Source organism: Gorilla gorilla, chromosome 3, assembly GCF_029281585.2.
Source record: "Gorilla gorilla gorilla isolate KB3781 chromosome 3, NHGRI_mGorGor1-v2.1_pri, whole genome shotgun sequence".
Lineage (NCBI taxonomy): Eukaryota > Metazoa > Chordata > Mammalia > Primates > Hominidae > Gorilla > Gorilla gorilla.
In genome coordinates this window covers 91,199,934-91,272,022 of record NC_073227.2, presented here as the reverse complement: position 1 = coordinate 91,272,022, position 72,089 = coordinate 91,199,934, and the positions used below count along the sequence as shown (strand labels likewise).

General features: G+C 40.7%; 1 protein-coding gene across 2 annotated transcripts; it reads right to left on the bottom strand.

Annotated features, from left to right (window-relative positions):
• Positions 1-33,227: 33,227 nt before the first annotated feature.
• DCK (deoxycytidine kinase) lies at positions 33,228-70,489 on the bottom strand. 2 transcript variants are annotated; one of them, XM_055384484.2, is made up of 8 exons: positions 70,057-70,473; positions 65,799-65,914; positions 41,771-41,964; positions 40,625-40,772; positions 38,400-38,515; positions 37,581-37,671; positions 35,435-35,538; positions 33,228-34,782 (listed from the first exon to the last, which is right to left on the bottom strand). In XM_055384484.2, the coding sequence occupies exons 1-8, from the start codon at positions 70,145-70,147 to the stop codon at positions 34,767-34,769; spliced, it is 876 nt and encodes a 291-aa protein (XP_055240459.1). In that variant the 5' UTR covers positions 70,148-70,473; the 3' UTR covers positions 33,228-34,766. The 2 variants fall into 2 exon arrangements, with proteins under 2 accessions (XP_055240459.1, XP_004038837.1); XM_004038789.5 differs by lacking the exon at positions 35,435-35,538 and having other exon boundaries at positions 70,057-70,489.
• Positions 70,490-72,089: the final 1,600 nt, after the last annotated feature.

Sequence of the window (72,089 nt, the reverse complement as noted above, 5' to 3'; positions counted from 1 at the left end):
TCTCATACCCAATTTCCATTTGTTCTAAAAAGAAAACTGACCACAACTTGCTGGAATCGAGAGTTGCGTTTGCCTTTTATTTTTCTTTCCTGGAGCTCCTTGAATAATAACTATTAACATTTTGTGTTTTATAGTTCACAAAGCCCTTTCACAGATTTTATATTATTGGCTCCTTACAACAGCTTGTAAAATAGTGCTTCATCTAACACACACAAGCATGAGCAAATAGAATTTCTGGAGAAAATGTTATAATAAATTTTCTTAGATTAGAGGTCTTTTATAAATGTAAAAACTGGGACTACAGGCGCCCGCCACCATGCCCAGCTAATTTTTTCTGTATTTTTAGTAGAGACGGGCTTTCAGCATTTTGGCCATGCTGGTCTTGAACGCCTGACCTCAAGCAATTCACCTGCCTCAGCCTCCCAAAGTGCTGGGATTACAGGTGTGAGCCACCATGCCCAGCCAATAGCTGAAACTTTACTTGTACTTTTCAAACATTATAGAATCAAGAAATGATGGGCATAATTGCATTAAAAAATAACAGACATAAGAAAATTTTCACAATATACTTTAAGGGAAAAAAGCAGGGCACAAAATTGAATCTACAGCATAATCTCAACTTGGTAAAAAAGAAAAATTAGATGCCAGTACATAAAGCTGGAATACAATAGTCAGCTAGGATAGTGTTATCTCTGCATGATGGGATCCACAGGGCTATTTTCTTATTTGAACATTTCTGCAATCTCCAAATTGTTTTAATAGGCATATTGTTTTGTTTTGTGTTTTTGAGAAAGTGTCTCACTCTGTCACCCAGGCTGGAGTGCAGTGACATGACATAATCATAGCTAACTGCAGCTTCAAACTGGCATATTGTATTTTTATGAAGAAAAAACATGTTTACATTTATTGTCATTGCCAACCGGAGAGCAAGTGGAAGTAAAAAAAAAAAATTACCTCAAATTATAAATCAATGGAAAACATTAATATACCCAATTTCTAATTTATAAAATGTTTAGCTTTATGTCCATTAAGTTAGGTACAGGTACCTCTCATATAACATTGAAAAAGGCTTTAATAAATATTACTGATAATCAAATCTTAGTATAAGAAATTATGTATCATTACATTTCCAATACCAAATGTAGGATTCCAGTTTCTGAATGTAGACAAAATATCTCTAAAGATGACAAATACACACAAATGTAGAAAACAGGTCTATGCATATGCGTATACGCACACACGAGGATATATGAAATTCAGTATTTCCAGTAAACTATACTTTCCATTAATCTATACTTTCCAGACTGTTTAATTTTCTATATTAAATACTGCTCTAGCCCCCAAGAAATTGGGAATGCCTCCCCTTGCCTTGATTAGTTTGTTTACAATAAAATAGAAATTGCAGGATACCAAGAGATGGAGATGAGTCAAAGGATTTCATTCACGTTCCTTTTAGTCCGTATTAAATAAAGTGTTACCCAGGTATTACCCAGGTGTTACCTGCACTGCTCCACCAAAGAGGGCATTCTTTCACTGTCCGAAGAGTCTGAAGTGCTAATGGGGTTTTGCCGGCAGCCTGCAACCATGCCCTTGGAGGAACATCTGAGTAACTGTTTGGGTAAAGGTGAGGTAAAGAGTATTCTGCTTCTCTGATCACTTCTCCAGAGCAGAAATATTGGACTCATGACACTAACCATATTCTTTTACCCAAATAAAAGAAGAGTAATAGGCTTCTAACTTTTACAAGAACAGAAAGAGCAAGGGCAATTTCTAAACAGACTTTCAAGATAATTTATAGGTATTAATAGCTATCTATTTAATTTATCGTAATACTAATACAAAGTTCTCTTCGTCACAACCCATCTTCTAGAAAGGGGTGCAAAGATCTTTACATACCTTGCTTAAAAGCAATAGATAATAACCATAGCCTATTAATCCCATCTATATCCCAAGAGAAAGGCCTCTTGGTGTTAAGAGTATCAAGCATCAATTCTCCTGAGAGTTTTCCGTAACAAATATTTATTATTTTTATCATCTGAAAACAATAAACACAGGTTTATATTTTAAAATTACCAGACCATTTACATTCACAAAGGAAAAATTATACTTTTATTAAACATTAATGGAGATACTAAAAATATTTATATTGAACACCATTCAAAAAATAAAAGTACAGAAAATAAAACTAAAGTAGAATGCTAAGAATCTGGATAGCAATCTAATTACCTCTATGTAGTTTCAAACTTACTCAAGGGAAAGAGTAATTCCTAGCAACTTAGCTATTTCTTCACCAGTCCCTGATATGCAGTAGGAGCTCAATGAATATTTGCTGAATAAATAAATGTAACAAGCAAACCTCGGGGGAGGAGCCAAGATGGCCGAATAGGAACAGCTCCGGTCTACAGCTCCCAGTCTGAGCGACGCAGAAGACGGGTGATTTCTGCATTTCCATCTGAGGTACCGGGTTCATCTCACTAGGGAGTGCCAGACAGTGGGCACAGGTCAGTGGGTGCGCACACCGTGCACGAGCTGAAGCAGGGCGAGGCATTGCCTCACTCGGGAAGCGCAAGGGGTCAGGGAGTTCCCCTTCCTAATCAAAGAAAGGGGTGACGGACAGCACCTGGAGAATCAGGTCACTCCCACCCGAATACTGCGCTTTTCCGATGGGCTTAAAAAATGGCGCACCACGAGATTATATCCCACACCTGGCTCAGAGGGTCCTGCCCCACGGAGTCTCGCTGATTGCTAGCACAGCAGTCTGAGATCAAACTGCAAGGAGGCAGCGAGGCTGGGGGAGGGGCGCCCGCCATTGCCCAGGCTTGCTTAGGTAAACAAAGCAGCTAGGAAGCTCGAACTGGGTGGGGCCCACCACAGCTCAAGGAGGCCTGCCTGCCTCTGTAGGCTCCACCTCTGGGGGCAGGGCACAGACAAACAAAAAGACAGCAGTAACCTCTGCAGACTTAAATGTCCCTGTCTGACAGCTTTGAAGAGAGCAGTGGTTCTCCCAGCACGCAACTGGAGAACTGAGAACGGGCAGACTGCCTCCTCAAGTGGGTCCCTGACCCCTGACCCCCGAGCAGCCTAACTGGGAGGCACCCCCCAGCAGGGGCACACTGACACCTCACACTGCAGGGTACTCCAACAGACCTGCAGCTGAGGGTCCTGTCTGTTAGAAGGAAAACTAACAAACAGAAAGGACATCCACACCAAAAACCCATCTGTATATCACCATCATCAAAGACCAAAAGTAGATAAAACCACAAAGATGGGGAAAAAACAGAACAGAAAAACTGGAAACTCTAAAAATCAGAGCGCCTCTCCTCCTCCGAAGGAATGCAGTTCCTCACCAGCAACAGAACAAAGCTGGACGGAGAATGAGTTTGACGAGCTGAGAGAAGAAGGCTTCAGACGATCAAATTACTCTGAGCTACGGGAGGACATTCATACCAAAGGCAAAGAAGTTGAAAACTTTGAAAAAAATTTAGAAGAATGTATAACTAGAATAACCAATACAGAGAAGTGCTTAAAGGAGCTGATGGAGCTAAAAACCAAGGCTCGAGAACTACGTGAAGAATGCAGAAGCCTCAGGAGCTGATGCAATCAACTGGAAGAAAGGGTATCAGTGATGGAAGATGAATGAAATGAAGCGACAAGGAAAGTTTAGAGAAAAAAGAATAAAAAGAAATGAGCAAAGCCTCCAAGAAATATGGGACTATGTGAAAAGACCAAATCTACGTCTGATTGGTGTACCTGAAAGTGATGGGGAGAATGGAACCAAGCTGGAAAACACTCTGCAGGATATTATCCAGGAGAATTTCCCCAATCTAGCAAGGCAGGCCAACGTTCAGATTCAGGAAATACAGAGAACGCCACAAAGATACTCCTCGAGAAGAGCAACTCCAAGACACATAATTGTCAGATTCACCAAAGTTGAAATGAAGGAAAAAATGTTAAGGGCAGCCAGAGAGAAAGGTCGGGTTACCCTCAAAGGGAAGCCCTTCAGACTAACAGCGGATCTCTCGGCGGAAACCCTACAAGACAGAAGAGAGTGGGGGCCGATATTCAACATTCTTAAAGAATTTTCAACCCAGAATTTCATATCCAGCCAAACTAAGCATCATAAGTGAAGGAGAAATAAAATACTTTACAGAGAAGCAAATGCTGAGAGATTTTGTCACCACCAGGCCTGCCCTAAAAGAGCTCCTGAACATGGAAAGGAACAACCGGTACCAGTCGCTGCAAAATCATGCCAAAATGTAACGACCATCGAGACTAGGAGGAAACTGCATCAACTAATGAGCAAAATAACCAGCTAACATCATAATGACAGGATCAAATTCACACATAACAATATTAACTTTAAATGTAAATGGACTAAATTCTCCAATTAAAAGACACAGACTGGCAAATTGGATAAAGAGTCACGACCCATCAGTATGCTGTATTCAGGAAACCCATCTCACATGCAGAGACACACATAGGCTCAAAATAAAAGGATGGAGGAAGATCTACCAAGCCAATGGAAAACAAAAAAAGGCAGGGGTTGCAATCCTAGTCTCTGATAAAACAGACTTTAAACCAACAAAGATCAAAAGAGACAAAGAAGGCCATTACATAATGGTAAAGGGATCAATTCAACAAGAAGAGCTAACTATCCTAAATATATATGCACCCAATACAGGAGCACCCAGATTCATAAAGCAAGTCCTTAGTGACCTACAAAGAGACTTAGACTCCCACACATTAATAATGGGAGACTTTAACACCCCACTGTCAACATTAGACAGATCAACGAGACAGAAAGTCAACAAGGATACCCAGGAATTGAACTCAGCTCTGCACCAAGCAGACCTAATAGACATCTACAGAACTCTCCACCCCAAATCAACAGAATATACATTTTTTTCAGCACCACACCACACCTATTCCAAAATTGACCACATACTTGGAAGTAAAGCTCTCCTCAGCAAATGTAAAAGAACAGAAATTATAACAAACTATCTCTCAGACCACAGTGCAATCAAACTAGAACTCAGGATTAAGAATCTCATTCAAAACCGCTCAACTACATGGAAACTGAACAACCTGCTCCAGAATGACTACTGGGTACATAACGAAATGAAGGCAGAAATAAAGATGTTCTTTGAAACCAACGAGAACAAAGACACAACATACCAGAATCTCTGGGACACATTCAAAGCAGTGTGTAGAGGGAAATTTATAGCACTAAATGCCCACAAGAGAAAGCAGGAAAGATCCAAAATTGACACCCTAACATCACAATTAAAAGAACTAGAAAAGCAAGAGCAAACACATTCAAAAGCCAGCAGAAGGCAAGAAATAACTAAAATCAGAGCAGAACTGAAGGAAATAGAGACACAAAAAACCCTTCAAAAAATTAATGAATCCAGGAGCTGGTTTTTTGAAAGGATCAACAGAATTGATAGACCGCTAGCAAGACTAATAAAGAAGAAAAGAGAGAAGAATCAAATAGACGCAATAAAAAATGATAAAGGGGATATCACCACCGATCCCACAGAAATACAAACTACCATCAGAGAATACTACAAACACCTCTACGCAAATAAACTAGAAAATATAGAAGAAATGGATACATTCCTTGACACATACACTCTCCCAAGACTAAACCAGGAAGAAGTTGAATCTCTGAATAGACCAATAACAGGAGCTGAAATTGTGGCAATAATCAATAGCTTACCAACAAAAAAGAGTCCAGGACCAGATGGATTCACAGCTGAATTCTACCAGAGGTACAAGGAGGAACTGGTACCATTCCTTCTGAAACTATTCCAATCAATAGAAAAAGAGGGAATCCTCCCTAACTCATTTTATGAGGCCAGCATCATTCTGATGCCAAAGCCGGGCAGAGATACAACCAAAAAAGAGAATTTTAGACCAATATCCTTGATGAACATTGATGCAAAAATCCTCAATAAAATACTGGCAAACCGAATCCAGCAGCACATCAAAAAGCTTATCCACCATGATCAAGTGGGCTTCATCCCTGGGATGCAAGGCTGGTTCAATATATGCAAATCAATAAATGTAATCCAGCATATAAACAGAGCCAAAGACAAAAACCACATGATTATCTCAATAGATGCAGAAAAGGCCTTTGACGAAATTCAACAACCCTTCATGCTAAAATCTCTCAATAAATTAGGTATTGATGGGACATATTTCAAAATAATAAGAGCTATCTATGAGAAACCCACAGCCAATATCATACTGAATGGACAAAAACTGGAAGCATTCCCTTTGAAAACTGGCACAAGACAGGGATGCCCTCTCTCACCACTCCTATTCAACATAGTGTTGGAAGTTCTGGCCAGGGTAATCAGGCAGGAGAAGGAAATAAAGGATATTCAATTAGGAAAAGAGGAAGTCAAATTGTCCCTGTTTGCAGATGACATGATTGTATATCTAGAAAACCCCATCGTCTCAGCCCAAAATCTCCTTAAGCTGATAAGCAACTTCAGCAAAGTCTCAGGATACAAAATCAATGTGCAAAAATCACAAGCATTCCTATACACCAACAACAGACAAACAGAGAGCCAAATCATGAGTGAACTCCCATTCACAGTTGCTTCAAAGAGAATAAAATACCTAGGAATCCAACTTACAAGGGATGAGAAGGACCTCTTCAAGGAGAACTACAAACCGCTGCTCAAGGAAATAAAAGAGGATACAAACAAATGGAAGAATTTTCCATGCTCATGGGTAGGAAGAATCAATAGTGTGAAAATGGCCATACTGCCCAAGGTAATTTACAGATTCAATGCCATCCCCATCAAGCTACCAATGACTTTCTTCACAGAATTGGAAAAAACTACTTTAAAGTTCATATGGAACCAAAAAAGAGCCCGCATCGCCAAGTCAATCCTAAACCAAAAGAACCAAGCTGGAGGCATCACACTACCTGACTTCAAACTATACTACAAGGCTACAGTAACCAAAACAGCATGGTATTGGTACCAAAACAGAGATATAGATCAATGGAACAGAACAGAGCCCTCAGAAATAATGCCGCATAGCTACAACAATCTGATCTTTGACAAACCTGAGAAAAACAAGCAATGGGGAAAGGATTACCTATTTAGTAAATGGTGCTGGAAAAACTGGCTAGCCATATGTAGAAAGCTGAAACTGGATCCCTTCCTTACACCTTATACAAAAATCAATTCAAGACGGATTAAAGACTTAAATGTTAGACCTAAAACCATAAACACCCTAGAAGAAAACCTAGGCATTACCATTCAGGACATAGGCATGGGCAAGGACTTCATGTCTAAAACACCAAAAGCAATGGCAACAAAAGCCAAAATTGACAAATGGGATCTCATTAAACTAAAGAGCCTCTGCACAGCAAAAGAAACTACCATCAGAGTGAACAGGCAACCTACAGAATGGGAGAAAATTTTTGCAACCTACTCATCTGACAAAGGGCTAATATCCAGAATCTACAATGAACTCAAACAAATTTACAAGAAAAAAACAAACAAACCCATCAAAAAGTGGGCAAAGGACATGAACAGACACTTCTCAAAAGAAGACATTGATGCAGCCAAAAGACACATGAAAAAATGCTCATCATCACTGGCCATCAGAGAAATGCAAATCAAAACCACAATGAGATACCATCTCACACCAGTTAGAATGGCAATCATTAAAAAGTCAGGAAACAACAGGTGCTGGAGAGGATGTGGAGAAATAGGAACACTTTTACACTGTTGGTGGGACTGTAAACTAGTTCAACCATTGTGGAAGTCAGTGTGGCAATTCCTCAGGGATCTAGAACTAGAAATACCATTTGACCCAGCCATCCCATTACTGGGTATATACCCAAAGGACTATAAATCATGGTGCTATGAAGACACATGCACACGTATGTTTATTGTGGCATTATTCACAATAGCAAAGACTTGGAACCAAGCCAAATGTCCAACAATGATAGACTGGATTAAGAAAATGTGGCACATATACACCATGGAATACTATGCAGCCATAAAAAAAGATGAGTTCATGTCCTTTGTAGGGACATGGATGAAATTGGAAATCATCATTCTCAGTAAACTATCACAAGAACAAAAAACCAAACACCGCATATTCTCACTCATAGGTGGGAATTGAACAATGAGATCACATGGACACAGGAAGGGGAACATCACACTCCGGGGACTGTTGTGGGGTGGGGGGAGGGGGGAGGGATAGCATTGGGAGATATACCTAATGCTAGATGACGAGTTTGTGGGTGCAGCACACCAGCATGGCACATGTATACATATGTAACTAACCTGCACAATGTGCACATGTGCCCTAAAACTTAAAGTATAATAATAAAAAAAATAAAAATAAATAAATTAATTAAAAATAAATAAATTTAACATTAAATGAATTGCCTAATGTTTAATGTTTATATCAAAGACATTCTCCCAAGAATCTCAACCACCATTCCAATCCCACTCCCCAGAGGTAACCACAATAAACAGTTTGGTTAATCTCTTTCTGCACACATGCCCTACATACTTTTTAAAAAGAAAGAAATGGGGTCATATTATAACTACTTCCACTTAAAAAATACAGTGGATATCTTATAATAGTTCTAGCTTATTCATTCTTTTTAGTAACTGCACAAACACCAATTATCTAGATATTTTCATCAACAAAGACATTGAGTAAAATAATGATACTAATAGTGATGGCTAACATTTATCAAGCACTGCTCCGCTCATCGAAACGGCACCATTTTATAGGTAGGTACTATTGTTTATGACTCTCTTATAGACAAAAAAAAATTGGAATACATTACTTGCCCAAGGTTATAATGACTTGCCCAAGGTTAGACAGTAAGGAGCAGGGCCAGGATTTATAGCCACCATTCTGGCTTAGGAACCTGTGTTCTTAATTATTACTGCCTCCAAGAAGTTAAAAATATTGAAGATAAATTCTAACAACAATGATGGTTGCTATATACCACATGTAAACATAATAGGACATAATTTTTTAAACTATACTGGAATCTTCTATGCTTAGTATTGCCTTCAAAGTAACCATACAAAGAAGTTATTTATACTGTGTAAGTACTTAGTTTAGGGTCTGCTGTTAGTCAAAAACATTCGATTTAGTAAAAAACCATGAATTTCCTTCAGACATACTTTATAAATGAACAAGAAAGTAGGTCTGACTGCCTTATTGCTATCTTTTTTTAATAACCTGCTTTTTTCAAGTTTGACTACCCATCTTATTCACTATACTTGTCACTAAATGATTTATGGCCATTTAAAAAACCATACCCAGTAACACACACACGAAAAACCTGAACCACATTTTTAGAATATATGACCCAGACTCCAAACTCAGATCCAAGAGTGTTTTGAATAATGGTAGTCTTTGGAATAAACATACAGTCTCTGAAAGTAACTATTCTAAAGAGGACAATATTCAATTGGCAGTTTAAGGTCGTTTTGTTTAAAGTTATTTGCCATACTCTACAAGCTTATTTCATTTATGCTGTGGTTTTTTAATGTTTTTGTTCCTTCCAAAACTCATGTTGAAACTTAATCCCCAATGCAACAGTGTTGGGAGGTGGGCCCACCAGGACGTGTTTAGGTAATAAGGGCGGAGCCTCATGGGTTAGAGCCTTACTAAAAAGGGCTGGAGGGAGTGGGTTTGCTCTCTTCCGCTCTTCTGCCAGGTGAGGAAGTGTTCCTCCCTTCTAGAGGACATGGAGTTCAAGGCACCATCTTGGAAGTCCTTGACACCAAACCTGCAAATGCCTTTATCTTGGCCTTCCCAGCTTCTAAAACAGGGAGGAAATAAATTTCTGTTCTTTATAAATTACCTGCTTCTGTGGTATTCTGGTTAAGCAGCACAAAATGGACTAAGTCAATATACCAATCTAGCAACGAGTTCATGTCAACCAACAGCAAAATAACACGCCATATTGACAATTCGGTTCCCAAGCCAATACTCGCTTTGATAGTTAGTATTGTATAACATATCAAAATAGTGTTGGTGAGCCAAGCAGAGTGTAAATTGTTTTATAACATTAGCCAATTTCCATATTTACTCTTTCAACACAAAGCGATTCCGCTGTCACTGACAGTAACGGCAGTGACAAAATTGCAACTTTAAGAGGTGCTTTACCTTTGGCTAAATCTTAATAAACAGAGAATAACAGTAAAAACAATAAAAAATAATGTGCGCACATGCACACTCACAAATATATTCAATATTAACAAAAAGACAGCATTACTACCAACATTTTGAAGTGACACAAAAGAACATTAAAAGGTTTCAGAATATAGGTCTGGCACAGTGGCTCACACATGTAATTCCAGCACTTTGGGAGGCCAAAGCCAGCAGATTATGTGAGCCCAGGAGTTCAAGTCCAGCCTGGGCAACATAGTGAAACCCTATCTCTACAGAAAAAAAAAAAAAAAAAATAGCTGGGTGTAGTGGCATGCACCTGTAGTCCCAGTTACTCAAGAGGCTGAGGCAGAAGGATTGACTGAGCCTGAGGATTGAGGCTGCAGTGAGCCATGATTGCACCACTGCACTCTAGGTTGGGCAACAGAACAAGATGGTGTCTGAAAAAAAAAATCTCAGAACGATAGGTTTCACCTACCTCTGTTACTGAATCACTTTCTATATCATCTGTCCAAGTTCGGGTAGTTCCATAGAATAGTAAAAATAGCTATAAGCTTCTCTGTGTACATTATTACTAAGTAAATCGTAAACAGTCTTGGAAGACAGCCATTAATATTTGGGCTGAGTGAAAATTAAATCATTAAATTTCCTGGAAACCTGTTAAGCATAATTACCTAACCTAGTACTATCCCTTAAATACCCAACAATTGATATTCTTCAATCTAATACCAAAAGAAGCAGCTGGGAGTTGTATAGCAGATTTTCTTATATTAAAGTAATTCTAAAAGTTCTGCAGTTTTCATTGCCTGTATTTAATCCAACAGCTCATTTTATTTGTCCCCCTAAATCTGTACACATAAAATCTCACTCAATGAAATATTTATTAATCAATAATACTGTTAGTCTGGTAGTGCAAGAAACCTCTCATCAGCTACTATTTTTTTCCATCCAACCACTCACCATCAAAATAATGATGCTTAGATTATAGCCAGAGCACAATAAAGAATCAAGTGTATAATGACCTCATGTGGCAAGTGGCTATAATTACTGATTTTTTCCCCACTAAATTAATATTTTATTTATTTTTTATTATTTTATATATTTAGGGGGCTACAAAGTGATGTTATATGTATCAAATGTGAAATGATCAAATTAATTAACATATTAATCTAATTAACATATCCATCACATTTTTTGTGATGAGAACATTTGAAATTTACTCAGTAATTTTGAAATATACATTATTATTAACTATAGTCACCATGCTATGCAATATATCTCAAAGAACTTATTCCTATTGTCTCACTGAAACTTTGTACTCTTTGACCAACATCTTCTCATCCCCCACCTCCTCAGCCTCTGGTAATCACCATTCTACCCTCTGCTTCTATGAGTTTGATTGTTTTAGATGCCACATATAAGTGAGATTATGTGGTCTTTGTCCTTCTGTGCCTAAGTTATTCCAGATCCAAACATATTGTCGCAAATGACAGAATTTCCTTCTTCTTATTTTTATTATTTTTTATTTTTATTTATTTTTTGAGATGGAGTCTTACACTGTTGCCCAGACTGGAGTGCAGTGGCGTGATCTCAGCTCACTGCAACCTCTGCCTCCTGGATTCAAGTGATTCTCCTGCCTCAGCCTCCTGAGTAGCTGGGATCACAGGCATGTGCCGCCATGCCCAGCTAATTGTTATCTTTTTAGTAGAGATGGGGTTTCTCCATGTTGGTCAGGCTGATCTCGAACTCCTGACCTCAGGTGATCCACCTGCCTCGGCCTCCCAAAGTGCTGGGATTACAGGCATGAGCCACCGAGCCCGGCCAGAATTTCCTTCTTTTTAAAGGCTACATAGTATTCAATTGTGTGTATATGCCACATTTTCTTTACTCAATATTACTTCTTGGCCTTTTGGCTAAGATCAAGTGTGAATACTGCTGCAATGAACATGGGAGTGCAGATATCTCTTCAATATACTGACTTCAAATCCTTTCGATATATACCCAGAAGTGGGATTGCTGGAACATGTAGTAATTCTTAATTTTTTTATAAAGAAAAAATTATATTTTATTATATATTTACATATTTTATTTTATTTAAGTTCTTTTTTTCTTCAACTTTTATTTTAAGTTCTGGGGTACATGTGCAGGATGTGCAGGTTCGTTACGTGGGTAAATGTGTGCCATAGTGGTTTGCTGCACAGATCATCCCATCACCTAGGTATTAAGCCCAGTATCCATTAGCTATTCTTCCTTATGCTCTCCCTTCCGCCACACTCTCTGACAGGCTCCAGTGTGTGTTGTTGTACCCCATGTGTCCATATATTCTCATCATTCAGCTCCCACCTATAAGTGAGAACATGCAGTGTTTGGTTTTCTGTTCCTGCATTAGTTTGCTAAGGATAATGGCTTCCAATTCCATCCATCCAATTCCATCCCTGTCCCTGCAAAGGGCATGATCCTTTTTATGGCTGCATAGTATTCCACGGTGTACATGTACCATATTTCTTTATCCAGTCTATCATTGATGGGCATTTAGGTTGATTCCATGTCTTTACTATTGTGAATAGTGCTGTGATGAACATATGTGTGCATGTATCTTTATATCAGAATGATTTATAGTCCCTTGGGTATGTACCCAGTAATGGGATTGCTGGGTCAAATGGTATTTCTGCTTCGAGGTCTATGAGGAATCACCACACTGTCTTCCACAATGGTTGAACTAATTTACATTCCCACCAACAGTGTAAAAGTGTTCATTTTTCTCTGCAACCTCGCCAGCATCTGTTATTTTTTTACTTTTTAATAATAGCCGTTCTGACTCACGTGAGATGGTATCTCATTGTTGTTTTGATTTGCATTTCTCTAATGATCAATGATGTTGAGCTTTTTTTCATGTTTGGATTGTTGGCTTCATGTATATCTTCTTTTGATACGTGTCTGTTCATGTCCTTTGCCCACTTTTTAATGAGATTTTTTCATATAAATTTCTTTATGTTCCTTGTAGACTGGATATTAGACCTTTGTCAGATGGATTGCAAAAATTTTCTCCCATTCTGTAGGTTAACTGTTCACTCTGATAATAGTTTCTTTTGCTGTGCAGAAGCTCTTTAGTTTAACTAGACCCCATTTGTCAATTTTTGCTTTTGTTGCAATTGCTTTTGGTATTTTCTGCATAAAATTTTTGCCCGTGCCTATGTCCTGAATGGTATTGCCTAGATTTTCTACTAGGGTTTTTGTAGTTTGAGGTTTTAATCCATCTTGAAGTTTTCTTTTATTGTTGCATCTCTCCCAGGTTTTGGTATCAGGATGACGCTGGCCTCATAGAATGAGTTAGGGAGGGCTTCCTCTTTTTCAATTTTTTGGAATAGTACCATTAGAAATGGTACCAGCTCTTCTCTGTGCCTCTGGTAGAATTCAGCTGTGAATCTGTCTGGTCCTGGTCTTCTTTTGGTGGGTAGGCTATTTATCATTACCTCAATTTCAGAACTTGTCATTGTTGTATTGAGGGATTCACTTCCTTCCTGGTTCAGTCTTGGGAGGGTGTATGTGTCCAGGGATTTATCCATTTCTTCTAGATTTTCTAGTTTATGTGCACAGAGATGTTTATAGTATTCTCTAATGGTTGGCTGTATTTCTGTGGAGTAAGTGGTGATATCCCCCTTATCATTTCTAATTGTGTTTATTTGATTCTTCTCTCTTTTCTTCTTTATTAGACTAGCTAGCAGTCTATTTTATTAATTTTTTCAAAAAAAAATACCTCCCGGATTTGTTGATTTTTTGGAAGGGTTTTTCATGTCTCTATCTCCTTCAGTTCAGCTCTGATCTTGGTTATTTCTTGTTTTCTGCTAGCTTTGGAGTTTGTTTGCTCTTGGTTCTCTAGTTCTTTTAGTTGAGATGTTATGATGGTAACAAGATCTTTCTAGCTTTTGCATGTGGGCATTTCATGCTATAAATTTCCCTCTTAACACTGCTTTAGTCGCACCCCAGAAATTCTGGTACATTGTCTCTTTGATCTCATTAGTTTCAAATAACTTCTTGATTTCTGCCTTAATTTCATTATTTACCCAAGAGTCATTCAGGAGCAGGTTGTTCAACTTCCATGTAGTTGTGTGGTTTTGAGTGAGTTTCTTGAGTTCTAATTTAATTGTGCTGTGGTCTGGGAGACTGTTATGATTTCAGTTCTTTTGCATTTGCTAAGGAGTGTTTTACTTCTGACTGTGTGATCAATTTTAGAGTAAGTGCCATGTGGTGATAAGGATGTATATTCTGTTGAATTTGGGTGGAGAGTTCTGTAGATATCTATCAGGTCCACTTGATCCAGGTCTGAGTTCAGGTTCTGAATATCTTTGTTAATTTTCTTTCTCAATGATCTTTCTAATACTGTCGGAGTGTTAAAGTGTTGTGTGAGACAATTGTGTGACAGTCTGTCTCTTTGTAGGTCTCTGAGAACTTGCTTTACGAATTTGGGTGCTCCTGTATTGGGTGCATATATATTTAGTATAGTTAACTCTTCTTGCTGAATTGAACCTTTTACCTTTATGTACTGCCTTTGTCTTTTTTGATCTTTGTTGGTTTAAAGTCTGTTTTGTCAGAAACTAGAATTGCAACCTCTGCTTTTTTCTGTTTTCTGTTTGCTTGGTAAATTTTCCTCTATCTCTTTATTTTGGGCATATATGTGTCTTTGCACAAGAGATGGATATCGAAGACAGCACACTGGTAGGTTTTGGTTCTTTACCCCGCTTGCCATTCTGTGTCTTTTAATTGGGGCATTTAGCCCATTTACATTTAAGGTTAGTGTTGTTATGTATGAATTTGATCCTGTTATCATGATGCTAGTTGGTTATTTTGCAGACTTGTGTATGTGGTTGCTTCATAGTGTCACTGGTCTGTGTACTTCAGTGTGTTTTTGTAGTGGCTGGTAATGGTTTTTCCTTTCCATATTTAGAGCTTCCTTCAGGAGTTCTTGCCAGGCAGGCCTGGTGGTGACAAATTCCCTCAGCATTTGCTTGTCTGAAAAGGGTCTTATTTCTCCTTCACTTATGAAGCTTAGTTTGGCCAGATATGAAATTATGGATTGGAAATGCTTTTCTTCAATAATGTTGAGTATTGGCACCCAATCTCTTCCAGCTTGTAGGGTTTCTGCTGAGAGGTATGCTGTTAGTCTGATGGATTTCCCTTTGTAGGTGACCTGGCCTTTCTCTATGACTGCCCTTAACATTTTTTCTTTCCTTTTGACACTGGAGAATCTGATGATTATGTGTCTTAGGGTTGATCTGCTCATGGAGTATCTCACTGGAGTTTTCTGCATTTCCTGAATTTGAATGTTGGCTTGTCTTGTTAGGTTGGGGAAGTTCTCCTATATGATATCCTGAAGTATGTTTTACAGCTTGGTTCCATTCTCCCCATCTCTTTCAAGTACCCCGGTTAGTTGTAGGTTTGGTATCTTTACATAATGCTATATTTCTTGGGGGTTTTGTTCATTCCTTTTCATTCTTTTTTCTCTATTCTTCTCTGTCTTATTTCAGAAAGAGTCTTCAAGCTCTAAGATTCTCTCCTTCACTTGGTCTATTCTGCTACTGATACTTGTGATTGCATTGTGAAGGTCTTGTGTTGTGTTTTTTGACTCCATTGGGTTGGCTATGTTCCTCTCTAAACTGGCTATTCTGGCTATCAACTCCTGTATTGTTTTATCATGATTCCTAGCTTCTTTGCTTTGGGTTACAGCATGCTCCTTTAGCCCAGTGAAATTCATTATTACCCACCTCTGAAGCCTACTTCTGTCAATTCAACCATCTCAGTCTCAGCCTAGTTCTGTGCCCTTGCTGGCGAGGTGTTGTGGTCATTTGGAGAAGAAAAGGCACTCTGGCCTTTTGAGTTTTCAGCATGTTTGCATTGATTCTTTCTCATCTTTGTGGGCTTATCTACCTTCAATCTTTGAGGTTTCTGACATGGTGAATGAGGTTTTTGTGGGGTCTTTGTCATTGTTGTTGTTTTGTGTCTGTTTGTTTGTTTTTAACAGTCAGCCCAATCTACCATAGGGCTGCTGTGGTTTGCTGGGGTTCCGCTCCAGACCCCAGTTGCCTCATTCTCCCGTACCTGGAGGTATCACCAGCAAAGGCCACGAAACAGCAAAGATGACAGCCAGATCCTTTCTCTGGAAGCTCTATCCCAGGGGGTACTGACCTGTTGCCAGCCTGCACGCACCTGTGGGAGATGTCTGGAAACCCCCATTGGGAGGTCTCACCCAGTCAGAAGGAATGGGATCAGGGACCTGCCCAAAGCAGCAGTCTGGCTGCCTTTTGGTAGGGCAGTTGTGCTGCATTAAGGGGCACACTTCCTCCTCCAAACTGCCTGCAATCTCCAAAGCTGACAGGCTGGAGTGGCTGAGTCCACCAAACCGCAGAGATGACATCCACCCCTCCTCACAGGAGCTCCATCCCAGGGAGAGATCAGAGCTCTGTCCATAGAACCCTAGCTGGAGTAGCTGAAGCTCCTGCAGGGAGATCCTGCTCAGTGAGGAGAAATGAATCCAGGTGCTGCTTAAAGCATTCTGGCCACAATCTGGCAAGGCAGCTGTGCTGCACTATGGGGGACCCTTCCTCCCAGACTGTCTGTATTCTCCACAGTCAGCAGGCTAGAGAAGCTAAGTTGATGGAACCGCAGAGATGGCAGCCACCCGTTCCCCTGGGAACTTGGACCCATCTCAGGTGGATTTCTACCCGCTGCCATTGGCTGGCTGGGATTCCAAGCCAGTGAGTCTTAATTTGTGAGGTGCTGTGGAAGTGGGGCCCATAGAACGACATTGCTTGGCTCCCTGGATTCAGTCTCCCCTTCCCAGGGATATGTACGGACGAATTTCCTGCCTTGCTGGAGATCCCGGGGCCGGAATATGTAAAACTCCTGGGTCTCTATATGTAAGCAGGTGCTCTGCCAAGACTTCACACAGCTCTGTGTATCAGACCCAAGGCCCTGGTGGCGTGGGCTCATGAGGGGATCTCCTTATCCACAGTGATATTATTTGCTTCTGTGTCCCTGCCCAAATCTCATCTTGAATTATAATCCCCCCATATCGAGGAAGGGAACTGTAATCCCCACATGCTGAAGGAAAGTGGTTGGATCATGAGGGTGGTAGAATCACAAGATCATGCTGTTCTTGTGACAGTGAGTGAATTCTCATGAACTCTAATGGTTTTGAAAGTGGTAGTTTTTACCTGTGCTCTCACTTCTCCCTCCTGTCACCTGTGGAAAAGGTGCCTGTTTCCCCTTCCACCATGGTGGTAAGCTGTCTGAGGGCTCCCTAGCCAGGAGGAACTGTGAGTCAATTAAATCTCTTTCCTTTATAAATTCCCCAGTCTCGGGGGTATTTCTTTCTTCTTTTTTTTTTCTTTTTGAGACAGAGTCTCACTCTGTTGCCAGGCTGGAGTAGTGGCCTCATCTTGGCTTACTGCAACCTCCCCTTCCCGGGTTCAAGCGATTCTCCTGCCTCAGCCTCCCAAGTAGCTGGGACTACAGGCGTGTGGCACCACACCCAGCTAATTTTTGTATTTTTAGTAGAGACGGGGTTTCACCATGTTAGCTAGGATGGTCTCGATCTCTTGACCTCGTGATCCGCCCACCTTGGCCTCCCAAAGTGCTGGGATTACAGGTGTGAGCCACCGACGGACTAATGCATGCAGGCTGCAAAGATTCGTGGGAGAAGTGTGGTTTCCTAAGAGTAGTCGCACAATAACTCACTGCTTCCCTTGGCTGGGGGTGGGGATTCCTTTGGCTCTGTGCCACTCCCAGGTGGGCCATCACCCTCCCCACCCCCCACCTTTCTTCCTTCTCTATATTGGGTTGTCTAGCAGTCCCAATGCAAGAACCTGAGTATTTCAGTTGAAGGTGCTGAATTCACTCACCCTTCTTCATTCCTCTCCATGAGTGCTGCAGACCACAGCTGCTTCTAATTGGCCATCTTAGATCAATCCCCATCATGTAGTAATTCTATTTTTAGTATTCTGAGGAAACCCCATAATGTTACATAATGGCTGTATTAATTTACATTCCCATCAACCGTTTACAAAGGTTCTCCTTTCTCCACATCTTCACCAGCACATGTAGTCTTTCATCTTTTTGATAACAGCCATTCTGACAGGTGTGAGATGATATGTCAGTGTGGTTATAATTTCCATTTCCCTAATGATAAGTGATGCTGAACAATTTTTCATATATATCTGTTGGCCATTTGTGTGCCTTCTTTGGAGAAATGTCTGCTCAGGTCCTTTGGCCATGTTTTAATCAGATTGTTTTCTTTTTATTGTTTGAGTTTCTCGTGTATTTTGGATATTAACCGCTCCCTCATTAGATGTATTAGTATAAACTGCAACTATTTTCTCCCAATATGTAGGTTGTCTCTTCATTCAGTTGTTTCCTTTGCTGTGCTGAAGCTTTTTAGTTTGATGTAATCACATGAGTCTATCTTTGCTCTTGCTGTCTGAGCTTTTGGGGTCAAATCCAAAAAATCAGTGCTCAGAACAATGTCATGGAGATTTCCCTATGTTTTCTTCTTGGAGTTTTATAGTTTCAGGCCTTAAGTTTAAGTCTTTAATCTATTTTGGGTTGATTTTTGTATATAGTATAAGATGAGTCCAATTTCATTCTCCTGCATGTGGAAACCCATTTTTCCCAACACCTTTGTTTAAAAGACTACTCTTTTCACATTGTGTTTCTTGGCACCTTTTATTTTTTTTGAGACTGAGTCTTGTTCTTTTGGCCAGGCTGGAGTGCAGTGGTGTGATCTTGGCTCACTGCAGCCTCCACCTCCTGGATTCAAGCAATTCTCCTGCCTCAGCCTCCCGAGTATCTGGGACTACAGGCATGTGCCACTACAATCAGCTAACTTTTGTATTTATAGTAAAGACAGGGTTTCACCATGTTGCCCAGGCTGATCTTGAGCTGCTGATCTCAAGTGATCTGCCCGCCTCAGGCTCCCAATGTGCTGGGATTCCAGGTGCGAGCCACTGCACCTGGCCTTCACATCATTTTTTAATAACAAATATGGTTATATATTAATCCAAATATACTTAAAAATCACCTTAAACATCAATGGTCTAAACACACCAATTAAAAGACAGGGGTTGTCAGAGTGGATAAAAAACAAGACCCAACTATATGTTGTGTCCAGTATTATCATTGGAGATTTTAATACCCCTCCATCAGTATTAGACGGACAGATCCAGCAAGCAAAAAATTCAGTAAGGACACAGTTGAATTCAACAACACCATCAATCAACTGGATATAATTAACACTTATAGATCACTTCATCCAACAGCAGCACAGTACACATTCTTCTCAAGCTCATATAAAACATTCCCCAGGATAGACTACATTCTGCACCATAAAGCACACCTTAACGCACTGAAAAGAATAGAAATCATACAATGTTTGCTCTCAGACTACAAGGAAATTAAACTAGAAGTCAACTACAGAAAGATGGCTGGAAAGTCCCAATTACTTGAAAATTAACACATTTCCAGATAACACAGGGGTTAAAAAACTCTCAAGAGGCTGGGCGCAGTGGCTCATGCCTGTAATCCTAGCACTTTGGGAGGCCAAGGTGGGTGGATTGCTTGAAGTCAGGAGTTCAAAACCAGCCTGACCAACATGATAAAACCCCGTCTCTACTAAAAATACAAAAAATTAGTGGGTATGGTGGTGCACACCTGTAATCCCAGCTACTTGGGAGGCCAAGTCAGGAGAATCAGTTGGGAGGCAGAGTTTGCAGTGAGCCAAGATCATGCCACTGCACTCCAGCCTGGGCGACAGAGTGAGACTGTCTCAAAACAAACAAACAAACCTCTCAAGAGACATTTTAAAATATTTTGAAGTAAATAAAAATAAATTTTAAAATAGGATGTAGTGAAAGCAGTACTCAGACTGCAATTTATAGCATTGAATGTGTATATTAGAAAATAAGATCTAAAATCAATAATCTTTGTTTTTACCACAGGAAATAAGAACAGAACAAATTAAATCCAAAATAAACATAAGAAAAGGAATAATCAAAATTAGAGCACAAATCAGAAATAGAAAATAGGAAATCAATAAAGAAAAATCAGTCACACAAGAAGGTAGGTCTTTGAAAAGATCAATAACAATTGCTAAGCCTTAGCCAGACTAAGAAAAACAGAAGACACAAATTACTAACATCAAAAATGAAAAGGGGCCAGGCATGGTGGCTCACATCTGTAATCCCAGCACTTCGGGAGGCCAAGGCAGGTGGATCACTTGAGGTCAGGAGTTCAAAACTAGCCTGGCCAACATGGCAAAACCCTACCTCTACTAAAAATACAAAAATTAGCCAGGCATGGTGGCAGGCACCTGTAATCGTAGCTCCTCAGGAGGCTGAGACAGGAGAATCGTTTGAACCCAGGAGGCAGAGGTTGCAGTGAGCCGAGATCACACCACTGTGCTCCAGCCTGGGTGACAGAGCAAGACTCCATCTCAAAAAAAAAAGCAAGAAGGGACACAACTACAGCTCCCATAGACATTAAAAAGTTAATAAAGGAATATTATAAACAACTCTAGGCCCACAAATTTAATAAACAAAGTGAAAGAATCAACTCCTTAAAAAGCACAATCTGCCAAAACTCACAGAATAGGCAATCTGAATGTCTGTATCTTTTAAAGAAATTGGATCAATAATTAATAACCTTCCAAAACAGAAGTCAATAGGCCCATATTGTTGTGTTGGTTAATTCTGCTAAATATTTAAGGAAGAAACTACACCAATTCCTACAAGCAGAATATTTCCTGACCCATTCTATGCAGCCAGCATTATCCTAATACCAAAACCAAAGACATTACAAGAAAACTACAGACCAACAGCTTTTATGAACATAAATGCAAAAATCCTCAGTAATATATTAGCAAATTGAATCCAAACAATATATGGAAAGAATTATACAGTATTATCAAGTGGAATTTATCCTAGGTATGTGCATTAGTTTGTTCTCTTGCTGCTATAAAGAACTGCCACAGGCTGGGCATGGTGGCACACACCTGTAATCTCAGCACTTTGGGACGCCAAGGCGGGTGGATCACCTGAGGTCAGGAGTTTGAGACCAGCCTGACTAACATCGTGAAAACCCAGCTGTAATAAATACAAAAAATTAGCCAGCTGTGGTGGTGCATGCCTGTAATCCTAGCTACTTGGGAGGCTGAGGCAGGAGAATTGCTTGAACACGGGAGGCAGAGGTTGCAGTGAGCTGAGATCGAATCATTGCACTCCAGCCCGGGCAACAAGAGCAAAACTCCGTCTTAAAAAAAAAAAAAAAAGAACTGCCAGAAAATGGGTAATTTATAACAGAAAGAGGTTTAATTGACTTATAGTTCAGCATGACTAGTGAGGCCTCAGGAAACTTATAATCACTGCAGAAGGGGAAGCAAACATGTTCTTCTTCACATGGTGGCAGGGAGAAGAAAAATGAGTGCCCAGTGAAGGGGAAGCCCCTTATAAAACCATCAGATCTCACGAGAACTAACTCATTATCACGAGGACAGGATGGGGAAAACTGCCCCCATGATTCAATTGTCTCCACCCGGCCCCTCCCACAACATGTGGGGATTATAGAAACTATAATTCAAGATGAGATTTGGGTGGAAACACAGCCAAATCATATCAGTATGCAAGCCTGGCTTAACATTCAAAAAGCGATTAATGTAATCCATCACAATAGCAGGCTAAAGAAAAAAATCAAAATCACATTGATACTGAAAAAGCATTAACAAAATCAAAAAATCATTCATGATAAAAACTCAGCAAACTAGGAATAGAGGGGCAATTTCCTCACCTTGAAAAGAATATCTACTAAAAGCCTACAGCTAACATTATATTAATGGTGAAGAACCCAAAATTCTACCACTAAGATTAGAAAGAAGGCAAGGATGTCTACTCTCACCACTGCTCTTCAGCATCATACTGGAAGTTCTAGCTAATGTAATAAGACAAGAAAAGGAAATAAAAGGTATACAGATTGGACAGGAAGAAATATATACAATTCTCTCCCTTCATAGATGACAGTCTATGTAGAAAATCTGAAATAATCACAAAAAAACTCCTGAAACTAATAAGTGATAATAGCGAAGTGGCAGGATACAAAGTTAATTTCCAACATCAATTGCTTTCCTATAAACCAGCAATAAAGAGGTAGATTTTGAAATATAAAACATTACCATTTATATTACCACTCCTAAAAATGAAATACTTAGCTTTAACTCTTACAACACATGTACAAGATCTATATGAAGTAATCTATGAAACTTTGATGAAAGATGACAACTAAATGGAGAGATGTTCTGTGTTTATAAATAGGAAGAATCAACATTGTCAAGATGTTCAGTTCTCCATAACTTGATCTACAAATTCAACACAATCTCAACCAATCCCATGAAGTTATTTTGTAGATATTGACAAACTGATTCTGAAGTTTATATGGAGAGGGCCGGGCATGGTGGCTCATGCCTGTAATCCCAACACTTTGGGAGGCCAAGGTGGGAGATTGCTTGCGCTCAGGAGTTTGAGACCAGCCTGGGTAACATCGCGAGATCCCGTCTCTACAAAAAAAAATTAAAATTATCTGGGCACAGTGGCATGTGCCTATAGACCCAGCTACTCAAGAGGCTGGGGTGGGAGGATCGCTTGAACCCATGAATTCAAGTCTTCAGTGAGCTGTGATGGCACCACTGCACTCCAGCCTGGGAGACAGGGTGAGAACCCATCTCAAAAAAATAATAAAAAATAAAAATTAGGTTTATATGGAAAGGCAGAGGACTCAGAATGGCCAACTCAATGTTAAAGAAGAACAAAGTTGTAGGACTGACTCTATCTGACTTCAAGATTTATTATAAAGCAACGGTAATGAAGATAGTGTGGTATTGGCAAAAGAACTGGTAAACAGGCCAATGGAACAGAGTACAAAGCTCAGAAATAGACCTACATAAATATAGTCAACTGATCTTCAACAAAGGAGCAAAAGTAATACAGTGGAGAAAAGACAATCTTTTCAACAAAGATCGTTGAATGGTCAACCATCTTTGTAGACATCCACATGCAAAGACATAAACCAAGACACAGACCTTACACCCTTCATAAAAAATTAACTCAAAATAGATAATAGACCTAAATTTAAAATGCAAAACTATAAAATTCCTAGAAGATAACTAGATGACCTTTGGCAAAACAATGACTTTTTAGCTACAACATCAAAGGCACTATCCATGAAAGAAATAACTGATAAAACTGGACTTCATTAAAATAAAACACCTGTGCTCTATGAAAGACAATGCCAATGGAGTAGGACAAGTCACAGACTGGGAAAAAAATACTTCCAAGAGACATGAAAAAGGACTGTCATCCAAAACATACAAAGAACTCATAACTCAACAATAAGAAAATGAGCCCCAAAACACAAACAGAACCTCACCAAAGAAGATATACAGATGGTAAGTATGTGAAAAGATGTTCAACATCATGTCATTAGGGAATCAAAATTAAAACAAGATACCACTACAGATCTACAAGAGTGACCAAACTCCAAAACAATAACAACACCAAATGCTGAAGTGGGTGTGAAACAATGGGTACTCTTTCATTGCTGGTGGGAATACAAAATGGCACATATCCACTTTCAAATACCATTTGACCATTTCTTATAAAATTGAATATATTCTTACCATGCAATCCTGCAACTGCTCTCCTTGATATTTACCCAAAGAAGCTGAAAACTTAGTCCACATAAAAACCTGCACATGGATGTTTATAGGAGTTTTATTCATAATTGCCAAAACCTCAGAACAATCAAAACATCCTGCAGTAGGTTAGTGGGTAAACTGTTTTACATCAGGTGATGGAATATTATTCAGCACTAAAAATAAATGAGTGATAAAGCCATGAAAAGGCATGGAGGAAACTTAAAAATACACATTACTAAGTGAAAAGTGAATGAAGCCAATATGAAAAGGCTGCATACTATATGATTCCAAGTATATGACATTCTAGAAAATGCAAAACTATGAATATAGTAAAATGATTACTTGGCAGGGATGATGGGGATGAACAGGCAGAAACGGGGATTTTTAGGGCAGTAAAAACAATGGCAGATAAATATACGTTTGTCTAAACACACTGAATGTATAACACCAAGAATGAACCCTAATGTAAACCATGGGCTTTGGGTAATATGTTGATGTAGGTTCATTAATTGCAACAAATGTACCAAGTATTGAGGGAAATGCTGATAGTAGGGATGGCTCTGGAGGGCAAAGGAGGAACAGTGAGTATATGAGATGCTTTACTTTCTGCTCAATTTTGCTATGAACCTAAAACTGCTCTTAAGAAATAAAGATTTTTTTTTAAATGTTTTATTTTGTGTATGTGTGTGTGAGCAACAAGGCTGTTTATTTCACCTGGGTGCAGGCGGGCTGAGTCCGAAAAGAGAGTCAGCAAAGGGTGGTGGGATTATCATTAGTTCTTATAGGTTTGGGATAGGTGTACAAAGTACATTCTTAAGGGCAGGGTTGGGGGGTAGAATATTACAAAGTACCTTCTTAAGGGCAGGGGGTCGGGGGAGAATATTACAAAGTACCTTCTTGAGGGCAGGGGAGAATATATTATATCAGTTAGGGTGGGGCAGGAACAAATCACAATTGTGGAATGTCATCAGTTAAGGCTATTTTCACTTCTTTCGTGGATCTTCAGTTGCTTCAGGCCAACTGGATGTATACATGTAGATCACAGGTGATATGATGGCTTAGCTTGGGCTCAGAGGCCTGACATTCCTGTCTTCATATATTAATAAGAAAAACAAAACAAAATAGTGGTGAACTGTTGGGGCAGTGAAAATTTTCAGGGGTGGTATGGAGAGATAACAGGCGATGTTTCTCAGGGCTGCTTCTAGCGGGATCAGGGGCAGTGTGGGAACCTAGAGTGGGAAAGATTAAACTGAAGAAAGATTTTTGGGTAAGGGGTGATATCGTGGGGTTGTTAGAAGGAGCATTTGTTGTTCCCTCTCCCTCTCCCTCTCCCTCTCCCTCTCCCTCTCCCTCACCTCTCCCTCTCTTTCCACGGTCTCCCTCTGATGCCGAGCCGAAGCTGGACGGTACTGCTGCCATCTCAGCTCACTGCAACCTCCCTGCCTGATTCTCCTGCCTCAGCCTGCCGAGTGCCTGCGATTGCAGGCGCGCGCCACCCCGCCTGACTGGTTTTCGTATTTTTTTGGTGGAGACGGGGTTTCGCTGTGTTGGCCGGGCTGGTCCCCAGCTCCTAACCGCGAGTGATCGGCCAGCCTCGGCCTCCCGAGGTGCCAGGATTGCAGACGGAGTCTCGCTCACTCGGTGCTCAATGGTGCCCAGGCTGGAGTGCAGTGGCGTGATCTTGGCCCGCTACAACCACCTCCCAGCCGCCTGCCTTGGCCTCCCAAAGTGCCGAGATTGCAGCCTCTGCCTGGCTGCCGCCCCGTCTGGGAAGTGAGGAGCGTCTCCGCCTGGCCGCCCATCGTCCAGGATGTGAGGAGCCCCTCTGCCTGGCTGCCCAGTCTGGAAAGTGAGGGGCATCTCTGCCCGGCCGCCATCCCATCTAGGAAACAAGGAGCACCTCTTCCCGGCCGCCATCACATCTGGGAAGTGAGGAGCGTCTCTGCCCGGCCGCCCATCGTCTGAGATGTGGGGAGCACCTCTGCCCTGCCACCCCGTCCGGGATGTGAGGAGCGTCTCTGCCCGGCCGCCCCAGCTGAGAAGTGAGGAGACCCTCCGCCTGGCAACCGCCCCATCTGAGAAGTGAGGAGCCCCTCCGCCCGGCAGCCACCCCACCCGAGAAGTGAGGAGCCCCTCCGCCCAGCAGCCACCCCGTCTGGGAAGTGAGGAGCATCTCCGCCCGGCAGCCACCTCGTCCGGGAGGGAGGTGGGGGGGTCAGCCCCCAGCCCGGCCAGCCGCCCCGTCCGAGAGGGAGGTGGGGGGGCCAGCCCCCAGCCCGGCCAGCCGCCCCGTCCGGGAGGGAGGTGGGGGGGACAGCCCCCCGCCCGGCCAGCCGCCCCGTCCGGGAGGGAGGTGGGGGGGGTCAGCCCCCCGCCCCGCCAGCCGCCCCGTCCGGGAGGGAGGTGGGGGGGTTAGCCCACCGCCCAGCCTGCCGCCCTGTCCGGGAGGGAGGTGGGGGTTCGGACCCCCGCCTGGCTGGCCACCCGGTCCGAGAGGTGAGGGGCGCCTCTGCCCGGCCGCCCCTACTGGGAAGTGAGGAGCCCCTCTGCCCGGCCAGCTGCTCCATCCGGGAGGGAGGTGGGGGGGCCAGCCCCCCGCCCGGCCAGCTGCCCCGTCCGGGAGGGAGGTGGGGGGGTTAGCCCCCCGCCTGGCCAGCCGCCCCGTCCGGGAGGTGAGGGGCACCTCTGCCCGGCCGCCCCTACTGGGAACTGAGGAGCCCCCCGCCCGGCCAGCCGCCCCGTCCGGGAGGGAGATGGGGGGTTAGCCCCCCGCCTGGCCAGCCACCCCATCCGGGAGGTGAGGGGTGCCTCTGCCCGGCCGCCCCTACTGGGAAGTGAGGAGCCCCTCTGCCCGGCCAGCCGCTCTGTCCAGGAGGGAGGTGGGGGGTCAGCCCCCCGCCCGGCCAGCCGCCCCGTCCGGGAGGTGAGGGGCGCCTCTGCCCAGCTGCCCCTACTGGGAAGTGAGGAGCCCCTCAGCCCGGCCGGCCGCCCCGTCCGGGAGGGAGGTGGGGGGGTCAGCCCACCGCCCAGCCTGCTGCCCTGTCCGGGAGGGAGGTGGGGGGTCAGCCCCCCGCCTGGCCAGCCACCCCGTCCGGGAGGGAGGTGGGGGGGTCAGCCCACCACCCAGCCTGCCGCCCTGTCCGGGAGGGAGATGGGGGGTTAGCCCCCCGCCTGGCCAGCCGCCCCATCCGGGAGGTGAGGGGCGCCTCTGCCCGGCCGCCCCTACTGGGAAGTGAGGAGCCCCTCTGCCCGGCCAGCCGCCCCGTCCAGGAGGGAGGTGGGGGGGGTCAGCCCCCTGCCCGGCCAGCCGCCCCGTCCGGGAGGTGAGGGGCACCTCTGCCCGGCCGCCCCTACGGGGAAGTGAGGAGCCCCTCTGCCCGGCCACCACCCCGTCTTGGAGGTGTACCCAACAGCTCATTGAGAACGGGCCATGATGACAATGGCGGTTTTGTGGAATGGAAAGGGGGGAAAGGTGGGGAAAAGATTGAGAAATCGGATGGTTGCCGTGTCTGTGTAGAAAGAGGTAGACATGGGAGACTTTTCATTTTGTTCTGTACTAAGAAAAAATTCTTCTGCCTTGGGATCCTGTTGATCTGTGACCCTACCCCCAACCCTGTGCTCTCTGAAACATGTGCTGTATCCACTCAGGGTTGAATGGATTAAGGGCGGTGCAAGATGTGCTTTGTTAAGACAGATGCTTGAAGGCAGCATGCTCGTTAAGAGCCATCACCACTCCCTAATCTCAAGTACCCAGGGACACAAACACTGCGGAAGGCCGCAGGGTCCTCTGCCTAGGAAAACCGAGAACTTTGTTCACTTGCTTATCTGCTGACCTTCCCTCCACTATTGTCCTGTAACCCTGCCAAATCCCCCTCTGCGAGAAACACCCAAGAATGATCAATAAAAAATAAAAAAATAAAAAAAAGAAGGAGCATTTGTTGTGTAGAAAGATTGGTGATGGCCTAGATGCGGTTTTGTATGAATTGCGAAAGTAAAAGGAAGACACATGGTCCAAATAAGAGAAGGAGAAAAACAGGTATTAAAGGACTAAGAATTGGGAGGACCCAGGACATCCAATTAGAGAGTGCCCAAGGGGGTTCAGCATAATTATTTGCTTGGTTGGCGAGTTTTGGGGCTCTATCCTTGAGTTTTTTTATGTTGTCATATACCAGGCCAGACTGATTTAGGTAAAAACAACACTCTTCATTTAAAAATATAGAGTCCTTTTTCAGCAGTGAATAAATTGAGGCCTCGGCGATTTTGGAGGAAAGAGAAATGCAAAGCCTGCTGGCTTTGTTTGTTAAAGAAGGATTAGAAATGGCTAGGAGACAGTGAGTGAGATTGATACTGTGGTGGAGATAGCTGGGCAGAGGTAGAGGGTGGCATAAGAATGGGAACGAGAATAAGAGTATAAAAGTAAAGAACAGGACTTGATCAGGATGAAAGTGTTGGGGTGTGTCCTGTCAGCAAAGATCATCTATCCACTCCAAGAGGGAGTCAAGAGTGGAGGATTGGGGATAGACATTCACAATGGAAAGGAAATGAGAGGTTTTAAGAGGCGGGATAATGGCTTGTAACCTACATAGAAGAGGTTATGAAATGATGACAGAATAGAATGGGCCTGTGAGGCTGGAAGGAGATATTTTCCTTTGTCCAAGAACCATTTGCCTTGTGTGGGAACAGATTGATAGGTGGAAACTTCAGTAGGAGAGTAAATAGGAGTGACCAATGAAAACGAGAAAAACTGGCCATGAGGGACAGAAGTTGGAATGCTAGCTGCTTCTTTAGCTACCTAACCAGCATAAGCATTGCCTTTTGATCTGATCAAAAGGATCTGATGCCTTTTGATGGCCCTTGCAGTGAATGACCCCAGCTTCCTTTGGAAGTAAAGTGGCTTTGAGAAGAGTTTTTATTAAAGAGGCATTAATGATGGAGGACACTTGCATAGTGAGGAAATTTCTTTCTGCCCATGTAACAGCATGGTGGTGCAGGATATGGAAGGCATATTTACAGTCAGTATAAATATTGACGCATAGTCCCTTTGTAAGAGTGAGGTCCCAAGTTAAGGCAATGAGTTCAGCTTGCTGAGAGGTAGTGGAGGGGGCAGAGCGGTAGCCTCAATGATAGATGTGGAAGATACTATAGCATAGCCTGCCTTTGCTGGTGAGTGGCGATTAGGCCTGATCGAACTGCCATCAATAAATCAGGTGTGATCAGGGTGAGGAACAGGAAAGAAGGAAATATGGGGAAATGGAGTGAATGCCAGGTGTATCAGAGAGATATAGTCATGGGGGTCAGGTGTGGTATCAGGAATAATGTGGGAGGCTGGATTGAAGTCCAGGCCAGGAAAAATGGTAATTGTGGGAGACTCAACAAAGAGTGAATATAGCTGAAGGAGCTAGGGGGCAGAAAGTATATGCATCAAGTGTGAGGAGGAAAATAGATTTTGAAAGTTATGGGAACTGTAGAGAGTAAGTGGAGCATAGCTTGTGATTTTGAGGGCCTCTAAAAGTATTAAAGCAGTGGCAGCCACTGCACGCAGACATGAGGGCTAGGCTAAAACAGTAAGGTCAAGTTGTCTGGACAGAAAGGCTACAGGGCGCAGTCCCAGCTCTTGTGTAAGAACTCCGACCGCATAGCCCTGCACTTCAGCTGTGTGTAATGAAAAGGGTTAGGATGAGTTAGGGAGAGCTACTGTGGGAGCAGCTTCTAGGGCTGTTTTTAAGGAACGGAAAGGAGTGGCGAAAGGATTTAGGATCTATGGGGTCAGCTAGCTTTATCTAGAATAGAATAATGGGTTGTGGAGGGAGGTACTGAGGATAGGAGAGTATATGGGTTTGGCACCACAGGGTGGATAGGCAAGACCATTGGTTGATAAAGCGCAGATCCTGAACTAACCTGTAAGACTTGTCCGGTTTTTGGACAGGTAAAATGGGGGAATTGTAAGGAGAGTTTATAGGCTTTAAAAGGCCATGCTGAAACAGGTGAGTGATAACAGGGTTTAATCCTTTTAAAGCGTGCTGTGGGACGGGATATTGGCATTGAGCGGGGTAAGGGTGATTAGGTTTTAATGGGATGGTAAGGGGTGCATCATCTGTCACCAAGGAGGGAGTAGAGGTGTCCTATACTTGTGGATTAAGGTGGGGAGATACAAAGGGAGGATGCGAAGGAGGCTTTGAACTGGGGGAAAAGGTGGCAATGAGGTGTGGCTGTAGCCCAGGAATAGTCAGGGAAGCAGATAATTTAGTTAAAATGTCTCGATCTAATAAGGGAGCTGGGCAGGTGGGGATAACTAAAAAGGAGTGTATAAAAGAATGTTGTCCAAGTTGGCATCAGAGTTGGGGAGTTTTAAGAGGCTTAGAAGCCTGGATGTCAATACCCACAACAGTTATGGAAGCAAGGGAACCAGGCCCTTGAAAAGAAGGTAATGTGGAGTGGGTAGCCTCCGTATTGATTAAGATGGGGACAGACTTACCCTCCACTGTAAGAGTTACCCAAAGCATCTGTGATGGTCCAGGAGGCTTCCAAGGCGATCGGGCAGCATCAGTCTTCAGCCACTAAGCCGAGGACAGCTGGGAAGGAGTCGGCCAAGGAACATTGGGTTTGGGCTCCAGGGGCTTTAGGAGCGGCAGCAATGTGAGTCGGATAGTCTGACCTCCAGTGGGGGCCCACACAGGCAGGACATGGCTTAGGAGGAATCTTGGGCACCAGGCATTCTGAGGCCCAGGGGCCAGGCTTTTGGCATTTGAAGCAAGGTCCACAAGGATGTTTTGAAGGAGCCCCTGGGAGCTGTGGCTCGGATGTTCTGAAGTTCTTGTATGCTGGAGACATGGTTGTGGGTTGTCTTACAGTGGAGGCAAGTAGCTGTAACTCAGAAACATGTTGCTGTCTGGCTACCTCCACTCTATTATTGTACACCTTGAAGGTGAGGTTGATTAATTCCTGTTGTGGGGTTTGAGGGCCGGATTCCAATTTTAGAAGTTTTCTAATGTCAGGAGCTGACTGGGTGATAAAATGCATATTGAGAATAAGACGGCCTTCCTCTGGGGTCTAGGACAGTAAAGCATCTAAGGGTTGTTGCCAAACGGGCCATGAACTGCGCTGGGTTTTTATATTTGATGAAAAAGAGCCTAAATGCTAACTGATTTGGGAGAGGTCAGATAAAGAAAAAAAGGAGCATTAACCTTGACTATGCCTTTAACTCCAGCCACCTCTTTAAGAGGAAATTGTTGGGCAGGTGGGGAAGGGCTAGTCGCGGAAGGAAACTGTAAGCCAGACCGGGTGTGAGGAGGGGAGGTGATAGAAAGATTACAGGGTGGGGGAGCAGAGGCTGAGGAAGAATTGGGACCTGGCACAGCCTGGCAAGGAGCAGCCTGGGTAGAAGGGGAGAGGTCAGATGAGTCCGTAGAAAAGGATTCAAAGGACTCAGAGCTTGGTGTGGAGACTGAAGGAACAGACAGCAGAGAAAGAAGGATTTGGGATGAGTCGCATTGGGAGCAGAGACTAGGGAGGGACAAATGTGTAAAAGAATGCCTAGACATCAGGCACCTCAGACCATTTGCCCATTTTTCAACAAAAATTATCTAGATCTTGTAGGATAGACAAATTGAAAGTGCCATTCTCCGGCCACTTGGAACTACTGTCGAGTTTGTATTGGAGCCAAGTGGTATTGCAGAAGAAAATAAGGCATTTAAGTTTTAGGTCAGGTGTGAGTTGAAGAGGTTTTAAGTTCTTGAGAACACAGGCTAAGGGAGAAGGGGGAATGGAGGGCGGAAGGTTGCCCATAGTGAAGGAGGTAAGTTTAAAGAGAAAGGTAGAGACACGGGGAAGGGGGTGGGCGAGCAGCCTGGGGCTGCAATGTGGGTGAGCAACCAAAGCAGACGTCCCCGCAATTGACTTGCCACCAAGGGAATGTGGGTGAATCACCAAGGCAGGATTCCCTGCAGTGATCAGACACCAATGAAATGTGGGTGAATAATCAGTCAGGCATCCCCACAGTGATTAAACACCAAGGGAAGACTGTCTTCCTGAGTCCATGACCAGCGCCGGAGTTTTGGGTCCATGGATAAAATGTGTCTCCTTTGTCTCTACTAGAGAGGAAAAAGAGCTGGAATTGGAAGGACAGGGAGATTGAAGGGTAGCGAGACAGGCTGGAGAAGAGAGTGAAAAGACCGCTTACCGGATTTGAAATTGGTGAGATGTTCCTTGGGCTGGTTGGTCTGAGGACCCAAGGTGGTAGGTGCATCTCTTCACAGAGTGAGGGTGAGAACAGGGGACTGGTCTCCCAAAGGAGTCCCTCTGACTCGGGTCTTTGGCACCAAATGTCTCTCGCGTCCGTGTGAAGAAACCACCAAACAGGCTTTGTGTGAGCAACAAGGCTATTTCATCTGGGTGCAGGCGGGCTGAGTCCGAAAAGAGAGCCAGCCAAAGATGCTTTAAAGTTTATGAATTAAAGTAAGACATAAAACTGGTAAAATCCAAATTAGGTCTGTAGTTTAGTTAATAGTAGTATACCAAAGTTAGTTGTTTTGATAAAATATTATTGTTAAATAAAGTTATCATTGGGAAATAACTGAGTGACAGGTAAACAGGAACTCTGTAATATTCTTGCAACTTTTATGAGTCTAAAGCTATTTCAAAAAAAGCTTTTAGCGCAGGGCACAATGGCTCGTGCCTGTAATCCCAGCGCTTTGGGAGGCCAAGACAGGATGATCACTTGAGCCCAGGAGTTTGAGACCAGACTGGACAACAATACCCCATCTATACAAAAAATAATTTTAAAAAATTAGCCATCATGGTGGTGAAAGCCCTGTAGTCCCAGCTACTTAAGGGGCTGAGGCAGTATTGCTTGAGCCCAGGAGTTTAAGATTATAGTAAACTATAACTGCGCCACTGTACTCCGGCCTAAGCAACAGAACAAGACCCTCTCTCAAAAAAAAAAAAAAAAAAAAATTAAAAGAAGAGGTAAGTTAGTCAAATGAAGGCTATTATTTACCAGACTTAATGTTGCAATGTATCTAGCATTTTTCAAAGGCAATAACATCTATATCTCTATTTTAGAAACATTTTACAACTCTGTTCTTTAACATATGACAGACTTAAGTTCTAGGTGGCTCAGTATAAGTTTCAAGTTTTAGGCATAGCAGAAGAGAAAATTCTGGATGAGAAAAATAAGTCTTGTATTATTAATTACCTTTCTAGGAGAGCAAACTATAAAGAGCAATATATAAATTCTAATGGAAGACATGATATAGGTAATAGATCCAAGAGATAATCCAGACCACCATTAGGCTCAATTCTATTATGACCACCACACTGAGACAACTTTTGAGTCATGACAAATAAATAATAAATTTTTATTAGCGTCTTTTCAATTCTACAAATTTTAAAAGTCATTATACATTTTTAAAGGTTACTAAAAATCACTGAAATATGTCTCCACTTAAAATGGAATCAAAGTAATTTACACAATTTTCACCTTTAATATTCATAATTTATTTAAAAGTAGAATAAATTTTAATTCTAAAATGATTATTACATCTTTTTAGAACTGAAATTACATTTCAATGAGTGTAGCTCCACTGTAGTTCATGAGGTTTATACTTAAGAAATATTTAATTAACAAATTAATTTATACCAAACAAAAACAAACTAAAAAAATGCATACGTATAATGAGACAGTTTATGTATGGTAATTACAGATTTGAAATTAAGTCTCCTTTGCAAAGATCAGTGCATCTGGACTGGTTAATCCACTAAATTATCATCTTTGAATAAGAAACCAAAAACAAAAATGACTTGGAAAGAAAAATAGTAGTTTAAAAGTGAAAATGACTCTTCCCCTTATTTTAAAATACATAAAATTTTCTAAAACGTAAAATGGAAAGGTTTAATAGACAGGAAAAACACTGCACACCTTAACTAAACAAACTAGAAAGAAAATATATTTATATACAGAACTAAGATGAATCCATGCATTATTTTTACAAATATTCACATAGATGTTTTAGAGATAGTTAAGTGTGTCTCATTAATTAATGGATGCTTTCTAGCCTCTGTCTTCATTAATTTTATTTCCTATTCAAAAAAAAATAATGCTTTCAGGATATATTACATATAGAGCAATATCATTTTTATCAGTAATTTGTCTGAAAAAGAGAAAAACTTAAAGCAGAACCCTACAAAGCAAGGCAAACTACAAAGCAAAGAATAATCACAGTGTTTGCAAAATAGAAATGTGTGACTTTAACTTTATAGCAGGCTGCCTAATTAATCCAGACAGTAGAGAAAGCAGACTGAGGCAGGAAGTAAGAGGTGGGACTAAACTGTTAAGAAGATAATAATTTAAAATAAAACTTCAGAATCCTTATTCTAGGGATTCCTTTAATTCCACTTTGCAACTTTTAATAGGTACACTAATTTACACAGGACACACTACCATTTACTATGTAACATTGAAGCTTTCAGTTTAAGAAACTGGTCACCAACGAGGTGAGAGGCACCAGGGAAAAAAGCCAACCTGCTGAGGAAGACAAAAGAGGGGAATGACAGAAGGAAGCTGGATCTTTTATAATGTAGTTCAGTCACTATGCTGATACTGGAACCATCTACCTCTACATTTCCTGCTATGAGAAATAATGTCTTTGTCTTTAAATGTCTTTTTTAAAAAAAAACAAAAGAAAAGAAACTGGTCAAAAAGTTTTGCATAAGATTCATTTTAAAAATCTTTTTTCCTTAGAACAAAAATGATTAAAAACTTGAGTTTTCTAAAGAAACATATTAATATGAAGTTACGAAGATACACAAAGCTGAAGTATCTGAAACCATTTGGCTGCCTGTAGTCTTCAGCAAGATCACAAAGTACTCAAAAACTCTTTGACCTGAGGAAAGGAAGAAAAAAAAATCAGTATAATTCCTTGACTAATTTGAGGTATCTAATATTCATCTTCATTTAAAAGTATATAATAGTTGAAGACCCCAGCTGTATAAGTAACTACCACAATGCCATTGCATTTACTTTCCAAAGAAATATTGTTAAGGCCGGACGCAGCGGCTCATGCCTGTAATTCTAGCATTTTGGGAGGCCGAGATGGGTGGCTCACTTAAGGTCAGGAGTTTCAGACCAGCCTGGCCAACATGGTGAAACCCCCCATCTCTACTAAAAACACAAAAATAGGCCAGGCGCAGTGGCTCATGCCTATAATCCCAGCACTTTGGGAGGCCGAGGCGGGCAGATCACCTGAGGTCAGGAGTTCGAGACCAGCCTGACCAACATGGAGAAACCCCTTCTCTACTAAAAATACAAAATTAGCCGGGCGTAGTGGCACATGCCTGTAATCCCAGCTACTAGGGAGGCCGAGGCAAAAGAATCGCTTGAACCTGGGAGGCGGAGGTTGCGGTGAGCCGAGATCGCGCCGAGCCGAGATCGCGCTATCGCACTCCAGCCTGGGCAACAATAAGCGAAACTCCGTCTCAAAAAAAAAAAAAAAAAATTAGCTAGGCATGGAGGCGTGCACTTGTAATCCCACCTACTCGGGAGGCTGAGGCAGAACTGGTTGAACCTGGGAGGCAGAGGTTGTGGTGAGCTGAGATCGCGCCATCACACTCCAGCCTGGGCAACAAGAGCAAAACTCCGTCTCAAAAAAAAAAAAAAGAAATTAGCTAGGCATGGAGGCGTGCACTTGTAATCCCACCTACTTAGGAGGCTGAGGCAGAACTGGTTGAACCTGGGAGGTGGAGATGGCAGTGAGCCAAGATTGTGCCATTGCACTCCAGCCTGGGCAACGGAGCAAGACTGTCTCAAGAAAAAAAAAAAAAAGAAATATTGTTAAATACTTCAGTAGTAAAAGATGAATGACCTAAAAGGTCATTTTAGGAGTTATTTATTGCTCTGTCGCCCAGGCTGAGTACAGTGGTGCAATCAAAGCTCACTGCAGCCTTGAACTCCTGGCTAGGTGCACACCATCATGTCTGGTTAGTTTTTGTTTGTTTTTTATAGAGATGAGGTCTCACTATGTTGCCCAAGCTGGTCAGGAACTCCTGGGCTCAAGCAGTCTTCCCACCTCAGCCTCCCAAAGTGCTGGGATTACAGGTGTGAGCCACTGCATCTATCAATCTAAGATAGATATAGTTCTAAAATAGCTGTAACACCAATTTTATAATCTCTTCATTTAAATATCATAGACCACTGACATATGCAGCTTTAACACTGATAACATTAATAAGCACAATAGTTCAAGCAACTTTGAAAATCAAACATGTAGTAGATTTGTCATGTTTCTGAAGCACATATGTGAATCACATACTTTGCAATGTCAGCGTGTGCAGAAAATCATGTAAGGAGTCAATGAACCTAGCCTACTGACCATAATGTAAGAATATGCTTGTTCTCTACATATTCTAGGCTACTCAATAATTCTCAAGAAACAAAAATTATTGCCTTGTAAAAATACCTTAATAAGAAAGTCAACTGCTAGCATTATTAATAAAAGTAAATATAATAATGTGAAATGATTCTTAGTCAAAACAAAGAAGTGTTAGATAAAATTAAAAAGTGATTTACAAAGTCAGTTAAATTGATGGTTGGCTGTTAATACTTAATGCTGACTTAATTTCATTTAATAGTATTATAAGTGAATTTATCCTATATTTTTAACATCATTAGTAGTATGAAGAGGTCATTGGAATTTTCCAGAGAAGCTTTAGTTCATACCATGGGAAAAACAACTACATGTATACGCTACAGTAGTTACATAAAATGTCAAGATTTTCAAAATCCTTGATATATCCCTTATGAATGTCAAGTCTCTATTAAACAGCAGACATTATGCCACAAAAGAAAGGAAAAATCAAAGTTTTCTCAAAACTAAACCAAACAAATTGTGCTCTCTTCTTTATAGCTTAATCACTCAGTTATCAACATGGGTATATAGGGATGTTTGTTATACCAATTCCCTTACTATTCTCTCTCAAATATTCATCAATAAATTCTCACCCATTCCCTTTATCAATATGGGCACCACTCACTTAAGAGAATATGGTCAACTCCCAGTGATTTGGGCAATAAATGAACTGTGATTAAGACAATGACTCAATGATTAAGTAATGTCAATTAATCCTTGACATGATCCCAAATGAAACTCAAAACTAAAATCCCTTAATCTCAAGACTTTGGCCAACGTAAAAATAGATGAGATCCATATCCTGTAACTTTAAATATCCTCCATATTGAATTTAGTTGAAAAAGATAAATTTAATTTCACAAGCAGTTTATTATTAAAGTATCTAAAGATTGGTGGTGTAGGGAAGAGAGGAAGAAATGGGGACAAAGCAGAGAAAAAGGGGGTGAGAAAGAATTTTTGTTATCATGATTTTACCTATCCTACAGATAGAGGCACTAAAGGATTAAAAAAAATCCTTATTTTGTTTTTATTTATTTAATTTTTTTCTAAGAGATCTGTCAGATTCTGAGATTCCGAAGGATCTTTATTTTAGCTCAGGCCACAAAGCTAGAATTTAGTCAGGACTGGAATCTTAAACAGTCCAAAATCTTCTAAAGCTCTTAACTGTTTCTTAATGTAACTTTATGGAAGCTTTTCTGTTAGAAAATTGTTTTCTCACCACTCAGTACACTTTTTTAGAAAAAACAAATATTTGTTTGTAGTCTGTCTAAATCTACCTTTTCAACCAGACTTTCATATTTGTCTTTAAAGTCTTCATTAACATCCAGTGTTAAGATAGGCACCTCCTGAAGATAATCGAAGTTGGTTCTGTTTAAAAAGAGAGATTAATAATCAGAAATGCAACAAAAAAAAGAGAGAAACATTAAAAATTCATTCGTATGTCCTTGGAAAATCAAAATGTTGTCAATCATTTACACTAAAGTTACTTTGCAGTACTTCATCTGGCAGCCCCTTCTTTCTCATCTAGATTTACCATATGGAGCCCAAAAACTTAGGTACAAAATATATACAGCTGGGTACTGTAACATATGATTCTCTTCAAAAACAAATAGCAGTCAATAAAGTAGGAATTTCTGCATTTTTAAAGATGAGAAAACTAAAGCTCAGAATTGTCATTCTGAAGCTCAGAGGCTATCCAAGGTCACACACCAATAAGACTGGACTTGAGCCAAGATCTGACTAATAACAAAGTCTATCCTCTCAACAACCATGCTATACAATCTCCCAAGTCAAAATTCTTTCTGAAAGAGTACCTAAATAATGTTCAGATATATTCCTACTTTATCACTTAAAGCGAAATTTCACATATTACGCTATCAATACCACCAAGGGATACTAGTTATAAAAACTTTAAGGAAATAGGATCTCATTGCAATCAAGAGAATGAAAATCTATACCTAGTTCTGGAAGATACCAATAAGCAAAATGACTGGAAATTTTACATATTGCTAGTCATATCTTCCAAATTTTAGATTAAAATTTAACAAAGGTAACAAAGGTATTTAAAATGAATAGTAAATAAAAATAAGTCTTACTTCAGTGTCCTATGCAGGAGCCAGCTTTCATGTTTATAATGAAGCTTCTCTAAATATTCAAGAGGAATGCCTTGCTCTTCATTTCTTCCCCGTAAATATATTCTATGTAAGCATGTCTAAAAGCAAGTAATAAGAGATGGAAGAAAAAGGCAGGGAACAATTATTCTTGTCTGCTGCCATCAAAATTTTCTTTTCTGTGTCTCTCTACTCACGCTAGCCAAAATCTCTACTTATTACTTCTTAAAAGTTGAAATAATTCATTTTTCCCTCCATGAGCTTTTCAGCCACTTGGTGGCTCTAAGCCAAGCAGTACTTTCAAAAATAAGTCTATAAATTTTTGGTATCCATCCACACATGAAATATACTAAGTTTGATAAAAAGGAGAAAAAAATTAAACATCTACTTAAAATGTTCAGAGACAACAGCTAAAAGGTATGCCAATCTATAAACATAATCTTACTTTGCTGTTAACCAACCTTGATTACAAAATATCTATGTTCAGTTCACATAAAACCACTAAAGACAGTGGTTCTTAATGTGATGAAAACTCTATATCAGCACAACCAAAACAACTTCGGAATGCTTTATGCCTGTCCTATATCTGCATTATCAAATAAGGTAGCCACTAGCCACCTGTGGTTTTTAAGCACTTGAAATATGGCTAGTGTGGTGACCAAGGAACTAAATATCTAAATTTTATTTAATTTTAATAACCCTAAATTTAAATAGCCACATTGGACAGTGCAGCTCTAGATTACGGTCCCCCAAAAGCACACATACATAAAAAATTTCGTATAATTTGTGGGGGCTCATATACCATGAGAAACTCTTCATGCATTCCAAGAAATAAAAGCCTCCAACCTAAATGACATGCATAAGACCATGGCAGCATATAAACTGTGTTTCAAACTTTACTCTAAATTCTCTTTTCAATAATTAAACAATCCTTTCATCCAAAGATATCAGAAACAATACTGATGAAATTATCAGTATCAAAATGAAATTATTAGTATTATTTATGTTTTTGGTGTTTGTACTATTTTCATAACTTTAAGAAACCTTTTCAAAAATAAAAGTGAATTTCAAAATTATTATATTTGCTAAATTCTAGCTTAATAGTGACTATAAATGTTTCAAGCAAAATGAAATTATTCATATTCCTTATGTTCTTTTTCACATTTTTATTTACTATTTTTGTAATTAAAAACAAAAAAATTTCAAAAATAAAAGTGAATTTCAAAATTCACTTTTGAAATTGCTAAAAAATTGCTAAATCCTTGCTTAATGAAGAACAAAATCTTTACTTAATGAAGAACAAAATCATCCGTTGGAATAGGAAACCTAATTTCTTTGAAAATCCAGCTTCGACAGCAACACAGTATTCTAATTTTAGGCCAGAAGTTATAACATTTACATTCATCAGTGCCACCCTGTGACTTAAGGAAAAAATGAGAATTAAAAAACAGAAACAATAGAAATGCACGCACCAAAATCAGAAAGCTTCTGATTAAATGTAAGATCTTAATATTTAGGTTAGTTTTATGAAAGGCATCTATTTGGTCATCCTGTATTCATTATATAACATCATATGTAAATAGAATAGCTATGTTACGACCTATCACAAAAAGCACCTTTTCAAGTGAGCTCCCTTAATGGAAAATGGCAACGGTCCTCTAAGTCTTTTCCCAACGATAGCTGCCATTATCCACTCATTCCAAGGCACAAACAACCATAATAAAAGATTTCTTGATATGGACCTCCATCAACATTGCCATTCATTCAGTAAATATTTACTGAGCTCCTACTATATGCTCCAACAGTGCCCAGCACTGGGTGTTCTAGGCACTGGAAATTCAACAGTAATCAAAATACCCAAGGTCCCACCTCATGAAGCCTATATTCTAGGAGTTGCTTGACCACATTCATTACTTTAACTGTGATGAATGAGAAGAGTCTGCAAATGTTAGGAAGAAATAATGAGTAAAATAAAAAAGAATTGAGGAAGCACAAAGAGCCTAAAAAAGCAACTTGCCCAGTCTGGGATTCCAGTTTGCTGAGAAAAAAGAATGCTTCTATCTACACAGTTACAAGTTTCTAATTTAGAGGTGGGGAGTGGGAGGTTGGGAGGCTGGAGTTAAACTAAATTGCCCTCATTACATACCACGGAAAAGAGTTCTAAATATTTCTTTAAATTTTCAATGAAACACATTTTTATTGGGTTTTACCTCTGGAGTGGCTCGAAGATAAATGATTCCATCCAATTCAAGGCTTTGGCCAAATTGGTTATTCATCCAGTCATGCCAGTCTTGATAAATTGTCCACTCTGTCTCATTCATGCATTCAGATTCATACAAATTAGATGCAAAAATATACCTAAAAGAGAGTCTTCATCAACACATGTATCATTTCAAAAAAAAAAACATAGAAATAAAAAAGAGAACAGGAACATGAAACATTCTCCTAAATCCAGTGGCACATAGTGCCGTGGAAAGCAGAAAAAGACAAGAGTCTTTCCATCATGTTTTTGGCCAATGGTTCTCAAAATACGGAGTGAGGACCCCATTAAGTCCCCAAAATCTTCTAAGGGGTTCTGTGAGAGGCCAGATTATTCATATACCAATATACTTCAAACAAACAAACATACCATAACAGATTAAATACAGAAGCATAAATAAAAATCCAGCTGTCTTTTAATAAGTGAGGCATTAAAGATATCTGCAAAAATGTAAAGCAATGATACTCTTCTAGCTACTTTTTATTTTAGAAAATATAACTTTTTTTGTCAAATGTATTTATATTAATATGTAATGAATTTATTGTTGCTAATTTTAAATCATTTTTGTGCATCTTAATTTCTAGTAATGTAAGTATCAATAGGACATGCTCTTTGGACACCTCGATAGTTATTAAGAATTGAAAAGGGTCCTGAGATCAAATGTTTGAGAACCTCTGTTCTGAGCTAACTTTGGAGGTCAAAAGAATCCTAGCATAAGTAGGGCAATTCTAAGGCCCCTTAGAGACTTTTATCTTCTTGATCCAGGTAAGAGTCTAGGATATAGATCCAGATTTAACCAGAGCAGATGAGAATTTTAAAAGGGTTAGAGGGAAAAACAACTTCTCTGCAAATTTAAATGAAATGGGCACCACCATATTCCCAACAGTTTCTATGGAAGCTGAGGACTGTAAATGCAATAACTTCCCTAATGCCATTAGTACCAGACTGCTGAGGGATTTAAATGTCATTTTCCATCTTAAATCCCCAGCTCAGCCATTCATTATTACTAATTCCCAGGAAACATTAAAAAAAAAAAAAAAAGTCCGGTTCTAAGATAAAAACTTCAAATGGCCACGTACAAGCCATTTATACATACCTGTCACTATACACAGATCGTTCAAAAAATAATACAGGTTTCTCTGCATCTTTGAGCTTGCCATTCAGAGAGGCAAGCTGAGCTCTTATTCGACTGAGACAGGCATATGTTTGGAAGGTAAAAGACCATCGTTCAGGTTTCTCATACATCATCTGAAGAACATTCCCACCATTTTTCTGAGACATTGTAAGTTCCTATTTTGAATGTGCAAAAAGAAATAAAAAGCAAAATTAATGGTCAATAGGGCTATTTTAATTTTTAAGGCTAAAAAATAAAAGTCAGATAAATAAATGCAATCATGATCAGCAAAACCAAGATGATTAAGTTCCCTTTCTCATACTCTTTCCCAATATATTTTTCAGATCGTCTGAGGTCTGGAAAATCCTTAGATCTTTCTCACAAGAGGTTACAAACTAATAACCTATGGAAGAAATCATTGTTTGGTCCAAAAGTCCTTTTTAAAACTTTGACTTAGTTTGTCAATAGTATTGTCAATATTTAAAAGCTAGATAATTTCACATAAAATATTTGGATTTAGATCTTCTTTTTTTTTCTTTTTTGAGATGGAGTCTTGCTCTGTTGCCCCAGCTGGAGTGCAGTGGCACGATCTCAGCTCACTGCAACCTCCGCCTACCGGGTTCAAGCAATTCTCCCGCCTCAGCCTCCCAAGTAGCTGGGACTACAGGCGCGTGCCACCATGCCCAACTAATTTTTTACATTTTTAGTAGAGACGGGGTTTCACCGTGTTAGCCAGGATGGTCTCGATCTCCTGACCTCATGATCTGCCTGCCTCGGCCTCCCAAAGTGCAGGGATAACATCTTCTTTTTAAAAATGAAAAAACCAAGCAGTACCATGCCCATATTCCCTCTTGGCAAAAATCAGCTAGAATCAAGTCACAGATGCCTCCTTTAGATGGGATATATGCTCTCCGGCTTATTAATCCCCACCATTCCCGGATGATTTTCATAACAGGCCTGATATATTCATTTGGCTGTCTGGCCCCTTTAGGCATTTGTATTTGTAACCCTCCAATCTTCTAATATAATACAATAAATAGTTCCTGCCCCAGATTTTGCAATTCAATAATCTTATTGTTAGAACCACATTTTACATGTTGAGGAAAAATACAAATGTAAATTTTAAAATGAAGTAAAAACTCTTATCATCTTAGAGTTAGAAATAGCATCTGGAACACATGAATCATTTTTCTCTTTCTATAAAGTTTTCCTAGTTCTGTCTGTCAAAAGGCCTATAAACAATGACAACATTGTAGGAATATACAAAAATATCACCCAGATTATAATCTCTAAATACCATTTCCCACTGAAAGGAATTAGAATTCTGATTCTAAATCTGGGGAAGAAAATATACAAGATGAGCTTCATCTTGTATATTTTAGGAAACTACTACAGACCACTGGGATTGTGCCAAGGACAAAGGAGCCAACATAAATAAGCTGCCACTGGTCAAAGAAAGAATAATTTGAACATCGAAAATGAATGGGAGGCAAAAATCCATGAGTTTATAATTCTAAACAAACAAACAAAACTCTAGTCATGTTTTGAGGCTCCTAAGGCACAAATTAATTATTCTGGGAATATGTAGGTAAAAAGAAAAAAAAAGTCCCATTTTATTTTGGCCTTTCCTGTATAAATACTTTCAGGGTAATAAAGTGGTATATGAGGAAGAGGTCTTCTTTCCTGAAAAATCCCAGCCAATAAATTCAGAAGGCTGGAGAAGGAATATCACCTTTTACAACACCTACTAATATACTGCAATGAGGCAACAATTAGCAATAGATGCTATCATTAGAGAAAAGTTAATTGGGAATTTTACAACGGATGAATCAATCTGACAACAGCTAAACTGTTTGATTTTAACATCACAAAACACATCTTCTTGATGTAAAGAAATACACATCACCAACTAGGAATCTTGCCAAAAAAGAATTGAAAGTAAATCTAATCAAGCCTGTCTCTACCTATAAATTTACTGGAAATACAGAGAACTGAAAAACATGTTAAATTTTACCAGAGATACACTCAGCCAAAACCAGAATGAGGAAAATTATGTAGAACAAATGACCCTGTTTCTTCAACAAATAAATTATAAACAAAGAGACAATCAATAGATTAAAATTTAAAAGGCATATCAAGGGCAGGCCCAGTGGTTCACGCCTGTAATCCCAACACTTTGGGAGGCCGAGGCAGGCAGATCACCTGAGATCAGGAGTTCAAGACCAGCTTGGCCAGCATGGTGAAAGCCTGTCTCTACCAAAAATATAAAAAATTAGCCAGGCGTGGTGGCACGCGCCTGTAATCCTAGCTACTCGGGAGGCTGAGGCAGGAGAATCACTTGAACTGGGGAGGCAGAAGTTGCAGTGAGCTGAGATCATGCACTGTACTTCAGCCTGGGTGACAGAGCAAGACTCCATCTCAGAAAAATAAATTTAAAAAAAGTAAAAGGTATATCAACCACCAAATGTAACGTGTGTGAACCTGGTTTGGCTCCTAATTTCAAAAAATTATGAAAATATTATTAGACAGTGGGGAAATATGAACACAGACCAGATAAGATGATAAAAAGAATTATTAATCTTTTAGATGATATTTTTTAAAAGACTATATTTCTAGAGTTCTCTGTGAGTCTGTCTTTTCCAGATGAAGTAATATATTCTCTCAGATAGAGGTTCTTCAAAGTATAGTAGGAGAAGCTCCAGGGGTCTCTGGATCTTTTCAGGAGGCTAAAGTTCTGGAGATCTGCTCATAATGACCTAAATATGCTTATAATACTACTGAGCTGTATACTTAAAAATGGTTCAGATGATAAATTTTATATTTTTGCCACAACAAAAAAATTAATCACTAAAAAAGATCACATACCTCCTTTTATTTTAATTTCTCAATAAATATAATCTCTCTCTTGCCCAAAGCAATTTCAAAGTTTACTATATTAAAATAACTTAGAGAACCAATCTTGATTCATCACCTAACAAAAAAATAATAAACTAGTTCTAAAAACACAAATATGTAAATTCAAACTGAATCAAAAATCTGAAATAGAATTTTCAGCTATGAAGATGTTACTGTCTCTTAGTTTAATAGTGTAACAAATTAGAAAATTAACAGTAAGCCAGGGTATCATTATCCGGTTCCTCAGGATAACTTATGAGTCATATAAAACATTTTCTTTTGATCCTATGCATGAAATTTGAGACAAATTGCTAGGGTTTTTTGTATGCAATTATAAATGTTAAGAATATTAAAAATTTATCCAGCCAGGTGAGGCAGCTCAGGCCTGTAATCCCAGCACTTTGGGAGTCCGAGGCAGGCGATCACTTAAGCTCAGAAGTTCCAGACCAGCCTGGGCAACATGGCGAAACCCTGTCTCTACAAAAAATACAAAAATTAGCCAGGTATGGTGGCGTGCACCTGTAATCCCAGCTACTCTGGAGGTTGAGGTGGGAGAATTGCTTATGCCTGGGAGGTGGAGGTTGCAGTGAGCCAAGACTGTGCCACTGCACTCCAGCCTGGGTAACAGAGCAAGACTCTTGTCTCAAAAAAAAAAAAAAAATCTAAAAAATACTGTGCATCATCTTTACCAAACTGAATGTTAATTTTATCAAGTTCTCCCCTCTGCAAACTACCCAGATAAAAAATATAAATGTGACAGAGTGAAACTACACTAAATACAAATTGGTAGAACATGGTTAGATAGAAAGCAGTTTAGCTACATTTGTGGGGGAAAAAAACCTGTACCTTTTGGCCCAATTAATTCCACTACTGAAAATTTACTTTAAAGAAATAATCTAGGCCAGGCGCAGTGGCTCACGCCTGTGATCCTAGCACTTTGGGAGGCCAAGGCGGGTGGATCACAAGGTCAGGAGATCAAGACCATCCTGGCTAACACGGTGAAACCCCGTCTCTACTAAAAATACCAAAAAAAATAGCGGGGCGTGGTGGCAGGCGCCTGTAGTCTCAGCTACTCGGGAGGCTGAGGCAGAAGAATGATGTGAACCTGGGAGGCGGAGCTTGCAGCAAGTTGAGATGGCGCCACTGCACTCCAGCCTGGGAGACAGAGTGAGAATCCGTCTCAAAAAAAAAAAAAAAAAAAAGAAATAATCTAGAATACAGATTTAACCACAAAGGTATTTATCACAATGCTAAGCGAATAGGTTATCATTCCACTATTATTAGGCATTTATATTAAGTAAATAATAGTACATGCATACAATAAATTAGGCTGCTGTTAAAAATCATTTACAGTAAATTTTTAACGACGATTTTAATTGCCCTGATAAATTTTTTTTATACTTTAAGTTCTTGGGTACATGTGCACAACATGCAGGTTTGTTACATATGTATACATGTGCCATGTTGGTGTACTGCACCCATTAACTCGCCATTTACATTAGGTATTTCTCCTAATGCTATCCCTCCCCCCTCCCCCCACCCCACGACAGGCCCCAGTGTGTGATGTTCACCTTCCTGTGTCCAAGAGTTCTCATTGTTCAATTCCCACCTATGAGTGAGAACATGCAGTGTTTTGTTTTTTGTCCCTGCGACAGTTTGCTGAGAATGATGGTTTCCAGCTTCGTCTATGTCCCTACAAAGGACATAAACTCATCCTTTTTTATGGCTGCATAGTATTCCATGGTGTATATGTGCCACATTTTCTTAATCCAGTCTATCACTGATGGACATCTGGGTCGGTTCCAAGTCTTTGCTATTGTGAACAGTGCCGCAATAAACATATGTGTGCATGTGTCTTTATAGCAGCATGATTTATAATCCTTTGGGTATATACCCACTAATGGGATGGCTGGGTCAAATGGTATTTCTAGTTCTAGATCCTTGAGGAATCGCCACACTGTCTTACACATGGTTGAACTAGTTTACAGTCCCACCAACAGTGGAAAAGTGTTCCCATTTCTCCACATCCTCTGCAGCACCTGTTGTCTCCTGACTTTTTAATGATCACCATTCTGACTGGTGTGAGAGGGTATCTCATTGTGGTTTTGATTTGCATTTCTCTGATGGCCAGTGATGATGAGCATTTTTTCATGTGTCTGTTGGCTGCATAAATGTCTTCTTTTGAAAAGTGTCTGTTCATATCCTTGGCCCACTTTTTGATGGGGTTGTTTTTTTCTTGTAAATTTGTTTGAGTTCATTGTAGATTCTGGATATTAGCCCTTTGTCAGATGAGTAGATTGCAAAAATTTTCTCCCATTCTGTAGGTTGCCTGTTCACTCTGATGGTAGTTTCTTTTACTGTGCAGAAGCTCTTGAGTTTAATTAGATCCCATTTGTCAATGTTGGCTTTTGTTGCCATTGCTTTTGGTGTTTTAGACATGAAGTCCTTGCCCATGCCTATGTCCTGAATAGTACTGCCTAGGTTTTCTTCTAGGGTTTTTATGGTTTTAGGTCTAACATTTAAGTCTTTAATCCATCTTGAATTAATTTTTGTATAAGGTGTAAGGAAGGGATCCAGTTTCAGCTTTCTACATATGGCTAGCCAGTTTTCCAGCACCATTTATTAAATAGGGAATCCTTTCCCCATTTCTTGTTTTTGTCAGGTTTGTCAAAGATCAGATGGTGGTAGATGTGTGGTATTATTTCTGAGGGCTCTGTTCTGTTCCATTGATCTATATCTCTGTTTTGGTACCAGTACCATGCTGTTTTGGTTACTGTAGCCTTGTGGTATAGTTTGAAGTCAGGTAGCGTGATGCCTCCAGCTTTGTTCTTTTGGCTTAGGATTGTCTTGGCAATGCAGGCTCTTTTTTGGTTCCGTATGAACTTTAAAGTAGTTTTTTCCAATTCTGTGAAGAAAGTCATTGGTAGCTTGATGGGGATGGCATTAAATCTATGAATTACTTTGGGCAGTATGGCCATTTTCATGATATTGATTCTTCCTATCCACGAGCATGAAATGTTCTTCCATTTGTTTGTGTCCTCTTTTGTTTCGTTGAGCAGTGGTTTGTAGTTCTCCTTGAAGAGGTCCTTCACATCCCTTGTAAGCTGGATTCCTAGGTATTTTATTCTCTTTGAAGCAATTGTGAATGGGAGTTCACTCATGATTTGGCTCTCTGTCTGTTATTGGTGTATAAGAATGCTTGTGATTTTTGCATATTGATTTTGTATCCTGAGACTTTGCTGAAGTTGCTTATCAGCTTAAGGAGATTTTGGGCTGAGACAATGGGGTTTTCTAGATATACAATCATGTCATCTGCAAACAGGGACAATTTGACTTCCTCTTTTCCTAATTGAATACCCTTTATTTCCTTCTCCTACCTGATTACCCTGGCCAGAACTTCCAACACTATGTTGAATAGGAGTGGTGAGAGAGGGCATCCCTGTCTTGTGCCAGCTTTCAAAGGGAATGTTTCCAGTTTTTGTGATATTGGCTGTGGGTTTGTCATAAATAGCTCCTATTATTTTGAGATACAGCCCACCAACACCTAATTTATTGAGAGTTTTTAGCATGAAGGTTGTTGAATTTTGTCAAAGGCCTTTTCTGCATCTATTGAGATAATCATGTGGTTTTTGTCTTTGGTTCTGTTTATATGCTGGATTATGTTTATTGATTTGCGTATGCTGAACCAGCCTTGCATCCCAGGGATGAAGCACAATTGATCATGGTGGATAAGCTTTTTGATGTGCTGCTGGATTCAGTTTGCCAGTATTCTACTGAGGATTTTTGCATCGATGTTCATCAGGGATATTGGTCTAAAATTCTCTTTTTTTGTTGTGTCTCTGCCAGGCTTTGGTATCAGGATGATGCTGGCCTCATAAAATGAGTTAGGGAGGATTCCCTCTTTTTCTATTGATTGGAATAGTTTCAGAAGGAATGGTACCAGCTCCTCCTTGTACCGCTGGTAGAATTCGGCTGTGAATCCATCTGGTCCTGGACTTTTTTTGGATGGCAGGCTCTTAATTATTGCCTCAATTCCAGAGCCTGTTATGGGTTTATTCAGGGATTCAACTTCTTCCTGGTTTAGTCTTGGGAGAGTGTATGTGTCCAGGAATTTATCCACTTCTTCTAGATTTTCTAGTTTATTTGCTTGGAAGTATTTATAGTATTCTCTGATGGTAGTTTGTATTTCTGTGGGATCAGTGTGATATTCCCTTTGTCATTTTTTATTGAGTCTATTTGATTCTTCTCTCTTTTCTTCTTTATTAGTCTTGCTAGCAGTCTATCAATTTTGTTGATCTTTTCAAAAAACCAGCTCCTGGATTCATTGATTTTTTGAAGGGTTTTTTGAGTCTCTATCTCCTTCAGTTCTGCTCTGATCTTAGTTATTTCTTGCCTTCTGCTAGCTTTGGAATGTGTTTACTCTTGCTTCTCTAGTTCTTTTAATTGTGATGTTAGGGTGTCAATTTTAGATATTTCCTTCTTTATCTTGTGGGCATTTAGTGCTATAAATTTCCCTCTACAAACTGCTTTGAATGTGTCCCAGAGATTCTGGTATGTTGTGTCTTTGTTCTCATTGGTTTCAAAGAACATCTTTATTTCTGCCTTCACTTCGTTATGTACCCAGTAGTCATTCAGGAACAGGTTGTTCAGTTTCCATGTAGTTGAGCGGTTTTGAGTGAGTTTCTTAATCCTGAGTTCTAGTTTGATTGCACTGTGGTCTGAGAGACAGTTTTTTATAATTTCTGTTCTTTTACATTTGCTGAAGAGTGCTTTACTTCCAACTATGTGGTCAATTTTGGAATAAGTGCGATGTGGTGCTGAGAAGAATGTATATTCTGTTGATTTGGGGTGGAGAGTTCTGTAGATGTCTTTTAGGTCCGCTTGGTGCAGAGCTGAGCTCAATTCCTGGATATCCTTGTTAACTTTCTGTCTCGTTCATCTGTCTAATGTTGACAGTGGGGTGTTAAAGTCTCCCATTATTATTGTGTGGGAGTCTAAGTCTCTTTGTAGGTCTCTAAGGACTTGCTTTATGAATCTGGGTGCTCCTGTATTGGGTGCATATATATTTAGGATAGTTAGCTCTTCTTGTTGTATTGATCCCTTTACCATTATGTAATGGCCTTCTTTGTCTCTTTTGATCTTTGTTGGTTTAAAGACTGTTTTATCAGAGACTAGGATTACAACACCTGCCTTTTTTTTTGTTTTCCATTTGCTTGGTAGATCTTCATCCATCCCTTTATTTTGAGCCTATGTATGTCTCTGCACGTGAGATGGGTCTCCTGAATACAGCACACTGATGGGTCTTGAGTCTTTATCCAATTATCCAATTTTCCAGTCTGTGTCTTTCAATTGGAGTATTCAGCCCATTTACATTTAAGGTTAATATTGTTATGTGTCAATTTGATCCTGTCATTATGATGTTAGCTGGTTATTTTGCTCATTAGTTGATGCAGTTTCCTCCTAGCCTCGATGGTCTTTACAATTTGGCATGTTTTTGCAGTGGCTGGTACCGCTTGTTCCTTTCTATGTTTAGTGCTTCCTTCCGGAGCTCTTGTAGGGCAGGCCTGGTGGTGATAAAATCTCTCAGCATTTGCTTGTCTGTAAAGGATTTTATTTTATTTTATTTCTCCTTCACTTATGAAGCTTAGTTTGGCTGGATATGAAATTCTGGGTTGAAAATTCTTTTCTTTAAGAATGTTGAATATTGGCCCCCACTCTCTCCTGGCTTGTAGAGTTTCTGCTGCGAGATCCACTGTTAGTCTGATGGGCTTCCCTTTGTGGGTAACCCGACCTTTCTCTCTGGCTGCCATTAACATTTTTTCCTTCATTTCAACTTTGGTGAATCTGACAATTATGTGTCTTGGAGTTGCTCTTCTCGAGGAGTATCTTTGTGGTGTTCTCTGTATTTCCTGAATTTGAATGTTGGCCTGCCCTCCTAGGTTGGGGAAGTTCTCCTGGATAATATCCTGAAGTGTGTTTTCCAACTTGGCTCCATTCTCCCCATCACTTTCAGGTACACCAATCAGACGCAGATTTGGTCTTTTCACATAGTCCCATATTTCTTGGAGGTTTTGTTCATTTCTTTTTACTCTTTTTTCTCTAAACTTCTCTTCTCACTTCATTTCATTCATTTGATCTTCAATCACTGATACCCTTTCTTCTAGTTGATCGAATCGGCTACTGAAGCTTGTGCATTCGTCATGTAGTTCTCGTGCCATGGTTTTCAGCTCCATCAGGTCACTTAAGGACTTCTCTACACTGGTTATTCTAGTTAGCTATTTGTCTTTTTTCAAGGTTTTTAGCTTCTTTGCAATGGGTTCGAACTTCCTCCTTTAGCTTGGAGAAGTTTGATTATCTGAAGCCTTCTTCTCTCAACTCGTCAAAGTCATTCTCCGTCCAGCTTTGTTCCGTTGCTGGCGAGGAGCTGTGTTCCTTTGAAGGTGAGAGGCGCTCTGATTTTTAGAATTTTCAGCTTTTCTGCTCTGTTTTTCCCTATCTTTGTGGTTTTATCTACCTTTGGTCTTTGATGATGGTGACGTACAGATGGGGTTTTGGTGTGGATGTCCTTTCTGTTTGTTAGTTTTCCTTCTAACAGCCAGGACCCTCAGCTGCAGGTCTGTTGGAATTTGCTGGAGGTCCACTCCAGACCCTGTTTGCCTGCGTATCAGCAGCAGAGGCTGCAGAACAGCAAATACTGCTGAACAGCAATTGTTGTTGCCTGATTGTTCCTCTGGAAGCTTCGTCTCAGAGGGGTACCCAGCCATATGAGGTGTCAGTCTCCCCCTACTGGGGGGTGCCTCTCAGTTAGGCTATTCGGGGGTCAGGGACCCACTTGCAGAGGCAGTCTGTCCATTCTCAGATCTCAAACTCCGTGGTGAGAGAACCACTACTCTCTTCAAAGCTGTCAGACAGGGACATTTAAGCCTGCAGAGGTTTCTACTGCCTTTTGTTCAGCTATGCCCTGCCCCCAGAGGTGGAGTCTACAGAGGCGGGCAGGCCTCCTTGAGCAGCGGTGGGCTCCACCCAGTTCCAGCTTCCAGCCCACTTTGTTTACCTACCCAAGCCTCAGCAATGGTGGGTGCCCCTCCCCCAGCCTCACTGCCGCCTTGCAGTTGGATCTCAGACTCCTGACATATAAATATTGTGGGGGGTGGGGAAGAAACAAAATACAAAACTGTATACTGTTCTTTCAAGTAAGATCTATGGTTATCTCTGGATAATAAGGTTATAGGTAAGTTTTAGTCCCCTCTTTTGATAATTTCTAATATTTCCTTAACTTCAAACAGTAAACAGGTATCACTTTATAATATTTTTTAAATTACTTATCACCTCCACCAAAATTTAATATATTACATTATTATTTCAACTATGTAAAAGATACATACAGAGTGGTAGGATTATGAATAATATTTATTCTGTTCTCTATAATATATGTCCATTTTCACTTTATGAAAGAATACTTCATTGTTTTATAGGAAGTACAGATTATTGTCAAGGTAAGTGAAAAATAGAAATATCAAGGTCAGCTATAAAATCATTTATCTTTTAATTCTAGGTCTAATCTTTGTAAACATTGCAAAAGAGTTGAATTAAGTTCAACTGTAAAAGATCAGAGTCTACCAAACAAGATAATTATAAAATAGCCAACAGGCCAGGCATGGTGACTCATATGCCTAATTCTAGCACTTTGGGAGGCCGAGGCAGGCGGACTGCTTGATCCCAGGAGTTTGAGACAAATCTAGACAACATTGGCAAAATCCCATCGCTATAAAAAATAGAAAAATTAGCCGGGCATGTTGGCGTGGGCCTGTAGTCCCAGCTACTGAGGAGGCTGAGGTGGGAGGATCACTTGAGCCCCAGGAGGCGGAGGCTGCAGTGGGCTGAGGTTCACCATTGCACTCCAGCCTGGGCAATAAAGCAAGACTCAAAAAAATACAAGCCAACAAAAGTTATCACATCAATTCAAAAGGTACAAGTGGAAGTGCTTTATCAAGCATTCTTAACTAATTTTCAAGAATGACTTACTAATGGACAGAGCAAGACTCCGTCTCAAAAAAAAAAAAAAAAAAAAAAAAGAGACCTCACACCTGTAATCCCAGCCCTTTGGGAGGCTGAGATGGGTGGATCACTTGAGGTCAGGAGTTCAAGACCAGCCTGGCCAACATGGTGAAACCCCATCTCTACTAAAATTACAAAAATTAGCCGGGCGTGATGGCACATGCCTGTAATCCCAGCTCCAGCTACTTGGAAGGCTAAGGCAGGAAAATCGCTTGAACCCGGGAGGCAGAGGTTGCAGTGAGCCAACATCACACCACTGCACTTCAGCCTGAGCGACAGAACGAGACTCCGTCTCAAAAAAAAAAAAAGAATGACTTATTAAAAGTAAAAAATATGCTGTTCTGTCATAAATAAGTATGGTTTACACCTTCTTTATCACAATTACTAGTTTTTCAGTGGCTTATTAGTCGTAAGAAGTATTGGATAAAAGTAAAATAGTACTGGTAATGCGTATGTTAATTAGCTTGGTTTAACCATTCCACAATGTAGACATATTTTAAAACATCATGTTGCATACCATAAATATAATTTTTATATTATATATATAATTTATATTATGTATATAATTTTTATATTATATAACTTATGTATATAATTTTATATTACATGTGATTTTTATATAAATATAATTTAAAATTAAATATAATTTTTATCTGTAAATTAAAAATAAAAATATCTTAATTTTTTAATTAAAAGTAAAATAGTACTTCACAATAATAGTGATCCTCCAAAAGAATTCAGCTCAATGAAAAAACAAGACAGAGACAGCTTCCTAACAGACTGCATATCTCAAAAATAAGCTAAAAGGAAACAATTAAATCAAAACTTTGGGCCTAAATAATAACATAAATCACCACATAAAGTACATTATTACTATTTTTAAAAACATTCCATACCAAGATTGCTAATAATCTGAGTGGTATGTTTTAAAGATCATTCTCACCAAGAGAGATTTGGAGAAGGGAGAGAACATAATCTTCTTTGGTGCTTTGCCTCTTACTATTTTGCCAAAATTAGGGGTACCTTATCAATAGTATAGCAACATTTCAGCCACTAGGTGGCAGGTTAAAAAAAAAAAAAAAAGCTAAAACAGCAAAAGCTAAGCATATGGGTGCACAGTAAGTTGCTAAACGAAGAGATCAGAGGTATCAAAGGCCCAATTCTTCCAAATCTACAAATGCCAAGAAGTGTGATGAAACAAGAACATCAAAGTAAGACTGACCTTGCCAAGGTTAGGTCTGAAAACAGTCACTTCTCATCACTAACAGCATTCTAAGAAAAATTGACATTTGAATAGTGGGTGATTCATACTATAACCTCAAGGAATAGATCAAGGATGAGTCTGGGGAAGAAGGACTACTGGATGAAGAAATAAAATCTCACTTCTTGAGTTTAGTGGAAGAAAATATCCAAAGGTACAGGGAAGCCACCCACCCAACCATCCTCATATTCCACAACTATATCTCAAAAATACTACCCCCTCTGTACAGAAGTACAGAGAATTAACAACGGAGCAGTCCCCAATACACACAAAAAAGCTGAAGCTACCTTCCAAGAACGTGCACCAAACTCTAACAAAGGTAATCAAATTGTAACATCATGAAGACATGACCAGATTACAATAAACTGCCTGATAAAAGAATATGTTAATAATAATAGGATCACCTGCATGCTAGTTATAAAGAATGGCCAGTTTGGCATTCTGAATCAAGTATATGGAAAGAAAATGTCCCATCCCATAAACATGGATATCAGATTCAGAAAGCCATTAAGTCTTAAAATGAAGACAAATGTATTAATGTATCACAGTCTGATGACACAGTCTGATTAACATGATTTAACTAATCCCTCTGGGCTCTGATTCCAAGCTCAACAGACAACCTTATTATAAATTGTCTTGTCTTATATACGAAAGCAATGTTTTTTAACTTCTCTGCAACCTAACTAAAGAGTTCAGTATACTCCCAACAGTTAACAGTGATTCACTAGGGTGATGACTTTTAACTATGAGGCATCCCACATATTTGAACCTCCAAGGGATTGTTATTTTAAAAAGCACCCGAATCCTTGAGATTCTTTCTTGTGTGTACAAATTATGGAATACATGAGAAATTTTGTACATGTATATAATATGCAGTAATCGAATCGGGGTATTCAGGGTGTCCATCACCTGAGTACAATGTATTTTTCCATTCTACTCTGCTATAAAACACTGAATTATTTCTTCAAGCTTCCTGTATATCTGTACACTTTAACTCACTCCTTTTCTTCCCCTCCTCTTACCCTTCCCAGTTATTGTTATCTATTTTTCCACACTCTATCTCCATGTGTTCAAACTGTTTAGCTCTCAGACATTCTTACGACTTCCTTCCACTGGTTGAGAATTACGAACCAAATAAAGAATAAACTGATCTAAATTCAATTACCTTAATGATTACATTTCTTTCTGCAAATTAAAATTTTTGGCATTTTGGTTTTATATGTCAGTTTCTGTGCCCTTGGTTAATGTGAGGCATGCTGAGAGTCAAATGACAAATATGTCAACGGACCTTAAATGGAGGTCACCTAGTCCAATACCCTGTTTAAGAATACCCTCTATTTTCCAACATTGGTTTAATCTGGTTAGTTTCTATCTAATACCTGAGGATAACTGCACTGACAGCTGACCCCAGAAATAAAAGGAAAAAGAGTTGCTTTTAGAACTCAAGTCTCTCCTTTCAAAAGCTAAGCAAACTTGAGTAGGTACTTCAGCGAAAAGCTACATTAAAAATGCAGTGAGAGAAGACAGATGGCTCAGAGGAAAATGGGCAAAAGGACCCAAGTGGGCACTTCGCAAAAATCAAAATGACTAATAAACATATGAAAAGGAACACAGCCTCATTAGCCAGCGGGGAAATACAAATTAAACAAAAAAATAGTAAACACTCAGCAGAATGACAAAAATGAGAAAGCCAGACACTACTAAATGCTGGCAAAGACATAGATTAATGAGAGCTTGATTACACTGGGGGGAGAGAAAATTGGAAAGCCAGTTTGGAAAACAGGCATCATAAGCATTCCCAGTAATTTTACTTCTTATTCCTACAGAAACTTTTGCATGTATGCAGATGAATTTATGTTCACAGCAATGCTGTTTGCATAAGCAACTAAATTGGAAATCACTCAAAAATCAATTAAAGGTATAAAATGGACAAACAGTGATAGATGAATAAAATTAAATACTATAGGCCCCACATAGTGGCTCAAGCCTGTAATCCCAACACTCTGGGAGGCTGAGATGGGCAGATCGCTTGAGCCCAGGAGTTTGAAACCAGCCTGGGTAACATGGCAAAACCCCGTCTCTATAAAAAATACAAAAATTAGCCAAGCCTGGTGGCACACAGGCGTGGTGGCCTATGGTCCTAGATACTCAGGAGGCTGAGGAGAGAGGATCACCTGAGCCAAGGGAGGTTGAGGCTGCAGTGAACCATGGCTGCGCCACCGCACTTTACCTGGGCAACAGAGTGAAATCCTGTCTCAAAAAAAAGAATATTTTTAAAAAACAAAATTCAATACTATATAGCTGAAAATAAGCTACAGCTGCATATAATATGGACAAATTTCATAAATGTATTAAGTAAAAGAAGCGAGAGGAAAAAAGGCAAACAATGTAATTCCACTTATATAACATTCAAAAATAGACAAAACTAAATTATACTTAGAGGTATGTTCATGTATGCTCAAACAATTTTTAGGAAGCAGGAAAATTATTATCACAAAAGAATGGGAGTAATTACCCCTAGCGTAGTAGTAACGTAGGAAAGAAGATATAGTGATTGGAGAAGGCGAACAGGGATTTCTGGAATGATGATGTCGTATTTCTTGACCTGGATAATGGTTATAAAGATGTCAACTTTAAAACTGTTCTTCAAACTGTACATTAGCTTTCACCTACTTTTCTACAGATATATCATATGTCAAAAATGTTTCTAAAAAGAATCAAATAAACAAATTTACCCACTTTAAAATTCTACTGTAGACTAACCTTGCCTTTCCCCAAAAATCAGATATAAAACATCAATTTCTTAAGATAATGAGGTCTATATGGGAAGAAAGCCCCTTTAAGATTTAGTCCTGGATATCCTAAGGATTGGGGTGTACTGAATTAGGCCCTAGGTCTAAAGTTAGCTATGCCTGGCAAATAGAAGGTGTATGAAAAAGTATTTTTGGTTATTCAAAACCATATATTCTCAAAGTCCATGGAATATCTTGCTAGTGATTCCTCTTTGCATATGTGATTTACATTTTAAATATTCAATTATTATTCCCAGAATTCCTTATACCAACAGCTAAATTTTTTTAGATACTTTTTTTTCAATTTTCTGTCCTCCTCAGATCAAAATAAGCTGCTAGCACACATTTCCATTTTTAAGGTTTCTGCCTTACTGCTTTCAATTTCTTTTTTTCTTTTAGACAGGGTCTTGCTGTCACTCAGGCTAGAGTACAGTGGCATGAGCATGGCTCACTACAGTCTCAATTTCTTGGGCTCAAGCAGTCCTCCAACCTCAGCCTTCCAAGTAGCTGTAACCCCAAGTGCAGGCTACCACACCTAGCTAATTTTTAAATTTTTTGTAGAGACGGGGTCACCCTATGTTGCCCAGGCTGGTGTCGAACTCCTGGGCTCAAGCGATCCTCTGGCCTCAGCCTCCTGAAGTGCTGGGATTGGCTGCTCTGCCTATGGAGTAGCCATTCTTTATTGCTTTACTTTCCTAATAAACTTGCTGTCACTTAAAAAAAAAAAAAAAGTTCCAGGATTACATGCATAAACCACCACACCTGGCCTTGCTTTCAATTTCAATTCTCATTTCTCCAGAAACGAAAATCTTAGCAACGTCTCTCTCACACATACAACCATACATTTTGGTATTTAAAAAAATGACACTGAACTCTGTCATTCTCTTTCTTCCTCATTTGCAGTGCAGAACGGTAAAATGCTGCAAAATTAAAACTTGTGCCCAGAGTGAAAGTCTGGCAAGAATGAAAGTAAAAAGAAATGAGAGTAAATGACAAAAGGCTTGAAAGGTAAAACTCAGTTACTGAATAGTAGTTTTTTCTTTTTCTTATTTGCTTTTTTTTTTTGGTGTTTTTGTTTTTTCTGGTTTTTTTTTTTTGAGATGGAGTGCAATGGCGCGATCTCGGCTCACTGCAACCTCCACCTCCTGGGTTCAAGCAATTCTCCCGCCTCAGCCTCCTGAGTAGCTGGGATTACAAGCGCCCACCACCACGCCCAGCTAATTTTCGTATGTTTAGTAGAGACAGGGTTTCACCATGTTGGCCAGGCTGGTCTCGAACTCCTGACGTCAGGCGATCCACCTGCCTCGGCCTCCCAAAGGGCTGGGATTACAGGTGTGAGCCACCGCACTCGGCCTTATTTGCTTGTTTTTAAACAAAATGTGAAAAGACACTGAAGGGTTGGGCATAGTGGCTCAGGCCTGTAATCCAAATATTTTGGGAGGCTGAGGCGGGCGGATCACCTGAGGTCAGGAGTTTGAGCCCAGCCTGACCAACATGGAGAAACCCCATCTCTAGTAAAAAAAATTAGCCAGGCATGGTGGCCCATGCTTGTAATCCCAGCTACTTGGGAGGCTGAGGCAGGAGAATCACTTGAACCCGGGAGGCGGAGGTTGTGGTGAGCCAAGATCGAGCCATTGCACTCCAGCCTGGGCAACAAAAGCGAAACTCCATCTCAAAAAAAAAAAAAAAAAAATTAGAAAAGACACTGAAGGAATTTAACTTGCTGTTAGATTTTTTAAAACTTTTATTATTTAACTTTTTAAAAACTTTTAGATTCCCAGGCAAGATGGCCAAATAGGAACAGCTCTGGTCTGCAGCTCCCAGTGAGACCAATGCAGAAGACGGGTGATTTCTGCATTTCCGACTGAAGTACCCAATCCATCTCATTGGGACTGGTTATACGGTGGGTGCAGCCCACAGAGGCCAAGCTGAAGCAGGGTGGGGCATCGCCTCACCTGGAAAGTGCAAGGGGTGGGGGAACTCCCTCCCCTAGCCAAGGGAAGCCTTGAGGGATGGTGCTATCCAGCCCAGATACTAGGCTTTTTCCCACAGTCTTCACAACCCGCAGACCAGATTCCCTCGGGTGCCTACACCACAAGGGCCCTAGGGCCCTGGGTTTCAAGCACAAAATTGGACAGCCATTTGGGCAGACACGGAGTTAGCTGCAGGAGTTTTTTTTCATACCCCAGTGGTGCCTGGAATGCCAGCGAGACAGAACCGTTCACTCCCCTAGAAAGGGGGCTGAAGCCAGGGAGCCAAGGGGGCTGAAGCCAGGGAGCCAAGTGGTCTTGCTCAGCAGATCCCACCCCGACGGAGCCCAGCAAGCTAAGATCCACTGGCTTGAAATTCTCACTGCCAGCACAGCAGTCTGAAGTCAACCTGAGACACTGAAGCTTGGTGGGGGGAGGGGTGTCCGCCATTACTGAGACTTCAGTAGGCGGTTTTCCCCTCACAGTGTAAACAAAATCACCTGGAAGTTCAAGCTGGGCAGAGCCCACCACAGCTTGGCAAACCCCTGAAGCTAGACCGCCTCTCTAGATTCCTCCTCTCTGGGCAGGGCATCTCTGAAAGAAAGGCAGCAGCCCCAGTCAGGGACTTACAGATCAAACTCCCATCTCCCTGGGACAGAGCATCTGGGGGAAGGCGTGGCTGTGAGTGCAGCCTCAGCAGACTTAAACAATCCTGCCTGCTGGCTCTGAAGAGAGCAGTGGAACTCCCAGCACAGCGCTCAAGCTCTGCTAAAGGACAGGCAGCATCCTCAAGTGGGTCCATGACCCCCATGCCTCCTGACTAGGACACAGCTCCCAGCAGGGGTCGGCAGACACCTCATACAAGAGAGCTCTGGCTAGCCTCTTGCAGGTGCCCCTCTGGGACAAAGCTTCCTGAGGAAGGAGCAGGCAGCAATCTTTGCTGTTCTGCAGCCTCCGCTGGTGATACCCAGGCAAACAGGATCTGGAGTGGACCTCCAGCAAACTCCAGCAGACTTGCAGCAGAGGGGCCTGACTGTTAGAAGGAAACTAACAAACAAAAAGCAATAGCATCAACATCAACAAAAAGGACAGCCATGCAAAAACCCCATCTGAAATTCACCAACATCAAAGACCAAAGGTAGATAAATCCACAAAGATGAAGAAAAGCCAGTGCAAAAAAGCTAAAAATTCCAAAAACCAGAATGTCTTTTCTCCTCCAAAGGACCACAACTCCTCGCCAGCAAGAGAACAAAGCTGGATGGAGAATAAGTGTGACGAATTGACAGAAGTAGGCCTCAGAAGGTGGGTTAATAACAAACTCCACTGAGCTAAAGCAGCATGTTCTAACCCAATGCAAGGAACTAAGAACCTTGATAAATGGTTACAGGAACTGCTAACTAGAATAACCAGTTTACAGAAGAACATAAATGACCTGATGGAGCTGAAAAACACAGCATGAGAACTTGGTGAAGCATACACAAGTATCAATAGCCGAATCGATTAAGTGGAAGAAAGGATATCAGAGATTGAAGAAAAACTTAATAAAAATAAAGCGTGAAGTCAAGATTAGAGAAAACAGAATGAAAAGGAACAAACAAAGCCTCCCAAGAAATATGGGACTATGTGAAAAGACCAAACCTACGTTTGACTGGTGTACCTGAAACTGACAAATGGAACCAAGTTGGAAAACACACTTCAGGATTATTATCCAGGAGAACTTCCCCAACCTAGCAAGACAGGCCAACATTCAAATCCAGGAAATACAGAAAACATCACAAAGATGCCCTTGAGAAGAGCAACGCCAAGACACATAATCGTCAGATTCACCAAGGTTAAAATGAGGGAAAAAATGTTAAGGGCAGCCAGAGAGAAAGGTCGGGTTACCCACAAAGGGAAGCCCATCAGACTAACAGCAGATCTCTCGGCAGAAACCCTACAAGCCAGAAGAGAGTGGGGACTAACATTCAACATTCTTAAAGAAAAGAATTTTCAACCCAGAATTTCATAACCAGTCAAACTAAGCTTCGTAAGTGAAGGAGAAATAAAATCCTTTACAGACAGGCAAATGTAGAGGGATTTTATCACCACAAGGTCTGCCTTACAAGAGCTCCTGAAGGAAGCATTAAATATGGAAAGGAAAAACCGGTACCAGCCACTGCAAAAACATACCAAAATATAAAGACCATCGACACTATGAAGAAACTGCATCAACTAACAGGCAAAATAACCAGCTAGCATCATAATAACAGGATCAAATTCGCACATAACAATATTAACCTTAAATGTAAACGGGCTAAATGCCCCAGTTGAAAGACACAGAGTGGCAAATTAGACAGAGTTAAGACCCATCAGTGTGCGGTATTCAGGAGTCGCATCTCACATGCAAAGACACACAAAGGCTCAAAATAAAGGGATGGAGGAAGATTTACCAAGCAAATGGAAAGCAAAAAAAAGGCAGGGGTTGCAATCCTAGTCTCAGATAAAACAGACTTTAAATCAATAAGCATGAAAAAAAGACAAAGGGCATTATATAATGGTAAAGGGTTCAATGCAACAAGAAGAGCTAACTATCCTAAATAGATATGCACCCAATACAGGAGCACCCAGATTCAAAATGCAAGTTCTTAGAAACCCACAAAGAGACCTAGACTCCCACATAATAACAGTGGGAGACTTTAACACCCCACTGTCAATATTAGATCAACAAGACAGAAAATTAACAAGGATATTCAGGACTTGAACTCAGCTCTGGACCAAGCGGACCTAAAAGACATCTACAGAACTCTCCACCCCAAATCAACAGAATATACATTATTCTCAGTACCACAATGCACTTACTCTAAAATTGACCACATAATTGGAAGTAAAACATTCCTCAGCAAATGCAAAAGAATGGAAATCATAACAGTCTGTCAGACCACAGTGCAATCAAATTAGAACTCAGGATGAAGAAACTCACTCAAAACTGCACAACTACATGGAAACTGAACAACTCCTGAATGACTACCGGGTAAATAACCAAATTAGGGCAGAAATAAATAAGTTATTTGCAACCAATGAGAACAAAGACATAACGTACCGCAATCTCTGGGACACAGCTAAAGTAGTGTTTAGAGGGAAATTTATAGCACTAAGTGCCCACATGAGAAAGCAGGAAAGATCTAAAATCGACACCCTAACATCACAATTAAAAGAACTAGAGAAGCAAGAGCAAACAAATTCAAAAGCTAGCAGAACACAAGAAATAACTAAGATCAGAGCAGAACTGAAGGAGATAGAGACACGAAAAACTCTTCAAAAAATCAATGAATCCAGAAGCTGGTTCTTCGAAAAGATTAACAAAATAGATAGACCACTAGCCAGAATAATAAAGAAGAAAAGCGGGAAGAATCAAATAGACACAATAAAGGATCACCACTGATCCCACAGAAATACAAACTACCATCAGAGAACACTATAAACACCTCCACGCAAATAAACTAGAAAATCTAGAAGAAATGGATAAACTCCTAGACACATACGCCCTCCCAAGATTAAACCAGGAAGAACTCTGGTTTAATGAACAGACCAATAAAAAGTTCTGAAATTGAGGCAGTAATATCCTACCAACCAAAAAAAAGCCCAGGACCAGTTGGATTCACAGCTGAATTCTACCACAGGTAGAAAGAGGAACTGGTACTATTCCTTCTGAAACTTCCAAACAACAGAAAAAGAGGGACTCCTCCCTAACTCATTTTTTGAGGCCAGCATCATCCTAATACAAAAACCTGGCAGAGACACAACAAAAAAAAGAAAATGTCAGGCCAATATCCCTGATGAACATCGATGCAAAAATCCTCAATAAAATACTGGCAAGCCGAATCCAGTAGCACATTAAAAAGCTTATCCACCACGATCAAGTCGGCTTCATCCCTGGGATGCAGGGCTGGTTCAACATACTCAAATCAATAAAACGTAATCTATCACATAAACAGAACCAATGACAAAAACCGCACGATTATCTCAATAGATGCAGAAAAGGCCTTCGATAAAATTCAACATCCCTTCATGCTAAAAACTCTCAATAAACTAGGTATTGACGAAATGTATCTCAAAATAAGAGCTATTTATGACAAACCCATAGCCGATACCATTCCCTTTGAAAATCGGCACAGGATAAGGATGCCCTCTCTCTCCTCTCCTATTCAACATAGTATTGGAAAGTCTGGCCAGGGCAATCAGGCAAGAGAAAGAAATAAAGGGGATTCAGATAGGAAGAGGGGAAGTCAAATTATCTCTGTTTGCAGATGATGACTGTATATTTAGAAAACCCCATCGTCTCAGCCCATAATCCCTTATGGTGACAAGCAACTTCAGTAAAGTCTCAGGATACAAAATCAATGGGCAAAAATCACAAGCATTCCTATACACCATTAACAGACAGAGAACCAAATCATGAGTGAACTCCCATTCACAATTGCTACAAAGAGAATAAAATACCTAGGAATACAACTTACAACGGCTGTGAAGGACCTCTTCAAGGAGAACTACAAACCACTGCTCAAGGAAAGAAGAGAGGACACAAACAAATGGTAAAACATTCCATGCTCGTAGATAGGAAAAATCAATATTGTGAAAATGGCCATACTGTCCAAAGTAATTTACAGATTCAATGCTATTCCCATCAAGCTACCATTGACTTTCTTCACAGAATTAGAAAAAACTACCTTAAATTTCATATGGAACCAAAAAAGAGCCCGTATAGCCAAGACAATCCTAAGCAAAAAGAACAAGGCTTGAGGCCTCACGCTACCTGACTTCAAACTATACTACAAGGCTACAGTAACCAAAACGGCATGGTACTCTACCAAAACAGAGCTACAGACCAATGGAACAGAACAGAGCCCTCAGAAATAATACCACACATCTACAACCATCTGATCTTTGACAAACCTGACAAAAACAAGCAATGGGGAAAGGATTCCCTATTTAATAAATGGTGCTGGAAAACTGGCTAGCCATATGCAGAAAACTGAAACCGGACCCCTTCCTTACACCTTATACAAAAATTAATTCAAGATAGATTAAAGATTTAAACATAAGACCTAAAATCATAAAAACTCTGAAGAAAACATAGGCAATACCATTCAGGACATAGGCATGGGCAAAGACTTCATGACTAAAACACCAAAAGCAGTGTTAACAAAAGCCAAAACTGATAAATGGGATCTAATTAAACTAAGGAGCTTCTGCACAGTAAAAGAAACTATCATCCAAGTAAACAGGCAACCTACAAAATGGGAGAAAATTTTTGCAATCTACCCAATAGACAAAGGGCTAATATCCAGAATCTACAAGGAACTTAAACAAATTTACAAGAAAAAAAAACAACCCGATCAGAAAGTGGGCAAATGATATGAACAGACACTTTTCAAAAGAAGACATTTATGCAGCCAACAAACATACGAAAAAAAGCTCATCATCACTGGTCAAAACCACAATGAGATACCATCTCACACCAGTTAGAATGGTGATCATTAAAAAGTCAGGAAACAACAGATGCTGGAGAGGATGTGGAGAAATAGGAATGCTTTTACACCGTTAGTGAGAGTGTAAATTAGTTCAACCACTGTGGAAGATAGTGTGGCAATTCCTCAAGGATCTAGAACCAGAAATACCATTTGACCCAGCCATTCCATTACTGGGTATATACCCAAAGGATTATAAATTATTCTTCCATAAAGACACATGCACATGTATGTTTACTCCATCGCTATTCACATCAGCAAAGACTTGGAACCAACCCAAATGCCCATCGATGATAGACTGGATAAACAAAATGTGGCACATATACACCAAGGAATACTATGCAGCCATAATAAAAGAATGAGTTCATAACCTTTGCAGGGACATGGATGAAGCTGGAAACCATCAATCTCAGCAAGCTAACACAGGAACAGGAAACCAAACACCGCGTGTTCTAACTTGTAAGTGGGAGTTGAACAATGAGAACACACGGGCACGGGGAGGGGAACATCACACACCAGGGCCTGTCGGTGGGGTGGGAGGCAAGGGGAGGGTTAGCATTAGGAGAAATACCTAATGTAGATGGCGGGTGGACGGGTGCAGCAAACCACCATGGCATGTGTATATCTACATAACAAACCTGCACGTTCTGCATATGTATCCCAGAACTTAAAGGATAACAAAAAAAAAACGAAATTTTTATGAAAAAGAAAACTTTTATACTTTACTTAAAGTGCATAAATCTTGAATGCATAGCTTGATAAATTTTACTTTCCTTTGTTTTTTTGTTGAGACAGTGTCTCATTCTGTCACCCAGGCTGGAGCACAGTGGTGCCATCTCAGCTCACTGCAACCTCCGCTTCCTGGGTTCAAGAAATTCTCCTACCTTGGCTTTACAAGTAGGTGGAATTCAGGTGCCCACCACCACGTTCAGCTAAGTTTTGTATTTTTAGTAGAGATGGCATTTCACCATGTTAACCAGGCTGGTCTTGAACTCCTCACCTCAAGTGATCCGCCCGCCTCAGCCTCCCGAAGTGCTGGGATTACAAGCGTGAGCCACCAACCCCGGCCTCAATGCATGTTTATACATATACTCACCCCTCAGTAACCTCAAGAATTGATTCCAGGTTCCACACAGATACCAACATCCACATATACTCAAGTCCTTTATGTAAAATGGTATAGTATCTGCATACATCCTCCCAAATAGTATAAATCATCTCTAGATTACTTATAATACTTAATACAATGTAAATGCTATATGAACAGTAATCCTGTATTATTTGTATTTTTTGTACTATTTCTTTCTGAATATTTTCTATTCATGATTGGTTGAATCCATATCAATCCGAAACCCATTGATATGGAGAGCCAACTGTATATATATCCATGTAACCACCACCTAGATGAAGATATATACCTAAAGCGAGATTTGAAAGTTTTATTGAAAAAGAAAAAGAAAAAGAGATTAAGTACTACTGCTCCTCTAAACCAAGAGGCTTTTATCTACTTAAATTTTATTTTCATACCTCAAATTCATCTTGAGTACTTTGAACATTGCACCATCTGGCAACAGGTTCAGGAACCACTTCCCAATCTTCACACAATTGTTTAAGGATATTCACAAATGTTGACTTCCCTGCAGCTGTTGTGAGGAAAGATAAAATTGAGGAAGAAAAGTTGTCAGGAAAAAAAGATGTCAAGTACTCATTAGCTTTTGCAAGATTTACAATAGCAAGCAACATAAAAAGCCCAAAACATTCAACTTTCTAAACTTTCTCTTCATATTTCTTTAAAAGAAAATGAAAAGGCTCCCTGCCCAATTTCATTAAGCACATTTGTTTTTTATTATGTTTAGTTTAACAATATATTATATTTAATAGTAGGGACAGTCTTGACCTAGAAGTAATACTCCTAATGGCCACCACACCCTTTATATCTGAAGTCACCAAATGTGGTTGTATTAGACATCTCTGGTTAGCATAATGTTCTCTCTCTTTCCCTGTGTGTGCGTGCACACACACACACAGATGAACATATAAATAACTTCAATATACTTAAAAGCAAAGCTTCCTCTTCCTTATAAATTAGATCCATGGGGAGTAGAAAGAACTTACCTTTGACTTGCAGAACTATATTTAAATCTAGGACATTAGACAGGGCAATAGAAAAGAAGAAAAACCTGGAAGAACTTTAAAGAATTACACACAGAGAAAAAACAGGAGCGAAGCAGTAAAGAAGGTGACACAGGGAGACAGTTTAGAAGAAAAACACAAAGTAAACTGTATCCAGAGGAGAGGAGAAAAACTTTTAACGATAAACTGGATAACAGTGAGATTTAATCATGGTAAAAACACTGGCCACCAAAATTTAGTATGGAGAGTGTAAGCTTAGGGACTGTACAGCATTTAGAAGAATGTTAAGTGGAAGTGGAAGTATATAGAAAGAACACCCCATATTCACTGAGCTAGATGGAAGAGGGAAAGGAGAACATGATGTTCACAAATAGCACCCAAGGAACAAATAAAAAAATTAGGCATCCACCAGAGTCTGAAAGCACTTAAGGCTACAGCATTCAACTTTCTTCTGACACTGCTTACAAGCAGAAAAATTCATATGGTCATACTTAAAAAGTCTAAGAGTAATAACAGTTACATTTAGTTCAAGCAGAGTAATAACAGCTAGAGTTCCCAATCAGACTAACACATCTAGTTCCTTAACTTATTGGGGGAAAATGGGAGCTAGAAAATAAGCTAATTAATAAATTAATTTTCTATGAAGGCAAAGGAGAACAAGAACCAAAGACACTGATGTTAATACTTTAAAAAGTCATGGAAACTAACAGAATTCCTAATGCCAAGTAGGCATTATAATGCTGAAAGTCATTCTGAACAGACTATTAAGATGAGAAGCAGGTAAGTCCTCCATCAATCTAACATAAGGGAACATTTGAGTAACACAGAACATAAGAAGATGGGTTATATAAATATAAAACTAAAACGACCAAGTAAAGTTCAAATTCTAGGAAAAATAGAGGAATTGCAAAATAGTTTACGCACAGCTTAACAATTTGTGCATTTACAGCTTATTTGGATCTGGCAAATAAGGTGAAGGGGACATGAACAAAAGTGCAAGACCAATAATGAACAGTAACTAACAAAGTCTCAGTGTCAGGGAGACGAAAAATGGCAAGGAACATGCTCCATCTAAACACCAATTGTTGTCATACAGAAATGCAGGCCCGGTGTTAACAGATCTTCAGATTTTTCAAAAGAAGCCAAGAATCTAATTGTTTATGGGAAATCTCAAAATGTTTTCGAGTTAGCAACAAATTTAATTTTTTTTTCTTTAGACACAGGGTCTCACTCTGTAGCCCAGGCTGTAGGGCAGTGGCACAACCACAGCTCACGGCAGCCTCAAACTATAGGTCTCAAGGGATCTCCACCTCAGCCTCCTGAGTAGCTAGGACTAAAGGTGCATGCTAACACAACTGGCTTTTTTTTTTTTTTGAGACTCTGTCACCCAGGCTGGGGTGCAGTGGTGCCATCTCGGCTCACTGCAACTTCTGCCTCCCACATTCAAGCGATCCTCCCACATCAGCATCAGCCGCCTGAGTAGCTGGAGCTACAGGCGTGATCCACTGTGCCTGGCCTAATTTTATTTTTATTTTTCTTAGAGACTAGTTCTCACTATGTTGCCATGCTAGTCTCAAACTGCTGGCCTCAAGCAATCCTCCTGCCTCAGCCTCCCAAAGCACTGGGATTACAAGCTTGAGCCACTGGCCACTAAAATTTTTTTTCAACCTGTACAGGCCAATATTGTGCAATTGCAGGCTATCAGTTTGCAACTCCTCTCAGTGTAGGGAAAGGCGAAATCAGTGAAGAATTTTAAGCAGGGGATAACACATGACATTTGCATACAAGAAGACCGCTGCAGAAGTAGTTAAGAGAAACTGGAGATGGGATGATATATTAGGAAATTATTTCAGCTGCTGAGAAGATTAAAGATGCTTTGAGGAAAGATTTCTAAATATGATGCTACCTAACTGGATTGGAGAGAGGGAAAGGGGATGAATGTATTGTGGTATTGATCCGAGGGGTTATTCATTCAACTTTACTGTTTTGTTTCTGTGTTTTTAACAGAGTCTTGCTCTGTCACCCAGGCTAGAGTGCAGTAGTGTGATCATGGCTCACTGTGGCCTTGATCTTTGGACTCAAGGAATCCTCCTGCCTCAGCCTCCTGAGTAGCTGGAGGCACACCAACACATGCAATTAATTTTTTAATTTTTTTGTGGAGATGAGTTCTCACTATGTTGCCCAGGCTGATCTGGAACTCCTGGACTCAAGCGATCCTCTTGCCTAAGCCTCCTCAAATCCTGGGATTACAAGTATGAGCCTCCATGCCCCGCCTCAAATTTACTTTTCAGATGGCTTTGTTCAGCCACTTTCTCCTGTCTTTATATATGGTCTTCTTTATTCAGTAAGCAGCTGTCAGAGATTCCATACTAGTAAACATGCACCCTCAAATAACTTACATTGCTAATTATATTATATGGTCTTTCTACTGGTGCTTTAATTCTGGAGCAATGAAATAAGAAGTCCTCTTTGAGAATGTATTTTTTCTATTCATTTGAATGCTTAAAGCATCTGCTTGCCTGGCCTTTTTCAAGAAGGTACAGTGCTTTGAATGTGGTAAGAATTTTAAAAAATTTGCTGTATGCATGAATGACCAGCACCCAACCTGGAGCTAAAAAATTTTTTTTTTTAATCTATCAAAACAGGAAGTTTCAGGGGTAGGTTTCCTGTGGTTGGAGATACAGAAGAATCGGACGTTGGTGTGTATCTTGCAAAGTGACAGGCATGGCCTAGTCTGCCCCCCATCTGAGTTAACAGAAACGTTAGTGGTCTTTGAATCATAATCCAATGTTTACTTGGATGTGGAGTAAGGGGTGAGGAACTCCATGCTATTAAGATCATTAAAGACCTCTTTGCTTGTACTCGAATGTTTCGAGTTTCGTTAATAATATAGCTAAAACAATGCTTCGTTAATAATACAGCTAAAAAACTGTAAACAACCCTGAGGTCCACAACTAGAAAATGGATAAACGATGGTACATCCATGCAATGGAATACTACTCAGCAATAAAAAGAAACAAACTACAGACACAAGTAACATGAATGAATTTCAAAAGCATTATGCTAAATGAAAGACGCCAGACACAAAAGGCGATATAGCCTATGATTCCATTTATATGGCATTCTGGAAAAGGCAACACTTGCAGGGATAGAAATCAAATCAGTGGGTGCCAGGGAATAGGAAGGGTGGAGGGGGCTGAATACAAAGGAGCAGGTAGGAACTTTCTGAGGTGATGAAAATGTTCTGTATCTCGATCATGGTGATAGTAAAAGGCATAATGTTTGTCAAACCTCATAGAAGAGTACACCTAAAAAGGGTGAATTTAATGTAAGTTACACCTCAAGAAATCTGATACCCTTCCCCCGCTTCCCTTTGCGAGTTCCCAACAAAGAGGGAGCAGAGGCTCAAAGCGCGCCTCACAGAGACCGCAGGCCTGGCGCCCAGTCTGACCCCGGGGACCGCAGTCACCCCGTGGAGCGGGAGGTAAGGGAAGGATGCTCTGGGTGGGAAAGGAAGCCGAGGCCGCGTCCACACCGCCAGGCTGGAGGGAAAGCCCTCACCGAGGAGCTGCAGAGAGATGCGGCGAAAGGAAGCTTCAGCCACTGCCGCGACACCCCAGCCTTGCGTCCCACATTTCCGGAGGCTCCTTACCGATGTTCCCTTCGATGGAGATCTTCTTGATGCGGGTCCCCTCAGAGCTGGCTGAGAGAGACGGGCAGCTTCTCTTGGGCGGGGTGGCCATTCCTTAGTCTTGTGGCGGCCCAGAGCTCGGCCGGCAGAGACGGCTGGGAGGCGGCCACAGGTGCGCGCACTGGAGCTCGCGGCGCCGCTAAGCCAGATCCTGACCTGCCGGGTCAGCTAGTGAGCTCACCGGCCCGCCGGCGGGTGTCGGGGTTTGACTTTGGCGCGCGGAGGCAGCTGAGGACACTGGCGGGCCTGCGGTGCGGCCCCGCCCTCCTCAAGCCGCGCTCCCTAGCTGCCCCTCGGCCCTCGCCCGCCTCCAGCGCGGGTTCCCGCGTGCGCGCTCCGCACGCCAGGTCACGTGGAGGCCGGGGCGGGGCCGCGCGTGTGGCGGAAGGCCTCTACCCCCAGCAGCCAGGCGCCCGCGCAGGGCGCGGGAAGAGGTTCCGGAGTCGGGTGGGGAGGAAGGGTGGACGCCAGAGGCCTGAGGGCGCTGGAGGGCAGAGGGCGTCACCTGCAGTGGGCCGTGCCAGGCTTTGGAAAACCCGCCTCTCTAGTGGGCCTGTTGGAGATGAACAGACGCGTCTGGACAGAACTGGATAGACTTAAAGCTTTGAACTCATCTGGGGAGAAGGCACTGTGTGGTAGGAAAATCAAATGGATTTACCCTGGCTTCTCAGCCTAGAGGAAGACTATCAGGCGAAGTGCCGTCCTTGGGAATCGCACTGCCCACTTAGAGAGCCAGGCTGTTTTCTTCTATGTGCTTTTCATTAATTAACGAAGTCTAGTGACAGAAATACCGTCATTAGCCCATTTACCTACCAGTGGGAAAACAGGCACTGAAAGGCTGCTTGTTCCAAGTGTCAAAGTTAGTAAGTGAAACTGGGATGGGAATTTAGGTAGTCAGGTGCCACCCCCAGGAAGCCTTTCCAGATCTCCCATACCACTTTCCATTTGATTTGGATGCACGACCATGCTGTATAGAAGTTAGCACGTTGGGTAGGTAGGTTTCTGTTCAGCTGTTAACTCAGCCTGCCCGACACCTAGCACATAGGTAACAAAATGTACTGTATGTTGAATTTTTGAATGCCTACTCATGTGCCATGTACTCTGCTAGAATACTCATCTAGATGGGACAAATGCAGTGTAGGATTTGTCCCAGCTAGATGAGTGCATTTTTAGTCAGGGTAAAGACCTAATGAGGCAAGAGAATAGGGAATTAGGGTAACCAAGGGTTAAGGCATAAGCAAAAGAACAGCAGGTGCAGCAAGTTCTAGGCAAGACTAGGCAGCATACAGGCCACACCTTCACTCCTGTGATTACAAGACAGAAGTTTCCACATCGCCTGATTGTCCTCTGCCATCTCCATTTCAGCCTCTGATTGGTCGCAGGCCAATCCTTCATAGGGTGCAACCAGTTGGACGACTGTAAAGGGCACCTAGGGATTTACCAAATTCTTTTAGCCTAGTAACCCTTAAGAACACTGCAATGGGGACTCTTGAAGCACTTGCATCGCTTCAATAAATTTGTGCTTTTGTTACTTCGTTCTTTTGTTGTTTTGTCTTTCGTTGCTTCTTTTGTTGCTTTGTTTCTACGTTTTGTTCAATTCTTTGTTCAACACGCCAAAAACCCAGACAACTCAGTCAAGACTTCCCATCCAGTAACACTAATAAACCGGATATTTCCCAGTCTGGAAGTTATCTGGTCCAAATTGTCTACAGAAACCAAAGGCCTTGCTATTCTTTTTTACATTGCAACTATCATCAGACCTGAAATGCATCTAAATGTGTAGCCAGAAGGGGGAAATGGTGACTCCATCCTCAGAAATAAAGAGAAATTAAAATGTGAATCCTTCGGGATCACATTTTCCAGGATTAAACAGCAAGAATCATTCTATGTAACTGCCCTATATTATTGTTATGCAATTATTTTGTATATATTACTTTTACTTATCCCCATAGTGATTAATAGCAAGATCCTAGGAATGGAAGAGGCCTGAATAG

What these genes read in the sequence shown, in the direction of transcription:
- DCK (XM_055384484.2), bottom strand. Translation starts at nt 70,147, where the DNA reads ATGGCCACCCCGCCCAAGAGAAGCTGCCCGTCTCTCTCAGCCAGCTCT. An exon ending in GTACTCAAGATGAATTTGAG is followed by an intron (nt 41,965 to 65,798) that starts GTATGAAAATAA and finishes CATTCAAAATAG; the next exon opens with GAACTTACAATGTCTCAGAA. An exon ending in ATCTTCGAGCCACTCCAGAG is followed by an intron (nt 38,516 to 40,624) that starts GTAAAACCCAAT and finishes ACTTGCTTTTAG; the next exon opens with ACATGCTTACATAGAATATA.